Source organism: Amphibalanus amphitrite, unplaced genomic scaffold (assembly GCF_019059575.1).
Source record: "Amphibalanus amphitrite isolate SeventyFive unplaced genomic scaffold, NRLGWU_Aamphi_draft 001037F_arrow, whole genome shotgun sequence".
NCBI classification, from domain to species: domain Eukaryota; kingdom Metazoa; phylum Arthropoda; class Thecostraca; order Balanomorpha; family Balanidae; genus Amphibalanus; species Amphibalanus amphitrite.
In genome coordinates this window covers 4260-76348 of record NW_024882531.1, presented here as the reverse complement: position 1 = coordinate 76348, position 72089 = coordinate 4260, and the positions used below count along the sequence as shown (strand labels likewise).

Sequence of the window (72089 nt, the reverse complement as noted above, 5' to 3'; positions counted from 1 at the left end):
TCGTGGTTTCAAACGTCAAAACATGTGATTTGATGTTGCTCATATGCATTAGGGTGGGTGTCAAGGTCACCTGAAGGTCAGGTCAGGTCATTGACCTTTGGTGACCTCGGGTCGCTTTTTTCGATTTTTACATGTTTCTAGGCTAGTTTTTGGAGCTAAACTCGAATTTAGCAACCATTGGAACATTTACGAAGTAGTTTTGGTGCCTTCGTAACATGTTACGAAGCTGTCAGAGGCGGTTGACACGTACTACGAATACCCGTCACAACCCCTACTGGTTGACCTGACCTGACCTGACTCGACCTGGTCTAAATGCTTAGACATCATCTGTGATCAAAACTAACACGATATTCGTGATTAGATTTAGTACCTACCCCGAAAAACACCTTAGCAGCCACACTTGACGACTTTCTAATAGGTCCCGATTTTCCCGGCTTTGGGTCATTGACCTGGCCTGGAAGGTCAACCAATGACCTAGGACCTCAAAATTGGTTATCATCGGCTTCCTCTCGTCACGGGCAACACGCTCGTTTTTTCCGCGAAGCTCTAGCTCGATCAGGGGCCAAACGGCCAGGGGTGGGGGGTCCAACAGACCCCCCCCTACACATTAGAAGCTGGCAAACGCCGCACACATGCGAGGGTTAAGCTGCAGGCAAGGCGCTGCAGGGTTGAAGCAATAAAGAGACAACTTGACCTTCAGGACTGACCTTTCGTAATTTGGGGTTCAGATTTCAACAGGAAGTGCAATGTTAATGCGTTATAGGTTATAATTACCACGGCCACCACAGCCTTCCCGTAACGGTTCAATAAAGAAAATCTGAAGCCAGCCATGCCTCCATGCCTCCCATCCGAACGAAGATTCAGAGCAAAACACAAGTCCCACGAGCGTGGTGTTTAGGAATTCTGGGGCAGGGCATAGAAAGAATGCCATGCCGTTCAGTGTTCACGTTGTGCCACGCTTCTGAAAAGTTGCAAACATTAGTTAATGAAGAGAATGCGATGTCCTATTTTCTTGATATTCACTGAAGTCACGACAACCCAACCCAACGTCAGAGCAACTCCCCCACCCACAGGTGAACACTGAACAAGAACACCAACAATGCTGCTAGCTTGGATGGAGTTGTTTCCGTCTGTTCTGGATGACAATATCGGTTAATATACTTTTCAGCACCATTGATCTTTCGATGTCCAAGCCGATAGGGTTATGGTGCAATCGCAATGGTCGCTGGAACCAGTAGCCCAGCGTAATGACATGATGTGGAGATGGAATTAAATTGATGAAATACTAGGACTTACTCCACAAGGAGATCGAATGGGTCGGAGCGCTTTCAATATGTATTATACATATCGTCGTCAGCGAATCAATAACGGGTCGAATCGAGTCGGGTATCGAATTCAGTAGCCCAGCGGTACCAGTCTGTGGACAACCAGTGAATTCCACTGGTGCAAGGATTTAGGCCTGGATTTAGGCTACATGGCTGACCCACTTTGTCAGGCCAATGAACCCTAGCAATAAGAAAATACTATGCGTTGTGTTCCAATTACCAGCGTGACTGCACCAAGGCTATAGGGCTGCACCATTCCACGCCATAACAAGTACCAAAATGCGATGAAGGCAAAACTGTACAAAACGACTTAAGTTATTAGACATCTAGCAAAATAACCTGCTATTCGTGTACTGTGAACAATAAGCAATAGCAGCACTCAAATAATGAGATGTAGGTAAGCTCCCTCCCATTCCTATGTTTTGCCCAGTCAGTATTTATTTACTTATGAAATTAATGCAATTGCCTAGGATAAATTTACTAAGTGTAAGCATGAAAAAATACCAGCCAAAACACAATGCGCACTCAACAATCAGTGCAAAAAAAAACACTGCAGCTTAGCAGAAAACAACAATTGTAGATAGGTATCCAGCAAGATGTATTGATCATTAACTCAATGCTGCCAAAACAAGATTAACAAATGATCTATAAATAATTTCAGAAGGTAGCTCTACTCATACTGTCTGGAAAAGAATTCCAGGAAAGTAAAGTCATTGGAAATGTTCAACCACTGCCAGGCCTGCTCACCACGTTGACAGCACAAGCCCTCGTCCAAACACCTTACACCACCCTAGCCAGTAACAGATTCTGCTGTGGAAGGGGATGGCCCAATCAGATCAGACCATCCCCTTCCAAACAAATGGTCAGCTCAGGGTGAACGTCAAGGGCGCCGGCACGCCACGGCCCAGTTTCCCACTGGACCAATGACATGCTGCCAGCAGGTCAGCCGCCAACACCATTCGTATAAAAGCTAACACCAGGGCCTAGTAGTCAAACCTGAACTCAAAATAGGCAGGGTCAAACTCCTGCAGGCGAATGTAGCCGTCCTCTCCACCAGACGCAAAGCTCTTGCCATCGGGGTGGAACATCAGCGAGTTGATGGGGCCAAAGTGGCCCTTCACACGAGCAAACTCCTCCTCAAAGATGAGGTGGTAGAAGCGGGCCTCAAACTTGCCCTGCCTCGAGGAGGTGGTTGTCACGTCCATGGCGTCCTGTCCTCCGCCAAGCACAATGTGGTCCTTGATGGGGCTGATTGAGGCGCTGTTCACAGGCCTCTCCGTCTTGAAGGTCTTCATGGGCTCCAGGGTTGCCATGTCGAACAGCTTTGCAGTGTGATCCTTGGAGGCAGTGATGAACATGGTGCCATCCTGGTTCAGCTGCATGTCATTGATCTTGTTGCTGTGCTCATGGGTCATGATCGTCTTCTTGCCCTCAGTCTTTCCACTCCTCAGGTCCCACTGCACCACTTCGCCAGACTCGTGACCAGTGACAAGGTACTCGTCAAGAGGTCCCCAGAGCATGGACGTCACCTTCGGGCCGTTGGTGATGGGAATTTTCACGATGGGGTCAGCAGAGTTTAAGCCATCAGCAGTCCTGCTGTCCACCACAAAAATTTCACAGGGATTTCCCATGGCCTTGTCTGTAGTGTATGCAATCATCTTGCCACTGTAGCTAAAGGAGCTGGTTCGGACAGCAGACTTACATGAGGCCTCTCCCAGCTGTTTGCCAGTTTCACAATCCCAGACTCGGAGTGTGTTGTCTGCAGCACCAGACACAAACCTGGTGGTGTCCCAGTTAATGTCAAAGCACCAGACTGCTCCATTATGGCCATCGAATGTGCCTAATCTCTCACCGTTGATTGACCACCAAACATTTGGCTTGCTATCTTTCGAAGTCGAAAAAAGAAGGTCACCATCACGGTTGTAGCGTACTTGCGTTATAGAACGCTCGTGACCGTGAAGCATAAGCGGCTTCATGTTGGCTTCAAGATGAACTCTGGGTGCCTCTAACAATTATCTGCTTGCTCCACAAAATACCTAAAATTCCTCAAATTCATTACAGTACCAAAACTACCAAACACCGCGCACAATTGACATAAAATTCGGCATGTTGTATACTTAAGTGGCGCAGCGACAGATACGACGCATTTAAAGATAATTTGTTGACGTCAAAAAATAAAAAGGGGCTTAATTTCCGTCAGTATCTTTTATTAATTCCCATGAATATTTTTAAGCTCTAATGAATTTAATATATTAAAGTTTCGAAAATAAAAAACTATGTTGTCGTGACCTACTTTATTATAAATTCATACCGGATGCTAGATTTCTAGTAGTGAAGAGTGTGAGCACCTTCGCGCTTTTTGTTATTAGCATATCTCGAATATTTTTAACAAAAAAGTGATAACGGAACTCCTAAAATTTTATATGTAAGACTGTGGATATTCGATACCACTTAAAAAATATATGAAGCTGCTTGAAAGTCTTCTAGTCTTTAGCAAGACTAGAGCAGCAGGTTTTCTGCATTATCACCCCCAAGAGAACCCGACACTTTGCCAGTTGCAAATCGACGATCACTTATGAATGTCCACTCCTGTGCTACTTGTGGTTCAGCACAAGAATCCAGCGCTAGTCAATTGACCACCAACTACGTTGATATATGGCCTTTATAACGTCGTATGGCCATAATAGAAGCGATAGCAGCGCTATCTAGGTAGTTAGTAACTAAGGCTTTACAGTTTTGCCGCCAGTTGTCGGGAGAGGCTCCTACGGAAATGTGAGATAGCAGTAGCACGGAGCCACTTTTGGGGCAATAAAGGCAATAAAGGACGCGGTGATCGGCGCTGTCGAGCGCTTGGTCAGCAGCACAGCACCGACCGTGGTCTCGTATCGTCGGTTGCGGCGATCGATCTATCGAAGGTGTTTGACACCGTCAATCATGGTGTCCTCGATCCTCCTCACCAAGTATGGAGTCACGGTATGGAATCCCATACCAGACCTCATGGTATGGAGTCACGGACGTCGGCTGGTTCTCCAGATATCTCGCTGGACGTTGTTAGATCGTTAGGGGTGGGGATGTGACCCTGTCTGTACCCTGCGGCGTGCCCCAGGGCTCGATAATCGGTCCAATCCTCTTCATTCTGTTCACATCAAGTGATCAGACCTTCCGGCACATCTGACCCATGGGCGCCTCGTACGGGGACGATGCCCTTCATGTAGGCTGTGCCTCACCTGCGGGCCGAGCCTGGCCGAACTCCGAGCTAGGCTGGAGCTCACCATGCGCGAGCTTCATGCCCGGTTCGGAGCGAACTCATTGAAAATGAATAGGTAGCAGCAACAAAACCGATTTCATGATTGTTGGTAGGTACTATAGCAAAACGTAACAAAAACCCATCATTTCAAGTTCGAAGTGGAGAGCTCTTTGATTCAGCCCTCAAAAGCCCTAAAAATTATCGGTGTCACTGCTGATGCAATCCTGTCGTGGGAGGAACACATCACGTTTGTCGTCCAAAAGTGCAACAAAATTCTTTTTCTCTTTCGCTGTAAAGATTCAGACACTATTTTACTCCTGAAGCACTTAAAATCATCGTCCAGGCCTACGTCTTCCCGCATATCATGAAGGTCGCCGCCACTTTTAAAAGGGTCAGCGCCACCTCCGCGTCTTTGTGTGAGGGGTGGGGCGGCCAAGGGACAGATGCACAAAATACAGGAGCTAATCAATTTTTCGGCAAATGTTGTAACGGGGTTTAACCCGCGCGGGGCTGGGGGGAGTAAATTTAACCCCCCCCCCCTGACCTTGACCTTGACCTCTGAATGATATTGTATGCAACGAATATTGTCTTGGTAGCCTAAGAACACGTTTTGGGCAATCAGTCTCAGTCCATGACTCCATTCTTCGGCAACTACGGTGCAAGGCCGATACTGTAGAAACTTGCAATTTGTACCCTTGACCTGACCTTGACCTGGACCTCAAACTTTAAATTAAGTACATGTTTTTAGTTGTTCGTGATGAGATCTTTCGATTGGCGTTCGAATTTTCCAAATCGGACCATTAGTTCGGGAGATAACAGGGGGGTAAAATTTACACCCCCCCCCGCCCCGCGCGTTCGGCTGGAGACCCCAGCCCCGCGCGGGTTAAAAAGCACGAGCACATCACATCATCTCTAAATTCTCTTGATTAGCCGAGGATCGCGGCCCTGGTGGCGTGCCGGGACGTCACCAAGGTGTGGAGGCTGCTGCGGACGGACGGCGCACCCTCCAACGTGCGAGAGCTCCTGGTGCCCCGGAGCGTGGTGTCGACCCGGGAGACGCGCGGCTCCGATGGCGGCGACCTGCATGTGCAGCGCTGCAGACTGTCAGCCAGCCAGAAGAGATCCTTCTCATACCGCGGGGCGGTAACCTGGAATAGACTTCCACAGTCTGTCCGCAGCATGCCCACCCTCCGCGCCTTCAAGGCGGCGGTCAGAAAATGTGACAGCACTTAGTGCTTCACTTATTTCACTCGCTCACCCCTCGTAGGCCTCATTTTCTTTTATCTGGGGCCGTATTCACGTCGACTTCGTAAGTCGATTTTCTTTCGTAAGTATAATTTGGTATTCACGTCGACACTTCTTAAGTTTTTATCGATGGAGTTCACGTGATTAAAAAAATTTACTTAAGAAGTAGGTCAAACTTAAGAAAATTCTTACGAAAAAGATCGACGTGAATACGGCCCCTGGTGTTTTAACCCGCGCCCTGGTGGGGTCTGTTTATAACGCGACCTGGTGGGGGGGGGGCTATTTTTTGCCCCCCCTCGTATCTCCGAAACTACTGGACGGATCCGAAAAATTCAAACGGCGTTCGAAAGGCCTGTCAAATTTGTCGAAGGAAACCAAATTTTATTGACCTCGGGGTCACCGATGACGTCACAGGTCAGGTCAAAGATGAAATGTTTCACCGTTCACGGGTCTTCTAGGGAATGCGCTATAACACCGAGGAAAACGCATTTTGTCGGGAATCAGCGATAGGGCGTGAGTTGCCTAGTAGATATGTTGCTGTTAGAGGTCACTGGTCATACCAGGTCAGGTCACAGGTCAGGTCACCAAAGGTCACCAAGGGTCACCACTGGAACCCAACTTTACTAAGGTTATGCGATGCATGTTTTATGGCCAGTTTTTCATTTCCAACTCAATGGTGTTGGTTATAAGACCATCAGGTACGGTTTAGGTCACTTTCTGGTGGAGGTCAGGTCAAGGTCAGGTCAAAAAAGGTCAAATTTCAAAGTTGATATTTTTGCATAAAATGGGTATTGATTCGATGCAGCTCGTCACGGGGAGTCTAATGGTGGTCTTTGTTTTGCGCTACGAGGTCTAGAATTGCTGAAAAGTGAGTTTGAAAATTTGACGTCATCAATTTTGAACAGTTTTTTCGCTATAACTTGGCCAAAAAAGAGGTATCGATCTCAAATTTGGTATGTAGATAGAAGGCGGTAAGGACTATCACATATATTCCGGTTTTTCGAAATTCAAAAAACTTTTTGGATTTTTTGGCTATTATATTCAAAAAATCTATTTTTTTATTTTTGGGGGTCAAAATCCAAAAATTTCAAAAATCCGAGATAGCAGTTTTGTAGCCCTGTCCATTCTACAGCTTTTATGTTTGTATCATTTTTCTGTATTTGCAAAGCTATAGGCCTGACAGCTCTTCCCGCGAAACCCTTTTTTGGGTCGAAAACGGCAGAACATGACGTCACTCTGACGTCATTTCCGGCCAACCTATCATAGCCTTTGGAAAAATTTTTGGTCACAATGTGTAAAATTGATGTCCGGGAGGGTACTGAAAGTTTGGTGACGATCGGCGCAGTGGTTCTGGAGATATATCGAAAAGTCTGGAGGGGGGGCAAAAAATAGCCCCCCCCACCAGGTCGCGGGTTAACCCTCGCCGGACCTATTGGTTTTCTACATACGCGCCGGCCGAGGGGGGGGGGGGCGGGTACGACCCCCCCTCGCCGTTTCGCCCCTGGTGGAGCTAGCGCGTCGCGGAAAAAACGAGCGTGTGCGCCGTTACGAGACGCAGAGATTGGTACCCGATTTTAAGGTCCTAGGTCAACCGGTGACCTCTGAGGTCAGGTCAAGTGCCCCAGGGTACGGTTCAGTTTTTGGTGAATAACTTCGCAAAAAACGGCCGCAGGGCGCCGATTTTGGCAGCATCGTGTTCGTCTCGCTCAGGCGCGTCGAATGGTATACTTTTTTGTCCGGGTCAGGTCAACTTGGGGTGTTGACCTCAGGTCAAGGTCAGGTCAGCACCCCCAGGTCACGAAGTTGGTCGAAAGAGGTCATGTCGCATATCATTCGATTCGGCAGGTCTTCCTGAGTCCATTGGTGACTTTCCCGACTCGCTAGCTCAATTTGATCAAGAGTTATTGACGAAAAACTAATATGACCTTGATGACGTCATAAATGACGTCACGCAAGGTCAACATTGCAAAAGTGACGCATCTAACCTTGCAAGGAGTGCATCAAATCACGATTCTGTGTGCTTGAGATAGTTGGAGATCGTTCCCGGCGCCAGAATAGCAGTTTTCATTTTTCCCCATTGACTTATAATGGTGAGGTCACGAAAATGACCTGACCTCATATGACCTTTAGGAAAAATCCGAGATATACAAGTTGTGGGACTCATAATGGATACTAGATCCTGCAAGTTTCATTTCCCTGTGACATCTCCTCTGGCAGTGAGGGCGTTGCGAAGTTGCGACATCTGAAGACCGTGCAGAGGTTCACTTATGACGTCATAGGTCAGTGACCTGACCTGACCCAAAAATGCGGTTGGTGTCAAAAGATGCGGCTTGGATCAAAGGTCAGGTATGCCAAGTTTCAGCTCTCTATCGCCAGCGTGTTCGGAGCTATCGCGAAAAAACCCTATGGGGGGGCGGCACCCGCCCCCCCTCGGCCGGCGAGGGTTAACCCGCGCCCCGTAGGGCTACCGGCGGACCCTACCACCCGTAGGGGGGGGGGGGCGTATCGGCCCCCCCTAAGATCTCGGAAAGTTACCGGCCGATTTTCACAATTCAAACGGCGTTCGATAGCCCCACCCATGAACTACCTTGTGACCAAATTTCATTGACCTAGGTCAAACCGATGACGTCACAGGTCAGGTCAAAGGTCAGATTTTCACCGTTCACAGGCATTTCAAGAAATGTGTTGTGAAATCGAGTAAATTGGTAATTTATTGAAAAAAATGCCGTTCTTCAAACACATATTTTGCTATTTGAGGTCACTGATATCAGGTCAGATCACAGAGGTCAGGTCACTGGGGGGTCACAATATGAAAGTGTCGTGTGATACATGTTTTATGGTCCATTTTACATGACAAATGCGATTATGTGGGTCAGGCAGCCTTTGGGGCCAGCTTATGTCACGTTTTGGTCAAGATCAGGTCAAGGTCAGGTCAAGGTCAGGTCAAATTAGGTCAAATTTCAAAGTTAATATTTTTGCATAAAATGGGTATCGAATCGATGCAGCTCGTCACGGGGAGTTCAATGGTGGTGTTTGTTTTGCCGCACGTGGTCTAGAATCGCTAAAAATTGAGTTCAAAAATTTGACGTCATCATTTTTGAACAGTGTTTTCGCTATAACTTGGCCAAAAAACGAGGTATCGATCTGAAATTTGGTATGTAGATAGAAGACGGTAGTTACTATCACATATATTCCGTTTCTTTTTAACTCAAAAACTTTTCGGATTTTTTGGCTAATATATCCAAAAAAATGTTTTTTTGATTTTTGGGGGTCAAAACTGAAAAATACCAAAAATCCGAGACAGTTGTTTTGTAGCCCTGTAAATTCTACACCTTTAATGTCTTGATCATTTTTCTGTATCTTCAAAGCTGTAGGCCTGACAGGTCTTCTCGCGAAGGTCTTTTTTCAGTCGAAAATGACAGAACATGACGTCACTCTGACGTCATTTGTGGCCAACCTATCATAGCCTCTGGAAAAAAATTGGTCACAATGTGTAAAATTGATGGCCGGAGAGGTCCTGAAAGTTTGGTGGCGATATCTCCAGCCATTTAGGAGATATCGACCGAAAAGGACAGTGGGACCGTTTCGCCCCCCCCCCCCCTAAGGGGCGCGGGTTTTAACGTGTTTTTAGTGTTTACCAACTGCCTAGTTTACTTTCACTTTTAAAACGTAATAGCCTGATGGTGTTTTATGTGCTTTGAGCCCGCATGTTTGAGCAATGTGTCATCTGGCCGCACTACCTTAGTTTTCCTCCGTGTCCGTTCCAATGGCAGCCTTGGGCTCATGGGGCCAGCACGAATTGATTTTGAGTTATGAAGAAAAATATCGTTTTTCGTCAAATGGATTTAATATGGGAGGTCTAACGATGATTCAACCCTCGCCGACCGAGGGCGCGGGCTGGGTCATCTAAAAGCATTGCGTTTTAGGCGAGCTGAATTTACTTATTGTGAAGTTTCTTTGACTGCATTTTTGGTAAAAGCTTCTCAGTCCATGATCCCATGTAATAGGGACATACAAATCAATCGGTGCACACATCAGTATACACACAGACACACACAGACATACAAACACATATATTTGACCTTGACCTAACTTGACCTAAAATGACCACAGCCAGTAAAAACCCAGTCGGATAGTGTGACAAAGAGCTGTTCTAGCTGGCTCGGCATTAAACGGCAGCGTCTTCGGGATATGATGGGGACCGCACGTGATATTTCCAACGGTGACCCCAAACAGCAACATTTTTTTTAGTTTGACCTGACCTGGAAGGTCAATGATTGACCTAATGAGGTGAAATTAGGTACCATTAGATTCGTCTCTTCCCAAAGATCTGTTGGTCTTTGCCGCGAAGCTCTACCTCCAGCAGAAACGCAATGGCGCGGGGGGCGGGGTGGCACCCCCTCCCCCCATGTGCGTTCTAGGATGGGAGAATGGCATGTGCGGGCGAGGGTTAAATCCCTTTGTACATATTTACAGCCGCTCGTATTTGTGGTAGTGTTGCTGGCTATGGATAAACGTTCTCAATCTAATGCAGAAATTCCAGGGTCACTTACATATACCCAAAAACCTTACCCAAACGGCCATTTTCCCATCACAATAGATCTCAGCATTGTGGACAAGAAGTGGCTCTGGTACTTTGAAAGCTGTTTCTCTCACACAACAAACTCACCGGATGGACAGTTCACTTCTGCAGACTATCTTCACGCTGTAGAAAAGTGGAGCATTTATTGGGTTTGCACGGGGCCGCTGAAGGCTGGTAAAAGGTCCAGAGGCCAACAGTGGGGGACCCACTCGCAGCCATGACCCGGCCGGGAGCGGTACTGCTGCTGCTCCTGGTGACGTCAGCGGCCGCGGTCCGGTACCGCTGGCTGGACCCGGTGTCCCTCCACGGTCCGGCTGTGCAGATACTCTCTGCCGATTCTAGATTTTTATGTGCGCTTCGATGTGAAGCTCTGTCATCAGAAAAGTGCACCGGCTTCATCTACGGACCCGATGACGGCACGTGCCGGCTGTTCTCTGGCGACTGCCGCGGTCCGGCCATCGTCAGCTCTCAACAGACCACTGATCGCTACATGGCTCGCTACACATGCCCAGGTAAGCAGAGTTTAAAGTTCCGAAATGTGATGCTCTACTGCTCTTCACTGTGGCACGACAGACCTGAACGAGATTGATAGGTTTTTAATGATATGGTTCAAAAATGTTATAAAATGTTAGTTATCTCTCGCTCGAAATCATTTCAGTTATCTGCGAAGTGCGATGGTCAATTATCCCGCGCCCCAGTGGCGGTCTCAGCCAACTTCGCCCTAGTGGGGGGGGGGGGGGCATATGTTACCACCCACCTCTAACTCAAAAACTAAGAGGGCTAGAAAGACGCTGTAAAAAGCAGTCGATAGCTCTCAATGCGTACGTTTGAAAGTATTTCAGTCATTTTTCATCTTAGAGCAATATTGGGGTCACCAGAGGTCATCAAAGGTCAAAATTAGCGAATTGTCATTATATTTTTCAGAAACGATGCCATTATCTCAGGAATTATGATAGCTAGAAAAACGCTGGGGAAAGCAATCGATAGCTTTTGAGCTCTTAATTTGAGAAGGTAATCATCAGAAATGACCTCAGGTCAACGGTTTTGCCTCCAGAGGGCAAAAACTCCAAAAATAACTGTTTTTACGAAAAGTGTTTTTCGACAATAACTTTCTACTCAAAAAAGCTTGGACATTTCTATTGCCAAAATTGTTCCTCTCGCCGAGACGCGTTGAATGAACTATAATTTGACCTTGAAAGGTCAACTTCAAAATTTGGCCTCAGGTCAAGGTCATGACCTGACCGAAAAAGGTCATGTTGCATATCAGTCGATGCGTCCCGGCAAGACAAACACAATGAGACCAACCCCAGCGTTCTATCTCTTTCCAATCGAGAGTTATTAGCAAAAAGCTGTTTGTAGCCTCAAATGACCTCGGATGACCTTTGTAGAGGCTATTAGAAAAAAAGACACCTTGGTCGTCACGGGTGGTCCAATTCATTGTGATTTTGAAATATTTGGACTGTTCCTATGCTTACACACGGATCTAGAGGCATTTTCATTTTTCTCCATTGACTTAGGTATAATGGAAAGGTCACGCCACTAGTGATGTCAATTACGGAAAATCGTGATACCGATACCAAACCAAATACCAACAATATCCATGGAAAAATACCGAAATCAAACCGACTTGGGAATATGAGGAAAATACCAACTTTTTATCAAATTCTCAGCCTCTTTTACATTAGTGAGGATTCATAATACCAACAAAATACCAAATGCACTCGCCTTGAAATACCAAATACCAAGTTGGTATCGGTTTGGTATCGGTATACCAAACAGTTGGTATCCGATTGACATCTCTACACGCCACTGACCTGACCTTAGCACACGGATATAAAAAATCTAAGATATACAAATTGTAGGCACCCGTAACATCATGCAACTCACCAAGTTTCAAACCTCTCTGACAAACACTGCATGCTGGACATGATTGCAAACTTATTTTTAGGCTTGGTCAGTTAACTTGACCTGGTGACCTGACCTGACATGACCTTGGGTCAAAAATTTCACACATTGTTTAAAATTGATGTGCAAAAAGCTATCCCAAGCGGCGCGCCGCTACGCGCCGCGGTTTTTTATTCACACGCAAAAAAACGCGACAGGGTGGTAACATATGCCCCCCCCCCCCACCACTGGGGCGAAGGTTAAATATGCTCATAATTATCTGCGATGGCTTCATCCGCCAGCTGTGCACAGGCTTGCATTGTGCTTTTCTTGCTCAGTATGAAAAATGCAGTCAAGCACTGCTTCATGTGATTGTTGTTTAATCTTCATTATTGTTATTTTTTAGGTATAACATCCTACGCCTGCGCCTGTCCGGCCGGCTTCAGCCGCTGTGCCGGCCGCTGTCTGAAGAAACTGGACCACAAAGTCAACTACACCGAGGCGGAGAGCCAGTGCGCCGCGCTGGGCGCCCACCTGGCCGTGCCCCGCTCCGACGAGGAGAACCAGTGCGCCATGAATGCCTCTGGCGGTGTTCGTGTCTGGCTGGGCCTCACCGACGTCATCACCGAGGGCCAGTTCGTCGGCGCCGACGGCTGCGGCACCGTGTCGTCCTCGAGTCCCCACTGGGCTTACAACCAACCCAACGACTTCAAAAACCAGGATTTCGTGTGTCTCGTGCCGTTTTCAGACGACCCGTGGAACGCAGGCTGGCAGGACCACTACCCTGACGAGGTTATACTGGCACTCTGCCAGCTGCCCTCCTGCTACCAGATCGACTGCCCGTAAAGGAAATCCTTGATACGCGTGCCTGTCGCTAAAGGGATTGTCGGATTGTCTCGGATTGGCAATTCTGGTATGATATTAATGATGCTTGCAAGTATCTATGGAACTACCTTTAGCTTAAATTTTTGCGTACCTACATGCTTCAGAAATCTAGCATAGATGTTTTATTCCCGATCGACATTCGATTTCTGGCTCGCTGCACTGTGTAGCACTCAAAGAGCTTCGCAATGCACTTGGTATCAAATATTTAGGCGCCTACAGCAGCACTCTTGATAGCTCTCGCACTCACGGTTAAATTGCACTTTGCACTTCCCTAAGGTAATGATACTATATTTTATGTCGTCCATGCCCGTGGCATAAACCGCTCCTTGCATCATGGGTGTAACTTTGTATGCTTTTGAGGTCCCATGTGGGACCCCAAAGCGAACATTTGGGACCCCAATTGTCATTTTGGGACCCCAATATCGGAGGCCCCCGAGACGCACAAGGTACTTTACAAACGGAGGTCCGATGTTCATATAGAAAGTTCTCTAGAAGGTTCTCTATAAATAGGAGGCCCCTTGGACAAATCGGAGGCCCCCTGGACAAATAGGAGGCCCCCTGAACAAGTAGGAGGCCCCCTGAACAAGTAGGAGGCCCTCCGGAAAACAGGAGGCCCCCTGGAGAAATAGGAGGCTCTCTGGACAAGCAGGAGGCCTCCTGGACAAATAGGAGGCCCTAGACAAATAAGAGGCCCCTAGACAAATAGGAGGTCCCATGGACAAATAGGAGGCCCTATGTACAAATAAGAAGCCCCTTGAACAAACGGGAGGCCCCATGGACAAGTAGGAGGCTCTCTGTACAAATAGCAAGCCCCCTGGAAAAATAGGAAGCCCCCTGGAGAAATAGGAGGCCCTAGACCTAGACAAACAGGAGGCCACTTTCACAAAAGGAGGCCCCCTGGACAATTAGGAGACCCCTGGATAAATAGGAGGCCCCCTGAACAAGAAGGAGGCCCCCTGGATAAAGTGGAGGCCCCCTAAAATAGGAATAGGGGCCCTCTGGATAAATAGGAGGCCGCTTGGAAAATAAGAGGCTACTTTAACTAATAGGAGGCCCCCTGGACAAATAGGAGGCCCCCTGAACAAGTAGGGGCATCTTGAACAAATAGGAGGCCCCATGGACAAGTAGGAGCTAGAAGCCCTCTGTACGAATAGAAGGCCCCTGGACAAATAAAAGGCTCCCTTAATAAAAAGGAGGCGCTTCAAAAAAGGAGGCCCCTGGACAAGTAGGAGACCCCTGCACAAATATGAGACCCCTGGTCGAATAGAAGACCCCTGGATAAATCGGAGGCCCCTGGACAACTAGGAGGCCCCTGAACACGTAGGAGGCCCCATGGATAAAGAGGAAGCCCCCTGGAAAATAGAAGCCCCCTGGATAAATAGGAGACCTTCTGGACAAACAGGAGGCCTCCTGGACAAATAGGAGGCCCCCTAGACGAATAGGAGGCCCCTTGGACAAATAGGAGGCGCCATTAACCAATAGGAGGCCCCCTAGACAAATAGGAGGCCCTCTGTAACAGTAGGGACTGCTCTCTGTACGTACAAATAGAAGACCGGCGCTCGACCTGTAGAAGCTTAGCTGTATGTACAAAAAGGAGGCTCTCTGTGCAAGTAGTCGAAGTAGCAGGCTCTCTGTACTGTGCCTACAAATAAGAGGCCCCCTGGGCAACTTAGATGCTACACAAATCGGAGGTCACGTATAAAAAAGCGGGACTCTATTGGAATACCTGTTTTTAACATGAATAAATTGAAATAATGAATAAATTATTTTCCTGATATTCAAATTATTTAATCCTCGCCCGCACATAGGGGGGGGCAGTGATTGCCACCCCCACCCCCAGGTAGTTTTCTGCTCTGCACTCAACATTTTGATTGCTAGAAGCCGGATGTTTTGTACATATAGCTGCTTCTCTAATTCCTTTCTTAGTGTCCACTGAAAATTTCAAGTTTCTGTGTTTTTTGGTTTCGGAGATGTGACCTTATTCTTCAGGTGATGTCATAACCTAAATGACAAATACCCAATATCTTGCGTTGGCTATGGGTCTTATGAGCTTTTGACACCTTGATTTCGGCCTTTTTTGCCAGTCTTACTTTCCACCTATCATGGAACATGTTGTTCGATGATGTAGAGATGCCAGGGTCAGGGTCAAGGTCAACCTAGGTCATCTAATCATTGGATTCGTCTCTTCCCAAAGAATCTGTTGCTCTTGACCGCGAAGCTTAAAATCTTGTAAGAAAAAATTGTGGTGATGTCGAATAAAATACCTACACAAGCAGCGGGCCAACCCATCATATACCGATGACGCTGCCGTATTAGTGCCAAGCCAGCTAGAACAGCTCTTTGTCACACTATCCGACTAATTTGCTGGCTGTGGTCATTTCACGTCAAGTTAGGTCAAGGTCAATGATATGTGTTTGTATGTCTGTGTATGTCTGTGTATGTACTGATGTGTGCACAGATTGGTTTGTGTGTCCCTGCCTATTACATGAGATCATGAACTGAGTTAAGCTTTTACTTAACATGCAGTCAAAGAAACTTCACGAAAAGTAAATTCAGCTTGCTAAAACGCAACAATTTTAGATGACCTAGGTTGACCTTGACCCTGACCCTGACATCTGTACCTACATCGCAGAACAACATGTTCCCAGTAAACATGCCGACGTCGGCCCGACGTCGGTCCTTAACCTCGGCACGACGTCGGCTGGATGTCGGGTATGCCCGCATGTTCCGACGTCCAGCCGAGGTCCAGCCGACGTCGGGCCGACGTCGGACCGAGATCAATTGCTGAGGTCCAGCCGACGTCGAGCCGACGTCGGGGCGACGTCGGACCGACATCGGCCGCTGTTTTGACCGTTAGAATAATATGAAATGCATGTTTCATGTTTCATAAAGAGCTTCTGTATTCAAAATATCCTCAGGAAACTCAAATCTTCCTCCACGCCGCAATCCCCTGATCCGGACTGGACGGAAAACTTTATCCCATTTGGGATTGTCCGTAAGCCGAGCTCGCCCGCAGCTGGGTGCGGTGAGTGCTTGGAGGCTGCTCGGCCTATCCTTTGGTCAGCAGGGGCCGATTCGAGATGGCGCACTAGGAAGCTAGTAAGACTAGGCGGCCAAGTGACACTTGAATGTAGTGACACTAAGCGGTATTTTACACCAATCGGCTAGTGGCTCAGCGCGAACCGAAATCGCATAGTGACGCTTGAAATCAAGTGTCACTAGGGCCTTAGTGCGCCAACGCGAATCGGTCCCAGGCTCAGCCCCGGCAACTCACCAGGGCCGGGCCCAGTTCATATAGAAAGGCCAGTCGGCAAGTGTCACTTTGCCAAAGTGCCACTTATCAAAGGGACACTTTAGAAAACGTTGGTGCTGCTGGTGCAGGTGTGTAATGGTGGCTATATGAATCCATTTGTGGGGTCGCCCTTTCCAATAAGTGTCACGTAACAGCAATGGGACTCTATATGAACTGGACCCAGGCTGCTCGCCAAGAAGACCAATGTCTCCATCCTATCATCCTTCCGGCTCTGAAATGGTCTTGTCAGACTGAAAGGGGATAACCCAACAAAACAAACTAAATTCGCCATCTGGCTGCGTGGTGTAGTGGTTAGCGCACTTACCTCGCGTTCAAATGTCACGGGGTTCGAATCCCATTGCCGGCTCATGCTTTTGCCGCGTTGTCCCAGTAAACATGCCGACGTCGGCCCCGTCGGTCCAACGACGAACGATCTCGTCAACCTCGGCAGACGACCTCGGCCCGACGTCGGCTGGACTTCGGCTGGACGTCGGTACATGCGGGCGTACCCGACTTCCAGCCGATGTCGGGCCGAGGTTGAACCGACTTCGGGCCGACGTCGGCATGTTTACTGGGTTCAATGAAAGGTGGGAGGTAAGACTGGCAAAAAAAAAAAACGAAATCAGGGTGCCAAAAGCTCACAAGGCCCATAGCCAACGCAAGACATTGGGTATTCGTCATTTAGGGCATGACATGACCTGAAGAACTAGGTCATATCTCCAAACCCAAAAGCCACAGAAACTTGAAATTTCCAATGGACGCTGAGAAAAGATAGAAAAATGGCTATACAAAAAATCAGGTTTCTAGTTTCTTAAATGTTCAGTGTAGAGCAGAAAAAACTAACTTGGGGGGTGGCAACCCAAGTTAGGACCCAGGTGCGGACGAGGGTTAACCCTCACACTTTCTGGGTTCGGTTAGATTCCTTGCGCAACGCTGTGCAGTTAAATTCTTTCTTTATAATAAGGGCATTTTGTTTTATTGTCGAAAGTGAAAAAGCCAGAAATTTTCGTCTATTTCGGACGCCGCGGGGGAAATTTACATACAATGTCACCCTGCTGGCCTGGAACCACCAGTAGGGTCAGGTGACCTAACATTTCTTTATTAATATTAAAAAATTAAATCATGGCATCCGAGCTGTGACGAAAAATAAGTGGCCTAAATCCGATGAGAAAACTGGATTTGAGGGTACCCTGGGTTTGGCTTCTGAGCCTCTGGTCCCCCAGTGAAAATTTCTTAGAGGAGGCCCTGGCGTGGTTCGTAAATTAACGCTTCCACGATTGGAGGCCCCTAGTTGCTTGGAGGCCCCCCACTAAATGGAGGCCCCCTTGGACGTTTGGGACCCCAATGGTAATGTCAAAGTTTCACCCATGCCTTGCATAAGGACAGCCGGTATAAGGCCTCGCTGGACAAATTAACCCTCGCCGGCACAGCCATTTTGCATCCTTCGACGGCACAAGTTGGAACGACCCCCCTCGCGTTTGGCCCCTGATCGAGCTAGAGCTTCGCGGAAAAAACGAGCATGTTGCCCGTCACGAGACAAAGCCGATGATACCCAATTTTAAGGTCCTAGGTCATCGGTTGACCTTCCAGGTCAGGTCAATGACCCAAAAGTCGGGAAAATCGGAACCTGTTAGAAAGTCGTAGTGTGGCTGCTATGGGGTTTTTCGGGGTGCTGATCACGAACATCATGTTAGTTTTGATCACAGATGGTGTGTCCTTAAGCATGTAGACCAGGTCGGGTCAGGTCAGTTCAGGTCAACCAGTAGGTTCGTGAAGGGTGTTCGTAGTACGTGTCAACCGCCTCTGACAGCTTCGTAACATGTTACGAAGGCACCAAAACTACTTCGTAAATGTTCAAATGGCAGCTATATTCGAATTCATCTAAAAAAAACTAGACTAGAAACATGCAACACTCGAAAAAGCGAGCCGAGGTCACCAAAGGTCAGTGACCTGACCTGACCTCCAGGTGACCTTGACATCCAATGCATGGGAGCAACATCAAATCACATGTTTGAACGTTTGAAACCACGAAAAGCTTGCAAACGCGCGGCTAATGCGAGCCGACATACGCCAAATCGCGATTCCGGCCAAACATGGTCTCGGAAAGTCGGTCACAGTCACAGATCAAAGGTCATTTGGGTCGGGTCATGAAATTTTCAGGGTAGGTGTAAAATTGATTAACGCGAGGGTACTGAAAGTTTCGTTGCGATCGGCCGCTTTTTACGTCAATTATTTGCGAAAAAACTCTAGGGGGTTGCATCAACCCACCCCCTCCCCCCAGGCAGCGGGGCGCGGGTTAATGATTAACTACACTCCTAGCGAGGTGGCTGGTTGCATGGGTGAAGCTTTTCCATGGAAGTCGGTGGGGCAAAAAGCCGTCAAACCTACAACGTCCGATTGTCAAGTTAAATGAAATGAACAGAAATGAAATGAACGAACACTGAATCAATTTCCATCAATACAGGTGCAACATTTTGCATTACACAGACATTACAAAGTTTCTCAATGCGAAAAAGCTTGAACTGCAAAGCAACAAAGTCCTACAAATCAGTTAACCCTAGAACGCCTAGGGGGGGGTTGTATCAACCCCCCCCCTGAGGTTTTTTCGAAGTGCACGCTAAACGGCTTGTCGTAGCGGGCTGAAATTTTCAATACCCTCTAAGGCAACCTTTGCGCATCTTTTGCCGAAAAAAAATTGATCGGGTCATGTCAGGTCACGGAGTTATGACGTCATAAGAGGTACAGCCTCCGGCCGACAGTTACCAAACGTGTGCGCCGAATCCCTAGGTTTTCTGCCGGTGATACCCACATTCTTTGATGGATCATGATGAAACTTACCATGCATGTTGGGGCAAGCATTGGCTATCGTGTGGTGCAAGAAAATTGACCGGGTCAGGTCAGGTCACGGAGCTATGACGTCACAAGAGGAACAGCGTCCGGTACTATATTTGAAAAGCTCCCGAACCACTATTTTGCTAATTCTTGTCACCTCAATGGGAATATGCAGCAATATTAGCTTCTATAGGGAGCAAATGGACCTCCCAAATCCAAAAATACAATCAGATTTCAAAAATTTAAATTTTGATTTTTCGAATTTCTGCCGCCGACTGTGACCTTGCCGACTTCCGGCGCTCCCAACGCGCCATTTTTAGAGCTAGGGAAACGAAATACATACCAAACGATAGAAAATTGATCAAGAAACACGATAGTGAAGGTTTCAAGTCGATATCTCCCACCGTTTTGCCGCAATCGCCGCGGAAAGTTGAAAAAGTTTGATTTTTTCGGAAAATTTGACCTTTGACCGGTCATAAGTAGGTCAAATGTTGACCTAGGACCAAAAAATATACCACCAATCGCGAGATCTCGTTGAGAGCAATCCGTTGGTTTTTTCCGCTAAGCTCTACGACCTTCCGTTTCGAAACGCCAGGGGGGGGGGGTCGTAACAACCCCCCCCCCTGGTCGTTCGTGTTATGAGAAATGGCCTGGTCGTGCGAGGGTTAAAGTTGGTGGGGCAAAACGCTTATTGGTGGAGGGGGTGGCCGTCCCACCAATTGTATAGGGAGCTACGCCCCTGGCTGGTTGGCGGCACCCCTTGATTCGTATTTTGATTGGGATATTTTATATGACAGTGACACAAGAGCACAACACACCCAGTCTTCACTTCTTTCTGCAATCGATTGTTTGTCACAAAAATGTTGTGTTACGAATAGGGGAAGTTGGGGGAACGCCGAATACTTTTTTTCTGACGCCCGTAGCACGCAAGCTAGACAACATAAGCTATTCTTGTTGGCGTCATTCGAGAGGCCAGTCTTTTGCCTTTCAAACATACCAGGCGCATTTGATGAATTCGCATACCGTTAAGCGCACAAACTAAAAATATCAAAGAAGTGACTTTTTCGGCGTTGCCCCGGACTGCGGGGAAAGCTGAAAATGGGAGAAATGATCTACGGGGAATGCCGACATTGATGTTTTGCCACTTTATCTCAAACTTTATCCAGAATTTATCAAAGCTGACACGCGTTTTAAGAGCTTGAGGACGCTTGGTGCACACTGGAAGTTATAATTGTGTGATATAATAAGAAAATGCCAGGTAAATAATTCCTTATAGGTAACAGGCCGTTGTGTCGGTTGAAAGTGTAATTTGTGTGACTAAAAATTCGCGTTGCTATTCTACAGCAGTAAAGTCCACGTAGCGTGCTTTAACGTGCGTAATTGCACGTTTTCGGCATTACCCCAGCCAGCCATACTTTCATTTGCAGGCCCATAACTTTTCAACGTGCCGTATAAATTTCAAATAGGCAGCACACTTATGCAAAGACATGCTGAAGATTACTTGACCGAATTAATTGGCCAGACAAACGGTAGCATAATGAGTAAGAAATGCAGCTTCAAAGGCGCATGTAGTACAAGGAACGCGTACCTTGAAAACGCTCTTGGCGCCCTCACAGCCGAAGTATTCCGAATGACGACTCGTAACAAACATGCAATAATTGTAGTCACTTAAGCTTCAGAGCATCACTGACAGGTGGCATCCATGTCTTACGGTTTTCGAAATATCTCGAATTTCGGCTTTGCCCCAACTCCGGCATTGCCCCAACTTCCCCTACTTGTGGGCCGCCTTTTTAGATCAAGCCGTTTCGTGGGCTTCAAAAAACATTTCCCCCATTTTCCGACTACTTTTTTGTCATTTTTTTATCGACTCATCTCGTGGGTTCCTTTCCCCGATACTGCTAAGGCGCTGACAGATCCCCCTCAGTGAAGCCAGCTAAACTGATCAGTATGCACAGCGTACCACGACCGCGGCCATTTGGCTGTCATTAAGGCATAATCCGTGTGTAACCGAACGTCATATTATACAATAATGACCCTTAGAGTAATGCGGACGCCTGTGCGGATGGCGGAATATCAATGAGTGAGCGCCACGGGGTGGTCTCTGAGAAGCCAACTCGGCTCACTGAGTGATCACGACTTTTCGATCAATCTTCGGCAGCGCCGATCAGCGCGGCACAATGGCCTGGCAAAGGTGTTAATTCGCATTAATTCGTATTAGCGCCCCCCGTCCGCGTCAGATCGAGCAGATAAAGATGACGTCTATCACCTATGATGAACGAATTAGTGTTTGATAACATGAAAGCAAACGCTGGCAGCTTAATTCGGTTCGTAATCATGGTCGTTAATGCGGTGTGTTTGATTTCGCCGATCGAGCGAACGGCGGCTTCTGATTGGCTGATTAGTGCGTCGGAAATGCTCAAAGCAAGGCCACTGAACAGATGCGGGGTGAGGGCGATGACGAGCTGCTAGAAATAGAAAAGGAGGGATGTTTTGCCAAATGCCCGCCTGGTTTTTGTTGAGGATGGGTAGTGAGTGAGTGACGTGATACGAAGCTGTCACATTTTCTGTTTTGAAAGCCACATTGGGACGAGCTGATTTGAAAGAACAGCTTACGTGACAGGAACAGCTTTTTCTGCTTTTTCGAAACAGCTCGTGCCCTAGTCCGTTATTATGTTTATTTTATGCTGCAGAACAATTGTGCCGTTCATTTTGCGTAGTGCTTGGAACATTACAAGACAGCCCTGCAGCCAAGGCCTTCATTTTGTTTTGAAAGGTGTAGGTTTGGGATGTTAGACCTAAATCAATCGATATTGAAGTATTTTGACCCTTTTATTGCAGAATTGTCACCGACGTGCTCCATAATTATGGACAACGGAAGGTAGAGGACAAGGTCAACGCAACAAGCTTCTCTTAGCAAGATGGCTCTGTCCTTGTGATTCCTTCTAATCAAAAGTTTCGGGCTAAATTTATATAAATGAAAAATAGAGCTTTTTCCATCTGCAGTTGAGTTGATGTACCTATCCACCACGTTGACGAAAACATTAATCGTCAGAACGATTTAACCACCAATAAAACCAATGGCCGGCGCTCTTGACAAAGCAAATGCTCTGTTACTCGTCCAGGGTAATCGGATACAAACAAATGCAAATAAGTTAATGTGTGCGCTACTTTTTGCAACATAAGAAGCTGAAGAAAAGCGAACAGCTTTTTTAGCCGTCATAGATTCCTTCATGGACAATAGCGACCGATGATATGATGATTGGGCAGCTAAACGCAGTGACCTGTTAGCAAATGATTCGCCATGATAAGCGTATGAAAAAAAAATGCAGATGTGCTGGCCCCATGCTGTTAGATTCCAGGAACTAATTGTTCTGCAATCTTTCTAGGCAGCTCTTTAATCTGCGGCTGAGATTTCATGCAGATTTAGTTGATATATCTAATGATATTTCAACATATATCTCCATAAGACAACTTTGTGATCATAACAGTGTTGCCTAAAATTACATTCACTGGTTACATGTAAATGCTTCCATTTATGCTGCGATAATGGCTAACTTTTATTCCAGAAAATTTCGACGATTACTACTCACATCAGCATCTGAATAATAATCACATAAACACGTCACTCACCTCGTAAACATATTTTTCTTCCTCCCTATCTAACAACTGGCTTGCTTGTACGAGAAGTCTAAAAATACCAGCTGCGCATTTATTTGTAGACATAACTCACGGCTTCCGAGCCGTTGGAATTCACCATCAATCCTATTAGCAAATGGCTCGCGTAATTGCCAAATTGTGTGCATAAGTGGCACGTTTACCGGTGAGCAAAATAAAAACAATGAACAACACTCTGGCAGCCGGCGGCAGGTCGCCCTGTTCGGCTCGCCGGCCGACCCCGGGCGAGATCTACTCGTGCCTGCAGCAGCTTCCTGCTGTAATTACGAGCGCTGGCCTCCCGTGCGGCGGAGCTGGTAATGGCTGGTCATAACCGGCCATTAAGGCCGCCTAAATCACGCATCCACCGGACATCGCTCAGAGCTGGCGGCCGGCAGCGCGCGGTCGCCGCCGTGGAGTCGGGTGGTCGCGATTAAATTAGTCTACACCGCGCGTGGATCATCGGGGTGAGCTCTCGGGCCTCGGCGGCCCGCGTTACACGCAGTGTTGTGGAACTGCGCTCTGTGTAAAAGTTATACCCATCAGTCGCAGACTTTCATTCCCCGATGGTTATCTGCACCGATTCAGGTTAAGCGCCAATCAGCTAGCTTGCGTGCAAAAATCTTCGATGAGTTTGTTGTTGCTAGAATCGGGGCATTTTGATTTTTTCAAAGACACTTGTAAGTGGCTCTTATTGCCAGTGAACAGTCTCGCAAGCGTTACTTGTTCGCCGGGGCCATAGGCTTTGTGATTTAAGTGATAATGAATAAAATATATGTAATGAAAAGAACGGTGTTAAGCTTGCATACATTTCTTTTACAGGCGCGCAATGTGCACACTGCACAACACCAGTGGAGAAAGAGCGCAAGGGACCTGCAACCCTCTCCATAGCGCTCAAAGGTCGTTTTATTATATATAAAAGCGGCTACACAACACGCACTCATTTGTTATTGAAATTCCTTGCTTTTTTTGTTACCTACCAGCACAAAGCAATTAACACGCGCACTGCAGGGGGGGGGGGGGTTGTTTTCAACCCCCCCTGTCGTTTTTCGCAAATTGCGAGAAAACGGCGGCGCGTAGCGCCGCCAAATTTTGCATACCTGTTCTCACAACTTTTGCACACCTTGAGTAAAAATTTTGACCCCAGGTGACCTATGGTCAGGTCACCAGGACAGGTCAAGTGACCCTACCTCGAAACGTAAATTTCGAAGTTTGCAATCCCACCAAGCCCACAGTTGTTGAGATATGATCTTGAAACCCACAGGAAATAGTAAAGTCATCACGAGCTATAACTTGTATATCTCGGAATTTTTATATCGATGACCTAAGGTCAGGTCATTTTTGCGACCGGCCCATTATAAGTCAATGGGAGAAATTTCAACTTACTCTGAATGCCATCCTATGACTTCAATACGCTCAGGATCATAGTATTACAGGTCCTTGTTGGTGATTTCACCGAAACATATCACTTATGACCTTTGGAAGGTGATCTCCAGGTCATCTTAGGTCACCTGAGGTCACCAGCGGTTTTTCTTCAATAACTTGAGATTGAGTAGAGATAGAGACTCCGTTTGACGTTTATCGTGTTTTTCTCGTCAATGCGGATCGAATGATATGCAACATGACCTATTTCGGTCAGGTCATGACCTTGACCTGAGGTCAAATTTTCAACTTGACCTTTCGAGGTCATATTATATATCATTCGATGCGCCTTGACGAGCTAAGAACGATGGCGTTCGAATCGATCCTCTGTCTTGTGTGCAAGACAAGTTATTCAAGAAAAACTACCGCGAAATTCCTGTTGTGAAAATCGTAACATTTTGTCTTCGGTGACCTCTGGTGACCTCGTTTTTGACCTGACCCAAAAATGATCTTAGTATTTCTTGTCGATCTCATCTTAACCTATCCAACGCCGTTTACCGCTTGTCGCTACGTTGCGCCGTTTTCGAGATCTCAGGGGGGGGGGGTTTCAACCCCCCCCCCCTGCAGTTCGTGTTCGGCTCAGACCCGCTGCAGTGCGCGTGTTAAGCCTTCTGTCGGAAACATTACGTATGTGTATAGCCAGCGCGGCAGTGGTTACGTTTCTTGAGGTTCCTTCGGCAACCGTGAAAACTGAGAAGTAACCAGCGGTTTTCTATTTTTGGAAGTTCTATTCCTTCCATAAGAACCCGAGCATTCATTAATTTGACACTGATGCGTCAAGGTAGACGGTAAAAACTCGTGCACGGTACATCTAGCCATGCCTGCCAAAGCAGGGATGTCGAAGTTGTTGCGCTCACAATACAAAATCTGAGACGATCGCGCTGAAAGTTCTCTTACCGCTTTGACATTCAGCCTCGCCATGCTCTTACGATTGGGTTGCTACTGCAACAGCGAAGCGCAGTTACTAAACTAAAAATTTAGAGTTGCAGGGTATGCACGGATTATGTAGGTATGCAACCAATTCATACTTTATCGCATCTTCCATTTTCTTGTTTCCATCTGACCATAGACCTCTGTATACGGTATACCTGAGGTATACCTACAGAGGTCTATGATCTGACCATGCTCGCTTCTCTTCTCACTGTGTGTCATGATTGATGACCACACATCCCCAGCAACAGCAATCTCTCCACCACGTAACCGCCTCTACATATACCACACACCTTCCTATAGTCATCCATGACATCGTCATTATTCACTGTCTGAAGCGCGCATTAAAACCTCCTGGCCCACCGGGCGCCGGTGTCTGTGTTGCCCAGCCCTCTCCGGCGCCTACCTGGGTGTTCTTGCGGGTAAATATAAATAAATACATCACTCGCGGTCGGATCGCGGTGTGGGGTGAGCGGTAAATTTACCGGTAGAGAGGTGGGGTGTGTGATTATGGTGTGAGAACGTACAGGAGCGGAGTGAGAGGGAGGAGTGGAGTGTGAGATGGACGGTAGTCGAGTGAGTAAAAAGAGTGGAGTGTGAGAACGGACGGGAGCCGAGTGTCAGGAGGAGGAGTGGACATGAGCTGACGTGAAATCAGAGTACGCAGGCTGCTGCAGAGAGTGAGAAAGATGGCGTTTCCGGTCAGGTGTGTCTTCCTTATCCCGCGCCCTGCTGGGGGGGGGTGTTTGAACACCCCCCCCTTGTGGTTTTTCGCGAATATCTCAAAAACGGCGGCGCGGAGCGCCGCCGTTTTTGGTACACCTTATCATACATTAATTCTACACATGTTGTGAAAATTTCAGACCAAGGTCATTCAAGGTCAGGTCACCAGGTCACTTGAAGTGACCTCACCTCATAAAAAGTTTCAATGTCTGTCATAGCTACACCGAGTGACCGATCGCTTTGAAACTTTAGCGATTGCTAAGAGCAATAGCATGTACAAAATGTATATCTCAGAATTTTTATATCGATGACCTAAGGTCAGGTCAATTTTGCGACCTCCCCATTATAAGTCAATGGGAGAAAATTGAAATGCGCCTCTTTTGGATGAAAGACATTATAAACACTCCCAAACACCGAATTACAAGTGGTTTAAACACACTGAACTTGAAAATGGTGTCCGTGACCCTTGTTTATGCCCTGAGGTCATCTTAGGTCACGAATGGTATCTAACAGTTTTTCGCAAATAACTTTTGATAGAGGCATGCTAGAGCGATGAAAACGCCTTAGATGTGTTCAGCTCGACGATACGGATCGACTGATATGCAACATGACCCTTTCCGGTCAGGTCATGACCTTGACCTGAGGTCAAATTTTCAAGATGACCTTTCAAGGTCAAGTCATAGTTCATTCGATGCGTCTTGACGAGAGGAACACGATGCCGGTAAAAGTAAGCTCGTACAAGGCTTGGGTCAAAAGTTATTGCAGAAAAACTGTTTTCAAAAAAATCGGCTATTTTTGCAGTTTTTGCCCCCTGCAGGCAAAACCGTTGACGTTAGGTCAAATCTGAGAGAACTACTCAGAAAGGGCGTTAATAGGGCTATCGAATGCGCTTTTCCGCGGCGCTGTAGCTCTATTGGTTCCCGAGTTATGCGTTGGCTTCTTGGAAAATTTCGACATTCGACCTGGAAATCGGCGAAATTTTGCCTTCAATGACCTCTGGTGACCTGACCTTTGACCTGACCAAAAAATTGACCGAAGTGATTTCGTCATTATTTTTTACGCTCTTTCGAACGCCGCCTTCCGCGTATCGCTACGTGGCCCAGGAGCCGAGTTACAAGGGGGGGGGGGTGTTCAAACACACCCCCCCCAGCAGGGCGTGGAAATCCAGGACCCCCAGCAGGGCGCGGGTTATGAGGATAATGTTGTGGTAAGTAGTGACAAAATCTACATATTGTGTGGTTTGATAACACGGAATATCTTCCTGATTAGGTATATTTTCAGTCCTGAAGGGCTGGAGTTACGTACGTAGAGACAGTGGCTGAAGGACTTAAACTATTTGAAATGCTTTTTTGCTAGATTATCTATTCAGAAGTAATCAAACAGCTCTGGTCGCGTTTCTTTCTGGTTCTTTCCATTCTGGCAATTTCTGGCAAAGCTTCGCAGCAAGCTCTCGTTACGAGCTGACAAAATGTATCTAAATACCTTTGCGGTACAAAACGCATAAGCAGACTTGTAAACAATTCAAAAAATTCAATCAATTCAATCACGACTCACTTGATGAAATGACCGATTCAATCATAACTCAATCAAACAGTCTGATTTTCCAAGCGATTCAATCACGACTCATGGACCTTGTGATTCAACTCAATCACGACTCATCCCATTATCAGTGATTCAGGGAATGACTCAACTCATGATTTAACTCAACGCGATTCAATCAAGATGTTATATAAAATATATACATATGTGATATCAATTTAAGACATTTTTGGAAACTGATACCAACCAAATACACTAGGAAAATAACAAAAAACATAGAAAAGTACTAAATCTATGCTTGCTCACAAATGTCCTGATGAAACAGGGTATTGAAAATATAAAGATTAACATGGTAGGTATCTAAAACATGTGTGTTGCGCCTGCTTACTGCTACTGTTAACTTGATTACTATACTGATTTTAGGGCACTGGAAAGAAACTTTACATTCATTTTTTATCTTCATGCATTGACATTTATGTATATTGTGTTTACAGTTTGATTAAAAACTTAAAACAAAATTTTTATGTTTTTTCAATACTGATAGCTGTGCGCATTTATCATACTGACAAAATACCTAAAAATTTTGCAGTGCATTGTGTGTGACTATGATGCAAATGCCACATATATTTCTACATAATATAGTACCTACTAAATATGGTCATAACTTCAATTCCCAGCACACGTTGATTGAATCATTTTATTAATTCAATCAACTTGAATCGATGAGTTGCCGATTCAATCACTAGCAGTTGCCATGTGTGACCGATTCAATCAGGATTCATATGGTGACAAGAGGTGATTCAACCGACTCAATCACAGTGAGTCGGCATTTTCAAGCGATTCATGAGAATCGATTCAATCAGAATTGAATCGCTTACAAGTCTGCGCATAAGTAACAACATTCAACGAGGGCAATTTCTGGTGCAACTACTACTAACTAATGTAGCACCACGTGTTGTGAAGCACCTTACGTCTCCCTCACAAGTTACATTCCACCCAACAAAGCAGAGCGCCTGTCAGAGTGGCGCGCAGCTCATCCTTACCACCGCCCCACAACTAAGCCGCTCTTCAGTAATCACCCACGGACAATCAGCTGGCAGTTGTGGGGCGTCACTGCGGCATTCCTGCCGGCAGCGCGCGAGCAGCCGACAAATTGCACGTGCCACCACCGGGCGCCACCTAGAGCCGAAATAATGACACTTGCAGACGAGAGCGGCCACTGTCCGAGGCCCAATGGCCCCTTGACACGCCATAGGAAGCCTGGTTTGACGGGGATTAGGGGGGGGGGGGTAAAGCGTGGGGAGGGAGATGGGAGGGAGATGAGCTTGGGAAAATGACTGGAAATGTGCGTCCAATGTCTCGGTAAAAGCTATCATTTTAGATACCGAATAAAATTCGTAATTGAGTCGTGATGATCTCTAAAAAAAGACGTTTGATTAAGTGCCTAAGCCATTCATCAAGTAAAATCATACACGCATTTAATTGCTGTAGAAATCGATACGGCTGGTTGCGTTTAATTATCTACAGCACTAGCTAGGTGGTTTAAGATTTGTCTTCACCCCATTACCGAGATATATCGAAGATGTCACGAAACCATCACGAAATGAACACAAGAGGCCGAGCTACTAAAAACGACTAATGACTATCATGCCGCCTAATGCCCCTAATCGAACCGCCCAATGGAGATTGATGCCTGGATTCGCCGATATCCCCTGTCAGCAGGGCCTTGTGTGATCCATCAAACCTGCAGAGTCGGAGCTTCCGTAATGACTCGGCCCCACCCGAGCAGAGTTGACCACGGAGTAGATCGTTTCGGTCCACTGCGCCTCCCCCCCCCCCTACCGCTCCAGCGGTCAGGGGTCAAAGATCACGACAAACGATGTGACGCCCGAGGTGTTGATTGCACCGCTCCCCGTGAATGACGGGGTGGTTTGCAAGGGTCCATGACACGGGTTTGTGCTGGAATGTTCCGTGAAGGAGCGGAGATGAGGGTCGGCTTTTCATTGAGCTGCAGAGCAAGGTATATAACATCGAGGGTCAGATTTTCATTCAGGTGCAGAGGGAGCGCAATATCAATGGATGAGGCGTGGAAACTAGAAGCTACCTGGTAGAATGAAACAAGCTTCGCTACACGAGGCGTGAATTCACACTCATGAGACTGGCTGATGGGGGTGGGATTGTTAGACCTCCCACGCAGGTCGAGGGCATTGAAATGGGTTACTGGAGCAAGCTAAGCAAGAAGCAAGGTATAGTTATCAGCTAGTATAAGCGTTGATTTTAGTGTTTTGTTGAGGTGGCGTATCACGTATAGACCAAGATTTGAAAAGATGAACTTTGATGGCAAACCGATGGTCACAGATTATTACGAGGCAAGGTGAAAAGTGCCATCTTTGTGAAACACCATTGCTTTATTTCTCACTAGAGGGATCACGCTCATGATCCTGCTGATTTATCGTCTAACTGCATTAATCAAATTTTGACCCAGCTAACTAACTCGTTCAGTTATCATTTCCAATTGCTGATCTTATGCATTTGTTAGGATCACGCTTGCCATTTTTGAGCTCAAAGCCCTCGCTTGACACACAACACTTCAAAAAGATCTTGGTCTGCGTTAAAAAGCCCAATTACAGTTGTCATGAGGTCGCCATGCATTTCATAAACGCTTAGGCTATTCTCCCCAAGTGGTATTCCTAAAAGAGTCCCTAACCACCTCTGTTTGCCTCTACAACTAATCACTTGGTCTCTCAGTTCCCTTTCACCCTCACCGAAGACAGCTGTGGACTATTATTGAGATTGCTGTTCTCAGCCGACTCTTATCTCTGCTTCATCTATGTTGCCATGGAGATTTGATGACCTACACTACGGGTAGACGGCTTTACGGGGGTTATGAGTGAAATGGATGGCCCACAGCATACGTAGTTAATTGCAAGCGGTAATATATATGTATTCAGAGGACTTCATTATGGCTGTTGTTGTCATGTGGGTAATGTGAACAACTCAAAAACAATATTTTTATGGCACCAGCTTCTATGAATTTAAGTGAACTGTTCAGTACATTAACGCATGTTACGATGTCTAGCTTTCACTTTTACTTCTTTAATTGTCATTTGTCAGCCAACAATAGCAATGTGCTTCGAAATAGGGCCTGTTCCAGCGCCTCCAGAAACCTCCAGAAACCTCCAGAAAGCTCTAGAATCCTCCAGAGAGCGTTCCAGCGCCTCCAGAAAGCTCCAGAAAGCTCTCGCCAAAGCTCCAGAAACCTCCAGTAGCCTCCAGAGAGTTGGGAGGTCCAAATTTCTCTGGAGGCTCTGGTCTACAATTATGGCGCACATGTGACAATCACGAATGTAAATAAAGAACTTTTGACTGATAATTTTACCACTTGAATGTAAAGAAAATTACATTGCTATAATTTTGTTAATCTTTTTTACTAAAATTGAAAACAAATTTTGCGTTTCAAGAGAGAACAATCGTCATTCTTTTGGTATCTATGACGCCAATCTCCAGAAATCTCCAGAGTGCGTTCCAGCGCCTCCAGTGAAACCTCTGGTAGAGTCTCCGGTCAAGAATTTCTACTGGAGGCGCTGGAACAGGCCCATAATCAGCAGAGTTACACACTGCCTCTGTTTCCAAGTATGTAACCGTTCATCCGTCATAGCATGCTCAAACTATGCACAAGACCTCACATTGGGAACGGGCGCGAAAGGCGCAGTTCTGAAGAAATGGATTAAATTTTCGGATTGTGTTCAGCAATAAAACACGCTGCAGCTCACTTTTCACAGATGGCTCTAATATCCCACATCTCTTGATATCGTAGAGAACATAACTGATTTATCTGCTTCTTGACGGCAACGTTTCTATTCTTAGGAAATAACGTTTGTATTCTTCGTCTTAGGAAAGCAATGAAAATGAGAAAACGATTGAGTTTTATTCACGATCGATGGCAACACAAGTCAAATTCCTAAAACCAATGATTTTAGGAATTTGACTTGTGTTGCCATCGATCGTGAATAAAACTCAATCATGTCTGATTATTTACAAACGCATAGAGAAAACGATTGTTTAATAGCACTGTTCATGAATTTGTTCGAAGTTGCTTGTTACTTATAAATTGAAATTGAAAATGAATTAACAGATCTAACAATAAGCAGATCTCAGGCTATTGAAAAAGGTTTGGTAGCTATTCTTCCCCACTGCACATTTTATTGTGCATGTTATTGTTATCTATTACATAATGCTGGCGTGCGCTTCGTTTTATTTACTGTTGAAATGTTTCGAACGGTGAATAGATACAACGACTGAAACAGGCAATCCACAGGAAAGGAACCAATTGTCAATGGCTATATATCCGAAAGGAACCATGGTCAATGGTTACACATCCAAAGAGCTTTGAGTTGAGTCAATAACTTGTGTGAATAACTCTAATAACCAACTATAAAACAGGCTTAACGGCGAAGTGTCATCTTGAATCTCCAATCTTGATATTCGTCTTACGGGTCGCCCGAAGCGTCATTCAAATTTTGATGGCACGTGTTTCCTAAAGAAAATGGCTACCAGCCCAATTTTAGGTAGGTACCTAACCTGTTGTTAGGTCAGGCCAGCTCAGTGGTGCAGTGGTGCCCCAGTGCACCAGTGCACCAGTTCAGAGTGCACAGTGCAGCCGTCAGCTGATCACCGAATACCGCCACAGGGCGACAGGTGGAACCAGCTGAGGTGCAGTGGGCGGAGCCTGCCGGCGCTCTCCGCCAATCAGCGCGGAGAGGTCGCGTGCTGGCCCGACTCCCTTCTCCTCTTCAGTCAGGCGCGCGCCGCCGAGGGACAAACGTCGGGCTCACGCGCGTGCGTACTTCTTCATTTATTTTGGGTCCTCATTTTTTACGACGATGACCAACCTCATACAGAATACGCTGCACACGGGTCTACTGCTCGGGGACAGTTTGTGTTATGAACAGCTACTGGAAGAGACCAGCATGAGTAGAGTTCTCCTCAACCACTACAAGGCGTCGGCAGAGCTGGACAGAGAAGACGAAGAAGGAAGAATCTGTGGCGAAATGGCGGTGGAAGAGGAGCTGGAACAGTTCGGATTCGGAAGGCCGGCTACCAGACAGTTCAGGGCAGGTGCGTAATGCATAGCGGCTTTGATATGTGGTGTGATTTTAGCATTTGTTATCGTGCTTTTCATACATATTTGGTAATGTGTTTGCAAAAGAAAGCAGCTATTCTACTGTTTGCGTCTCTCTTGTCATTGAAAGGGATCTTATATTTTAGAGCCACAAATAAATGCTTAGAAACTTTGAAGCTTCCCTTGCACACGTTTTGTTTTGATTTTCAATTGAATTTATTTTAAGTTTATTTATATCTGCGGCTAAGTTAAATTATATATAATCACAAGGATATATAGCAATGATATGCTGTGTGCATTCGTAATAATCCTTATATCTAAACAATTAGCGTCTTATTTTGCTTAGAATATCTACGATATTTGGCATTCTTATTTCATATACGAAGTCAAAAAGTATTTTTTAACGTACATAGACTGGCCACCTGCCATTAGGGATGCAGTTGTTTTACAGGTATTTAGCAGTGAGTGCTGTTATCAACGCAAAAAAGACGTTGTAACTTACTGGCCTGCATCAAAAGTATTAGATAAAATTGCTTAGAAACCATTTTTTTTCGTGAACGTCGTTCATGATTTGCTCCCTTTCTCCGACAGGTGATCATCTCGCCGGTACCGGCGGCGGCGGGGGACGGTTCACGGAGCTGGACCCCGCCCGCAGTCCTCTCCACCACTCTGCCTCCTCCCCGTCCTCTTCCTCCGAGTGTTACACCTCCCCCGAGCTCCCCGACCGGTCTCCGTCCGGCTCCGTCTCCACTGAGTCCCTCTGCAGTCCTCAACTGAGAACCTCTTCACCAGCCGCCTCGCCCGCTGCCACGGCGTCAGCTAAAACCGAGCCATCTGAGAACACAACCTCGACGAAATCTCAATCCTCTAGCACGTCTCTGGTGAAGCTGAACCCCTCAAAGAGTCGCTCTGTGTCCTCTTCACGGGCGGCAGAGCGGTGGAGAAGGCGGAGAGAGAGCGCCAACTACCGCGAGAGGCGGCGCATGCAGCGGTTGAACGAGGCGTTTGATCTGCTGAGGGAGCACCTTCCTTCGGGATCTGACTGCCCCCTGTCCAAACATGAGACTCTCCAGATGGCGATCACCTATATACTCGCTCTCCAAGAACAGTTGGAGCCGGAAGAGTGAAGATGCTGAAGAGATAGAGGGAGAAGTTGCTGGATTTGAAGGAACTCAGTCTAGTCAGGGTGAGGTTGGAATCGATCTCCCCACCGGGTGAAGGCGTTGTGTGCCATGAATGTAGCGTGTGCCATGCATGAGTGCCATTGTGGGTGATATGTTTGAGTGTCATGTGTGAGTGCCATGCGAGTGTCACTGAGGGACCATGGGTGACATGTAGCTCATCTGAGGTGTAAGAGTTCCGCGGTGTGCCAAGAGCTAAGTGGAAGCTCTACTTCCATTGATGGATGCCGATAGTTTCACATGACACACATCAATGTTGAATGACAGACATGGCTTCTCCATTCTGTGTTAGTGTCATTGCCATGGGCCTCCTCCAAGGGACACAACGCCTATGTGTAGTAAGTCATGTGAACATGACTTTTATGGTTACCTGTCAAGGAGCTCAATGCCGGGGCTTGACTCACTGTGTGCGCTGAGTGACTGCCATGATTTCAGTCGTGTTTTGCATCGTCCCATAGTTTCATTGCTGATTTCAGGGGCTACTAAAACGCTTTTTGGAAGAAACGATCAGTATTTGTATTGCCAGTATTGGCATTTGTGCCTTCCTGATAGTGACTGTACCTTTTTATAGTGTTTTACGTGACGTAGTAAGTGCTTTTAAGTTTTAACGGTTAACTAGTGGTAGAAATTTGCCATGTGATCCCTGTCTTGGGATTTGCCAGGGATAGAAATTTGCATAAAATGTGCGATTCTGGTATTATACGAGAGCGGGTTCTACGGGGATTGTGTTGATAGATCTGCTGTAGCGTGCTGTGGATGTGCCCTAGATCGAAATGTTTATATGGGCTGTGAAAAATAGTGCAACCAAGTTTTTACTTGTCGTTTTGCTTCTGAGATTTGAGGGGGGAGAAGTACCATGAAAGTCAACTTCACGTCGATCCAGAAATAATCCTTCGATGCTGTATGTTGTTCTAGGTGGATTTTTATTAGTTTTCAACCATTTAAAACGAACTTGCAGCTATTCACTTTGCATCCTTACTTCGTAGTGTTGCTTTCAAATGAAAGATGTATTGTTCTATCTCTTTGCTAACCCTTATTGTAATTTTATTGAATAACCCTTCAGAAAACATCCTCTTCAAAAGCATAAACGCAAAAATACATTTATCCAAAACTCCTCGACATTTCTCCGCTCCTACCACTCTGCACCTACTATACCAATTGCCGTCCCCCCGCCGCCTGACCGACCACTGATAGTATCCCATCTATCACCACTCCGTGTTTATAAACACCAACACCTCTGTACGTGCGCTGCCGGCACGCTCACGCCTTCCCCGTCACGCAACCGCCAGTTCCGTTCCAAGCTAGTGAGTGGCTACCACCGCCGCCTCACTCCAGTCGCCAATTATTCCCGGCAATCACCCGGATAATAACATCAAACTGATGTTAATTGTATTTGTTATTTATGGACGGCCGCGTGCAAGTGCAGAGCCCACCCAGAGAGCGGAGCGTCAATTAGCGAGTGGGCATAGCCACATTGGACCCGGTTAATTAGGGGAGGAATCTGGCGGAGACGGGGCGGGGTAGCCGCGACAAACTAGGCACGAGCTTCTGGGCAGAGAGAAACGTGGCGGCGATGCGCTCGGGTGTTTTTGGGGAGTTTGAATGTTGAGGGCAAGGTCGGGAGTTTCGAAGGTTAGAGGTGTGATTGGGGTCTAACGCCGGAATGTAATTAGGTGAGATGGTATGAAACGTTGGAAGTTGTTTTTGTTTTAGCGAAGAAATGACTTAGGCTCAGGAGCGCTTTGAGGGAAGAGAAGTCTTACTTTCGACGATAGGCAATAAGGGTGTAACGAAGAAAGGATGATCTACAGCGATGAGTTTGTGTATAGTGATGGAGGGCTGATGAGTGGGAAACTGGGAAGCCGCTAATTGCTCTCCCCCCCCCAAAAAAAAACACGTGTCAGCCCGTCTAGAAACGAGCATCAGCCCCACTAGGGTCTGACTCATATAACGTCAATTGACATGAGCCGCAGCCTAAGAAGTGTGATTCTTGGATTGCTTTGAGTTTAAAAAGTTCGCATTTTGAACTTATTTTCATATGGTAATTCATAAACTCAACATTTAACAAACATATTCTTTCGCCAGCTTCACCATACACAACTAACTGATTCTCACTGCTGTATGCTTCCCTCGGAACTGCTTAGAAACCGCTGAACCACACTGGAACCCCGCGCCGCGCTCGTTTCTATCCGTCTGACTGATAAGCTGCTGCACCTCAACATCTCACAGTAGGTGGTGGTCCTTATTTACTGCTGACTCGGAGATTTTCTGATAATCCGCCAGCTATTTGATTGTGGTTTCTGTTTGCACCAACGCCTGGTCCACGTGTCTGTTATTTGCGCATGCGCTGTAACTAATCACCAGTGTAAGCCATACAGCACCAGCTCATTCTTTCTCACTGTCTTCCTCCCACTTTATCACACAAACAAGTGGATATCCACAGAGACATCGAACATTGCGCAAATTAAACCGAGAGAAATTGAAAAAAAAACTGGGGCTACACATCAAATACCTGTCTCTCCAGCCTCCATAGCCCCTCCCCCCCCCCCCGTAGGTCTACGTGGCACGGGCCGACGCTCAGCCAGTGCTGCGCTCCCAGCGAGGTCAGAGAGCAATTAGCAATGGCCACCGTATGGTGCCCTGAAGGAGTCTGGCAGACGAGAGGCCCCGCCGACACCGCCGTCACCGCCAATTCCATGCAATACCGCCGCCGTCACTAAGGCTGGCTAGGGGTATATGGTGTTAGTGCTTTTAAAGGTGATGATGGTGATGGTGATGGTGGTGGTGTTGGTGGTGTTGGTGGTGGTGTTGGTGATGGCGATGGAGAAGAAAAGGACATTCGACTGAATTAATCAGCGGATGACGGCTAGATAGTTGTCATGCTGGTTGTCATGCCTGGCACTCAAATATTTCTAAGATTTTTTTTTATTTTGAACTCTTATAAAAGGTGTGTATAATTTTGTCCTTTCATAGTATATCCTCAAGAATGCATTTCATTTGAACCTATACCATTGTTACGATTTCACTGTTGACTGTTTTTATTTTCGATTTGCTACTTACATACATAATCGCTGCCATTTCCTTCACGATTCTTCTCACTACTCTTTGCCCTGGACAGTCGTCACATCGTCGCCTCTAATGAGACCAGACATCGACGACATCCCACATATCGTCATCGCCGGCCCGAGCCCCGAATTACCCGGCCGTCCCTTCCTGCCCCCCCCCCCCCCCGGCGGTAACCCCAGGTGTCACCTGCGCGTGACCTTCGACCTCGCCGACTTTGAAGTGCGCCCGCCGCCCCAAAGGGTTGCGCCGTCGACTGAAATGACAGGTAACACCGCCCTGATGTGGTCTGGACGGCGGTGGGTCTGGTCAGGTGATATATAGAGCTGACGATACTGTCCTCCACGCCTCGGAGGGGAAAGGTTTGGTGACTCACAGAAGTGACAGTCGTCTGGAAGATCTGAGAAGAACAGAGAGGAAGGGTTGTGTGATGTGTTTCCGATCGTCCAGACCTAGCGAATAAAGAAGGGAGCAAGGTGAGGGGGCTGATAGTTATAGTATGTGGAAGCTGCGGGAAGCATCATTTGTCTGTGATGTAGTTAGAGATAGATCTATCTCTAGCAGGTTAGCAGTTACATTTGCCAGAGTCATCTATGACTCTGGCAAGAGGCTTACATGTAAGAACTACTAGAATTATTTCAATGAAATCACTAGGCGTACGAAGTCTGTAGCCTAATCTTTAGTGTAGACTTTAGCGTAGAATATGTATAGTTCGCACGAGACAAATGTAGGTGAACGGAATGAAACAACTAACTTGGAATCGCTCGGGTAAGCAGTAAAAAGCGTCCATAGGTGCATTCAAATCCAGACGGTTCTTCCGTCCTCTTCCACGCTGTAAATATATTTCTAAAAAGTGTATCTGCAAACTGCACTCGACACATCTTCTGTGCAGCTTCCACGGCTACTCCGTTTTCAATTCTGAGCCACCGTTCTCTAAATCCAGTGATACACGTCTGGCAGTGGCCCACAATTTGGCCTGGATTACCGACTGGACAATTATGGCTGCCACAGTTGCAGACCCGACCTTGGTAGCGCACGTGCGGTTAGAAAGGGTCTTTTGTGCAGAGAGTAATTGGAAAGGATTGCAGCGCTACTTAGACTAAAACGGAGAGGCAAATTATGCTACATGGCATGCTGAATGTTTTACATCAACATTTTTAATATGCAATATTATTTTATGCTGCTAAGCGTTTGACTACAGAAAAGCATCGAACAGTGCAGATCTAATGACGCATTTCCGAGTGTTCTGCATTCCTACTTCGAGTTGTTTTCAATTATAATTCAATATTTCGCAAAAACCTATGCAGACAATGTTTACAAGTTACATGAACATTCTTGTTTTCGTGTTGAAACACCGGGTAATGTTTCCATTACAATACATTGTTTTTGATTGCGTGTGTGTATCTGCATTTCATTGCACTCGTTACGGCAGGTGAAAACAGAAACATAAAACACGGAGAACTCTAACTAGCTCCGATTCCAATGAAACTTGATAGCAGGATTTATAAAGACAAATTTTTCTTCGATCTGAATGTAAATGCTGCTGCATATTTTTCTTCCCATAAATGCTGTCTTTCGTTTTAGTGAAAAGCAAAGAAATGTCTTTTATTGTGCTTTTCCCCTCCTACACACCTGAGATCAGAGATGATTCCGTGGTACCCGCCGTAGCGCTAATTGTTCGGACCGGGTGATTTGGTTCTTCGAACATTTATCATTTTTCAATGTAAACAATTGGCTATTTTGTCTATAACAATATAACACTTACTGGATAAGCTGAATATGGCATCTGCTTCTCCATGACATCGTATTGCCGATGTCTCTTCGAGAACAAATTGAAGAAAAGAGGAAAAAAGCTGAAGAGAGATCAGAGATCCTAAGTAGCGACATTCATCACTAATTTTGACACGCTGTCCCATGTAGCTACTGGGCCCAATCTTATAAAATGCCGTACTATTCTATTTACGGCATTTGGTAACATTCACAGTGAGACCAGTGCTGAAAAAGGTTTATCGGAGTCAACGAAATGATTCTTTAGACCGTCAAATTACGATGGACTGATATGCGTGAAAACCATTTTGCATTTGATAGTCGTTTACGGCATGGCTGAATTCGGCCAGTGCTGCCATATCCATTCCACGGCGTTTATAAGATTGAGCCCTGGTGCAGATTCTGTAATAAAATATTGGTATCAATTCGTAGGTAAGAGCACGCGCATGAGAAAGCCAGTGAACCTAGTGAAAGTAAGTCAAATTGCACATTCAAAACTTATCTTATACTCGTTTTATGTTAACTCCTTGAAAGGCATAAGCACACTTGGCGCCAATAACGTCTTATATTTCTGTCAGTTAGACCCTTTCTTATTGTTTGATTCCGACAGTCCTAGTATCATATCTTTGCCATATCTTTGTCAATTATTTACCTTAAATGTTTTCCCAAAGCCTGTTTCATGCCAATAATCCTCAGCTCTAATAAGTCTGTCCTAGAGCTCTGCGGTTTTTCTGCACCCTTAACCCTCGCCCTGGCAGGGCATTTTTCATAACACGGCCTGGCAGGGGGGGGGGGGTCGATGCGACCCCCCCCCCTCGCGATTGGCTCCTATGGCACCTAGAAACACCAAATTTGGTAGGTAGGTGGGCCCTCTGGAGTTCTCGCCCCTGTGCAAATTTGGTTGCTCTAGGTCAATATTTAGGGGGGTTTTGGGGGGTATAAATGTAAAAATTTCGCTAAAAACAGGTCAAAAGTTTTTCGCTTATAACTTTTGATCTAATTAAGATAGAGAAAAATGAAAAGCACCAGTGAACTCAGCACGTCAAGGCGCGTCGAATGATATACTTTTTAGCTTGCTTAAGTGTACTTAAAGTTTTTCTTAAATTTTAAGTAAACTTAAATTTATAAATTAAGTTTAAGTTAACCAAATTGCATCATATCGCATATCATTCGATTCGGCTGATCACCAGGAACACAACGGTACCATTTTTTAAGCTCTAGCGTCATTATGTGCCAAGTTATTGGCAAAAACGTCATTTGACCTCAGTTGACCTCATTTGACCTGACCCATGGATAAGTACACCAAACAAAGCAGCACCTAGTGACCTGCTGTTATGTACCGTGGTTTCAAAGCACAAAAGTGATAGAACGAAGCGGATATCTCCAGTATTTTCCGAATTTAGTATTTTCCCATAGGCTTAACATAACGACGTAATGACCTCTAACTGACCTCAGGTCAGTGACCTCAAAAAAGCCGGACTATATATTATACAACTCGGTGAACTTAGCACATCCTGAAAGTTTGAAGGAAATCAGTCGAAAACTGTGAGTTATACAGGTGCAGAAAGAAAATTGAAATTTGACCATGACCTTGTACCGGTTTTTCTGACCTGGTGACCTGACCCAAGGTCACCCGGACCTGAAATTTTCAGGTCATATGTAAAAAGGTTGCCCCATAGGCTGTGCCAAATTTGGCGGCGCTGCGCGCCGCCGTTTTTACGCTATCTTCGAAAAACCTTAGGGGGGGTCGCATCGACCCCCCCCCCTGCCAGGGCGAGGGTTAAAACACAGACATAATCAGCAGCTATATCAACATCTAGATAGCAGCCAGAAATCAAATAAATAATAACTATTATCATTTTTGATAAATTGATCAGATGTGACCATTTTTAATTATGAGATTGCAGAGTGTAATTCGTGATGTTCTCTTCTTCTACACAACAAGCATGTGGTGTAACTTTGCAATTCGTTGACTTGATGAATGCCGGTAGGATGCACTATGAATATGTAATTCATGCTGTCGCTTATGAGCATTTCTTATCAAGCATCGTTCTTGTTGAACCTTCAACATGCCGCGGTACCATGCTGACATTTTGACTAAGTGAAACCTCCCAAATACAGCACAAATACCTACCATAATTTGACACGTGGGTTAATTATCCCTTGATGTCCTATCTCGACCACATAAAGTTATCTTCAATTTGGCGGCAATGTCCGCAAACACACCTCGCGCGCAAATACCGCTGATGGGTCGCGCGATTTGGCCGGTGCGAGTTTGAAATTCGCTTATCTGCTCCTGGCAAGTGACTTCCTGCTGCGCTTGCCTGCGCGCGCCCGCAGCGGCACGGAAGGAGATGAGAATGTGATAACGAGCGGGGAATCGTATTTGCTCGTGTATCTGCCGACCTAAATATGAATTGACGCGCGTGTGATGTCTAAATTAGCGCCACAGTTTCGGAACGTAGCAAAATCTGCATAGATTAGAATCGGAGCTATGATGAAAGATGAAGGAGTTTTCCCTCAATGAATTGAGGTACCGGAGTAGCAGAGGTGAGCAATGCCCGTATGCTTTGAAAACTTCTGTAGAATGCGTCAAAACTTAATGAAACACGTCATGAAATATGTTAAAGTTTACGTAAAATAGTTTGTAGTTCACAGCAGACTAATTATAAATCACAATACCGATACCGTGCGGACTTATTTTCGACTTCACTGTATATTCCTTTTCATATTTTGGACAAGCATTTCTATAGTATTTGTGTGAAAGAAAACATTGAACAATTCAAACTGCAATTATCTACTGTGAATCTCGCTATCACCAAATCAGGCTTCATCACATCAGCACTCCATAATTGGGCGAGACACAAATAAATCATCACACCCTTCTCCCTCTTCCCTGACTAGCTGCAGATGGGAGCCGTCTAGTTAGGGGCTCTATGTGATTAATTGATTATAAACGGCTGAACGATGATAGATCGGTATTGTGTAGCGATCCATCTCTATTTGAATGCTTCATCATTCATCTATTTACACATACACTACTGGCGGGCTCGCGTGTTGAGGGAATGAATACTGATATAATAAATCATCAAATGAATGTTGATATGCGGTAGCGAATCCTTTGGCGGTTCACACACCTCATTGAGAGGCTATAAGGGGTACGAAACGGAGTAGAAAGAGAGAGAGAGAGAGAGAGAGAGAGAGAGAGAGAGAGAGAGAGAGAGAGAGAGAGAGAGAGAGAGAGAGAGAGAGAGAGAGAGAGAGAGAGAGAGAAAAGAGAGAGAGAGGGAGAGAGAGAAATAAAAGGGAGAAGGAGACAGAAAAAGAAAGCGCGAGGGAGGGAGGAGACAGAGGTTTTGGTTGAGATAAAAATGAGAGATAAATGAGCGAGCCGAGAGTGAGAGTGAGAAAGAGCAGGGAGGAAGGTCCGCGTACACCATTCTGTGGTCAGAAGCTCCTCATTTATCACACCTCCTACCGACCTTGACCTTACACTTCAGTTCTTTTATTTTTACACACGAAATAATCGCTGTGAAATTAAGCGCAATCAGGATGAATTCCCTGTTCTGCTGAAATTGCGTGCGGTCCTTTTGAAGCTACTGTATTCCAGCGAGCGGTAATTAGATTTCGTTGCCGTCTTTTGTGCGAAAAAGTTAATGAAAACGAAGTCAAAGGCGGCTTAATTCTACACGCACACTTTGTCTTAAGTTGAAGAAAACGCGCTAATTGATGAGTGGCCTACGCAGATACTACGATAAGTTTTCGTTTTCGACTTTCGCGGCGATCAGCAATCGCAGCGTCGTCAGTGAACCTTAGATTGTAGTGAAATGAAATATACATATTTCACAGCCCTCTCTAAGTTTTACTTATCCTTAACTTACCATCTGATTCAAGAAAGCAGAAGGCTTAGTTTTCAGTATAAGACAACTTGGACATGTGCCTGAGAAGTTTAAAAGGGGAATTGAAAAGCAATTCGTTGTAGAAAAACGAAAGTAACGAAGCTGTGTCGGTTATGTTTTGCTATAGTAGTGAAGCTAAAAACTGTTGCTCATATTCAGGAACTAGACAAGGAGTACCTATGCAGAACTGGGTCGCCTGGCTTCTGTTTTGCTCCTTTTGAAAGGAGATGCCAGACACCTGGCAAATTACGTGTTGTCGAGCATCCAGCGCAGCCAAACAAATGCTCCTACCGACCACCGAGGGCACTTCCAATTAATCTGGCCGAGCCGGTGGACAGTGTCCGCGCTGTCGCCTGGCCGGTAATTTTCATTACGCCGCCAGGTCAGAGGTGCTCCTCCATTAGGGCGCCTCGTGGCCACAGCGCCGGCGGCCCCAAATTACCGTCCCTCTGAGCGGGCCCCGCTGACCAAAACTGGGCCAGGAGACAGTGACCCAGCGGTGGAGGTGGTCGGTAAAACACGGCCCTCGCAGCGTCCGAGCCGCCCCCGGGAGACGCCCGCTGCGCCGCTCATTAAAAATGCACGATCATCGGGCCGGCGATCGGCCGACAGCCGTCTGTGTGTCTGTTTGCGCCGGTGAGTGTATGTGCCGGGCGGTGTGGACGGGTCGGAGGGCTCGGTCATGTGTGAGGAGGAATTCCCAATGTGAGGCGATGCAATCTGACCATCTGTGCCCTCCCTTCCCCTGATTGTCCGGTCACGTGTCTCCTGACCACCGCTGGGACAGCGGCGGCGCAGACGAGACATATCCGGCGCGGCTGCTACCGCCACCAGCAGCTCCCAGCTATCTGGCCGATTATCTCCGATAGCGACATACTATACCGGGGGCAGCGGGACGCCTTTGTTTTTGCTTTCATTAGGTGTCGGGAGAACGGGCGGGGATGTCGTAAAAAGTAGCGACGTCATAAAAATATAGCGCGTCGGTGCGGAGAGCGGTCGGACCGAAAATTGGCCATGAGTGACCAGAAGGGCGGACGGTTCGGCTACCGATTGGGTATTATACAACGACCGGCGACCGCAGCGGTCGGGTTTGCGGTCTGGAGGAATTTCTGAGCGCCATTTATAATGAATTAGGGAGATAAAGTTTATCGCATGCAAGGCACGCAAGAGAAACGCTATCGAGAACAAAACTGCATGAATGCGAAATTAATTGATGTACCGTTCTTCATAAATGCATGGTTAAGTTTGAGGTTAAAGCTTTCAATGCACGAAGGCGTCGTCCTGTTAGGGGTCACCCAACCATGACCTCGCCCTCCTCCGCACCGCGCTCCTGAATTACGCATGTATCTGTGCCGGAACTGCGAGTATAAATGACCGCTCAATTAAACTCTCAAGCTGTCATTTATCACTGACGGAAGCTGGGCCACACCAGTGCCCACCTTCCTGCCAGATCCCTCCTCTCATTCCCCGCCCGAGGCGGGATTTGGGCGGGATTATCCCAGCCGGAAACTAACGTGTTGTGCCACTGAATGGTTGGTCAGCACAACTAACCCGTGCTGTAAGGCTTAGGGCGCCTCCGGGCAGCAGAGGTCGTGACCTGGCCCGTCTAATGGTCGACAATCAATGAAATAGCTCGGTGATGGCTTTATAATACGTGCTAATGGTTTTCGGCACACGGAAGGAGAATGGGGGAAATGTGGGGCGCGTGTGGGGTGGTGTGTTGACGGATATTTGGGCGGGAGTGGACCAGGAAGCGGTAATGGGGAATCGAGGTGGAAACAGGTGCCGCTACTGCAGGGAGCTGCGCTCAGGTGTTTTAATTCAGTTATGCATTTATTTTTTGCTGGAAGCATAGTATAAGCTAAGCTTAAAGTTTGTATGCGCTTACTCAAACCCAGCTTGTATACCGTTATTCACACTCCTTCTATAAAAGCTATTCGGAAACTATCAAATCAAATGTCATAACAGTATAGCAAAATGTCGCGGTGAAACTATACACCCATGGCAGCAGTTCCATTCAGCACTCGGTAACACCCATGGCAGCAGTTCCATTCAGCACTCGGTAGTGACTGGCTTCTACATTTGTCTGACTCCAATCCTCAAACGTATCCCCACGATTCAGGCGGTGACTGCAACGTAGGATGGGTCTCTAACACCAGATTACCACCTGCGTGGCGCGTGACTGCATCGCGACATACGTCACTAACACCACTACCTGCGCGGCGCTTCGTGCGGAGACTGCATTTCCGCGTATGCCACTATCACTAGCCTTCCGCTATCTCCGGACTTCCTGCTATTTCTCGGCTTCCGATCACCTTAGGTACACCAACGATCATTTGTGTGGATTCCCAATACGTGGGAAATGTGTGTTCAATACCACCACCGAAAGATACCATGAAATACCACTTGGCAAACAATGCGACACTTGATACCAAACCCAGTCAGTCGTAAACTCTCGTTGACTGGCCGAATGCCTCGTGTCATTGTTTCTTTTAGCTGTATTTGCCAGGGCAAGGCACACTGCGATTTTCGACAGTTGGAAAGCACGAGGATGCTGTGGAGCTCGTCTGGGAAAGTGGGATTGAAGATTATCTGGTGTTATTTTAGCATGAGCGCCTGAAATGCGGCGTCTATGAAGTTCACATAACGAGACTGATGTCTTCCAAATGGAATGCATCATACAACTACAAAGGACCCAAATGTTTAGTGATGCTTTTCTTATGTTGATATCGCATCAAATAAGGCTGTTTTTCCCCTTGCTTTAGCCCTTCTGGCTGTTAGAAGCTGTTTTTATTGACGCTGTACGTAATCGCATAAAACGGCACATTGAAGTTTTGGATAAAAATAAAAAAAAACTCGGTCTGCACGTGTTGTCGGCATTCTGCGGCACCCGTTCTAACATCATTACTACCGTTTTACTACGCACACCTCATCATTTAACGATAATTAAGTGGCCATCACTCGCACATCCCGCTCTTCAAATCTCGCCCCCCCCCCCAGCGTACCCCTCCGGCGCCTCAACCTCGCCCCAAGTCCAAATATGACATCAAGCGTGACTTACAGCCGGGCTACAAAAGGAACCGCCCACCAGCGGCGCACTGCTCGCCGGCAGCGCCGCCTCCCGTCGCCCCCAGACGCCTAATCAGCGACAATTAAGCGCGCCACTTATTGTCTCGTGCGCCAATTTACGCGCAAAGCGGCGTGCGCGGCTCGGCGCGACGCTGTGAGGAGAAGCGTCGCTCACAACTCCCCGGCGTCGGTCTGGCTGGTTGGAAGCCGTTGAGACGCTCCGCCAAGGACACAAGCAAGAGGTAAATAAGATACCACGCTCTGGAGGGGTCAATTTGAATGCGTAAAACACCGGTCCAGTTTCTATTAGTGTGTCGGCGATGCTGGGGTTTTGAGGTTTGTATAGGCGGGCCGAGACGCGCATGGGGCGGTGTGGTGTCTTTAGGCCTCGTTTGGGCCCGCTTATTGCGTCTTTAGGCCGTTTTGTGGTTGGTGGTTTGTGCGGTGCGGCTGGCAAACAGGGGTATCACTCAAAGGAGGGCTCAGAGGCTCATGTTTGACTGCTGGGTGGCTGGTGAGGGTTTGGTGAAAGGCTGTCAACTAACTCACCGGTATCCTGTGGTTTGTCGGCGCCTTGTCAGGTGGGCTCAGTCTGGGCACGGCGCCAGGCTGGGTGTTCTCAATTCTAGCATCAAAGCTCCAGTGTTTTGGACTTTTTTGTTTGGTATTTCATGCAGACGTTGATTTGATACTATTATTATTGGAAGCAAGGTTTTCTGTTCATATTCATTAATTTAATATCTATAAGATACTAGGATACAGGTTTACGCGATAACTGTACGTTTTGATAGATATTGTTGATGGGGCCATTAGTTTGGTTGTCAAAACTTGTATGTTTATATCAGTAGGGTTGTGTTTGGTAGTTACGTACCTGAATTGTATAGAAGGTAGGCATAGCTTTTCTAGGAGCACTACTGATCCGAAAGTTTGCTCGCTTCGCTCGCACATTGCTCGCTTCGCTCGCTTGATGATAAATTTATTTTATTTACCGGTGAAACCTGTACCAAATATCTGTACCTGCGCCTATACCCGATCCTAATCGCAAACCTGCATTCTTGATATCCACAGAGTTGACTTCCCGAGCTGGCTCTAATCGTTTTCACTCAGTTTTGCAAGCGAAGAAAATGAGCCTACCGCGCGTGCTCTCTGCTCGGCGACGGCCTCGGCCAGCCTGGGGCAGAGATGCACGCGCTGACGCCGCACCCGTGGTCCGATTGTGCCCATCTTTTGATACGATGGTCCGCCCCACCCAAAGTTTGTGCCCAGTAAATTTCACGTCGATGCGCGGCGCCGTTCCGGCGCATTAAGACACATAAGGCTGACGGACGCAGACACGACTTATAATTTATTAAGTAAGATTTTTTTATGCCATGCAAGCATGAGAACCATATTGAAGTGTTATGCATGCATAATGATATGCTGTAGTACTCGTATTTACGTGTAGATGATGCAGATATTCAGTATTACTTTGCACCCCTTCCTTATTTCGGTAAGGTTCTCTCTCCAAAATATTTACATACATTTTCATTATTATTCTTAATTTATGTAATAATTAGGTCATAAATGTACGTTTAATTATGCATACGTTTTTTGAAAGCGACATTCTATAAAATTGTAGCTCATCTATTTTGAAATGTATACCTTATTGGGTGTACGATACCAGAAGTCTTTTGCAACAAAATAACTACCAAGAAAGGGTGTGATTCTGCCTAGATTCACTTCCAGCGGACACTCCCTTGGGAAACTCTTCCGTGACTGAATTTATCTAGAAATTTACCAAGCATCTCTAGCTTTGCGTAGGGAATTCGGTGCAATACGATTTGCCGCCTTGTGTAGGTATGGTTACTTGGAAGATAATATACTGAATTTACGATTGCAACGAGCTGGGTATTCTAATCGTATATCCGACAATTGGTGTCTGCAGCTCTTGTTTTTTAATGTTCTCTGTGGCTGCCACAAGCTCTCGGCATTCCTAAGGTAAATGAAAATGAAGCAAAGAAGAAACTCAAGTTGTTTTTGTAATATTATTTACATCATCACATTACAAACATCAACCATGAGCAACATTGTCTCTACATATTTCGCTTACATACAGAGGAGAGAAACAGGGAAGAAACATTTTATGGTCACTTTCACACGAATGCAGATTGCAGAAGAGTCACACACAATAAATGCTCCGCGAAATCGTTCCACGCCAATCACAGTTTACCAATGCCATCGCATTTCCGATCCACGTCTTGCGTCAGCCCCCCATGTATTTGTTTACATTTATGCCTTTATCGAACCACTATGTTATCTGTTACGATGAAGAGAGACTACAAATGAAGACTTGTCATTTGGATGACCTGGGGTTCTACGGACAATGGACAGATCATGCTACAGGCTGAAGACAGTGTAACAGTTGAATACATGATAAGCAACGGCTAAAAGTGCTGAGACTATTCAAACACTAACATGGTGCACAAGCCAATAATACAGGACACTCGCGGTGGTGCACTAGGACGTTAACCGACTCAGGTGGGCTTCACAAGCTATTTGTGCTAATACTTTCTAGTTGCTCAAACTACAATGACACCGGGATTTCGCCAGCAGGTGCATTTTCTTCCATGCTGAGTACTGACCGATTCCCAAAACAGACAAACAAGGCTCATCACAAATTCGCACAACCAAGCTCAGTCCAGCTTAGCTCACAGCTCACAGTTCATAGCTCACAGCTCAACCCAGTAGGTCTGCCAGGGCCGTGATATAGCTCTGAGCCATCTGGAGTGTCTCATACTTTGAAAACTGCCTGTCATCTCCAATGGAGGGAAGCACGCTTCTCAGGCGGTCAAAAGCCTGGTTCAGATTGTCCATCCTCCTCCTCTCCCGGGCGTTCGCCGCTAGTCGCCGTTTCTTGCGCAGACCCTCATTCTGGCGCGCTTTAGACGGTCGCGGAGCGGGGGTTCGCGGTGCGGGTGCCACGCGCACAAGTGTCGGTGGCGCGCCCTCGCGTTTGACCTGCACAGTGCCTGAGGCGACTGAGGTTGGCGGTGTGACCTTGAGACTGCGCTCCCTATTGGTCAGCGCCGCTGGGTCGTGGGTCTGATCGGGGGAGGGCAGACGGGGGTTCGCCGCCTCCGACAGGGGCTGACTGTAGTGTCCACCCGTGGAATCTGGGTACGCCGGAGGCGAGCACGCCCTGTATGCCGGAGGCGAGCACGCCCGGTACGGCGGAGGCGAGCAGGTGGTGACCCGGCACCGGTCAGAGGTCAGGTCACGTGCCGCGCCGGTCACCGGCAGACGATAGTCACGTGACACCTCGGGACGGTGCAGCCGCAGGCAGCCGAAATCAGTCGCCATCTGAAACGGGAGAGACACGATAAATTCAACTCGTTCGATAGTCATAGATTAAGGCGAAAAGACCGCCATTGGATTAGGAATTGATTATTCATTTGCAAAGGTGTGGCAAAGTTGTAAGGAAAATAATTTCCATTTTATTGATTTTATTATTTTTACTCAGGCTTATTGCTTAACAACCTGACATTTGTTTACTTTAATGAAAAACAATATCAAATTCTTATCTGTATTCAATGTAAACGCGTTTCGATTATTTCTTTATCAGTACATTGATACAATTGTATCAATGTATTGATAAAGAAATAATCGAAACGCGTTTACATTGAATACAGATAAGAATTTGATATTGTTTTTCATTAAAGTAAACATTTGTCAAAATGAACAATATACTATAGCCTCACATTTGTCCCTCTTCCACACCCTTCATGCGCTCTGATTCACGCAACAAAGAGTATATATCATTCAGCTTGTTTACAACTATTAACGTCAATCAGCTTCTAGAAATATGTGTATTTTGTTTTGTGCCAGGCTTGTATCCTGGGTGAAGGCAGTACCAAAATAGTAGTTCAAGATGAACTAAATTTTTTTTGGGTACTGGTGACGTAAACTTTTATCTATGTGCAGTTTTCCGACGAAATTAATCGGTCACAGTAATGATCATATCATTATATGCATGTTCGCAAGAAATAGGGGAAGTTGGGGGAACGCCGAATACTTTTTTTCTGACGCCCGTAGCACGCTAGGTAGACAACATAAGCTATTCTTGTTGGCGTCATTCGAGAGGCCAGTCTTTTGTCTTTCAAACATACCAGGCGCATTTGATGAATTCGCATGCTGTTAAGCGCAAAAACTAAAAATATCAAAGAACTGACTTTTCGGCGTTGCCCCGGACTGCGGGGAAAGCCGAAAATGGGATAAATGATCTACGAGGAATGCCGACATTGATGTTTTGCCAATTTATCTCAAACTTTATCCAAAATTCATCAAAGCTGACACGCGTTTTAAGAGCTTGAGGACGCTTGGTGCACACTGGAAGTTAGAATTGTGTGATATAATAAAAAAAATGCTAGGTAAATCATTCCTTATAGGTAACAGGCCGTTGTGCCGGCTGAAAGTGTAATTTGTTTGACTAAAAATACGCGTTGCTATTCTACAGCAGTAAAGTCCACGTAGCGTGCTTTAACCCTCGCCCATGTAGGGGGGGGGGTTGGTGCAACCCCCCCCCCTGAGGTTTTTCGGAAATAGTGCAAAAACGGCGGCGCGCAGCGCCGCCAAATTTTGAGTACCTTATGGGGCAAACCTTGCGCATCTTTTGATAAAAAAAATTTGACCGGGTCATGTCAGGTCACGGAGTTATGACGTCACAAAGGGAACAGCCTCCGGCCGGATTTTCACAAACTGAGTGCCAACGCCCGAGGTTTCCTGCCGGTGGTACGGACATCGGTTGATAGATCGTGATGAAACTTCCCATGCATGTTGGGGCAAGTATTGGCTATCATATGGTATAAGAAACTTGACCGGGTCAGGTCAGGTTACGGAGCTATGACGTCACAAGAGGAACAGCGTCCGGTACTATTTTTGAAAAGCGCCCGAACCACTATTTTGCTAATTCTTGTCACCTCAATGGGAATATGCAGCAATATTAGCTTCTATAGGGAGCGAATGGACCTCCCAAATCCAAAAATACAATCAGATTTCAAAAATTTAAATTTTGATTTTTCGAATTTCTGCCGCCGACTGTGACCTTGCCAACTTCCGGCGCTCCCTACGCGCCATTTTTAGAGCTAGGGAAACGAAATACATACCAAACGATAGAGAATTGATCAAGGAACACGATAGTGAAGGTTTCAAGTCGATATCGCCCACCGTTTTGCCGCAATCGCCGCGGAAAGTTGAAAAAAAGTCTATTTTTCCGAAAATTTGACCTTTGACCGGTCAAAAGTAGGTCAAATGTTGACCTAGGACCAAAAAATATACCACCAATCGCGAGATCTCGGCGAGAGCAATCCGTTGGTCTTTTCCGCTAAGCTCTACAACGCTCCGTTTTCAAACGCCAAGGGGGGGTCGCACCAACCCCCCCCCCCCTGCATGGGCGAAGGTGGCAGATCGCCGTTTACGGGCGAGGGTTAACGTGCGTAATTGCACGTTTTCGGCATTACCCCAGCCAGCCATACTTTCATTTGCAGGCCCATAACTTTTAAACGTGCTGCATAAATTTCAAATAGGCTTATGCAAAGACATGCTGAAGATTACTTGACCGAATTGACCAGACAAACGGTAGCATAATGAGTAAGAAATGCAGCTTCAAAGGCGCATGTAGTACAAGGGAAACGTACATTGAAAACGCTTTTGGCGCCCTCACAGCCGAAGTATTCCAAATGACGACTCGTAACAAACATGCGATAATTGGTAGTCACTTAAGCTTCAGAGCATCACTGAGACGTGGCATCCATGTCGTACGGTTTTAGAAATATCTCGAATTTCGGCTTTGCCCCAACTCCGGCATTGCCCCAACTTCCCCTAGCGGGTAATTAAATCAGTAATTTTTTCAGTACCTACTATATACCAGGTGACCCAGTTTTTCCTTACGATGCTGTGTTGCTAGGCTGCGTAATTAAACCACCAAATTTAGAGGAACTAGCCCAAGAAATATTTGCCAGCTCTGCCCTCGTATAATCGCCCCACTTTTCATGAGTGCATCTCGTTTTCAATGCAATCACACGCAGTTTAGCATCCCCTCACTGGTCAATTGTCTTCCCTCCATAAACTCCACGGGACTGCACTCTACACCGACCATATCAAACACCTATAGGTCGATCTCAGCAGGACCATAACACGTGCCATACTTCAAGGGACTCCACGGGCTAGCTGGCTATCATAACACCTATCGTGGCCCGCCGGAGACCCCCGCAGGGACCGCCGACCCCTGCGGGGCCCGAGCGGGACCCCCGCTGGGGCTTGTGCTCCTACTGGTCACCACTCGGTCCCCACGGGTCCCGGTGGGATCCCAGCGGGCCCCAGTGGGTCGGCCGGACGGTCCAGGGATGCCATCCCATTATTGGAGCTCCCGGGGTGAGCCGGTGCTTCTGAAGTGGCCCGCCTGTTTCGGGGTGCCGCCGGGGGGGCCAGAAATGGTGTGTCGCCAGGTTAGAGGCTGTGCTGAAAACAGGGCTCGATGAAGTGTGACCGGCTCCAAATGGGACCGCCCCCTGCGACCGCGGACAACAAGCTAGTGGGCCAGGTCATTTCAGAGATAGTGGGATGGCCAGGGTGCCTGCTGGGGGCTGAACGAGGACAATGCAGATGTGTAGTTTGCAGTAAATTATTGTATAATGCAGCAATGAGCTGTTTTTCTTTGCTTACATGTGTAGGGTAACGATACAAGACAGAAGCACTCTTGTATTGGTATAAAAGAAATATTTGTTAACTGTCCTTAGCTGAGTAATTTTTTATTCTTCAAGACTGTCCGCGAGCAAAAAATCAACATTCATTGCACTAAGATGTTTTTGCTCGAAACGAATTCCTTGCTCCCAGTTTCAGCTTTCAGAATGTCTAACTAAAAACACGATCGAAAGCTCAGAACTAGCACACAAATCATTAACGAGTCTTAGTATAACGTTTATACAAGATTACTTCTTGTAATTAGGCATACCTAAACAAGAATGAAATATCTTGCGATAGAACGACACAAACAACAGTTTTGAGCCTCACCTGAGCTGTCAGTTCTCCCATAGACTCCACCGAGGGTTCCTCTTGCGAAACACTCTTGCAAAACGAACCACACCTTTCCCCGAGAGCCTCACAGGTACCCTTTCTTCTCCAGACAACTTCTAACACCTCAAGATCTACTTCGTCACTCTGGAATGAGTCAACTCTCCACCAAGTTTCGTCCTGGCACCAGGTCCTCCAGTTCTTTCCTCTTCGCCGAGAATGAGGGAACTGGCCGAACCTTTCCGTCGAAGGTGGCCGGCTTCGGCGGCGTCAGCTGGCACGCTCACGTGCCCAGCCGCCAGCCGTCACCCCAATTACGGGAGCTGGCCTCCCCCTCGCTCCTCCCCCCCCCCCCCAGCCACCCCCAGCGCGCGCCGTCGCCGTCGTCACTCGTGGTTCGCGCGCTGTCCCCGCAATGTGATGACAGAGGGAAGGGAGAGGGGAGGGTTATAATCGGGACGGGCCCGATCGGCAAACTATCAAGGCGCGACGCTCGGGTTACGGCCGAAAGCTGCTCGTGCGTGACTGGTACTATTTTGGCAGGGAGATGTGGTCAAGGATTTGAAATAGGTGACAGGAGAAAGTGATGCTGTGTTGTTTTGTTTGGAGCTAATTGTTATCAGTCAGGACCATGTGCTGACTAGAAGTTCAACAAATCAGCCACTTTCAAATAAGCTAGAAACACTGCCTGCTTCTTGGTTAGAAAAGCTTAATTCAGGTTGCGGAGTTTCTCTTACAGGTAAGTTCAAATCGAAGCGATCATTTTGTCTTTAGAGAAAAGATAATAAGTATGTGCTAAACAACCTGTTTAAAAGTTTATTCATCTAACAAGTTTTTTGAACACGCATCAATGATCGAGTGCAGCGTGCACTGCAAAGTTACAGTAGTTGAGCGTTTTTTATTTTTCAGGGTGAATGTCAGCGATGTCTCTGTTATTTACCATAATTTTCTGAAGCTCATCTAGGCGTAATCTTTAGAGCTCCCTGCTCCCGGATTCCACGTGCCTCACAGATTGTCGGCTGACTCACATCCTCACACCTGCTAACCCTCTGATCCCTGCATGCTGGCATTGGTGACCTTTTGACCCCTCCACCACCGCGCTAACCGCCCCCAGTTGCTGCCGCCCACAACCCGGGTCGCTCAGCCACCGTTTAGCCTCGGGGCACAGGATTAGTCAGCTGATCACCGCACGATACATGGCCACGGTGTGAACTGCTCTTTAGCCGTGTGAACTGCTCTTTAGCCATCATGTCCGTCAGCCAATGCTCGATGTGAAGTCTTACTGCCGTCGGCGCCGCCCCAGGGCACGGATTGTGGATGTGCTTCTGACATCTGCTGCTTGCCGCACAGCATCTGTCGCCCCCCCCCCCCCCGTGCAGGTGGTCTGGAGGGGGTGCCCTCCAGAAATCAGGGCGCGTGGCAGGAAGTGAGAGATTTATTCTGGACCGGCCGTTAGAGAAATAATTTGACTTTATTGTAGCCGTGGCTGCGTTTAACAATCTGTTCAACATTTCTGTGGGGATTGCAGCTGCATTGCGCGCGCGCACTGTTAAAAAAAAACAGTCAGTGTAAAACGACGGGGCGAAACGAATTTCTGCTTGCATCATATAATTACCGGTGATTTTCGGAGAGAAGATAATCCAATGACAGAATGGGGCGGTGCGCCATAAGACATTATTTGTTTTCCCAGGACGTAATTTTCTATCGTGATCGGTGGTTATGATATGAAACTGATCATGAATACTAAAATCGGTTACCAATAAATGACGAGCGATTTACTGAGGGGTTTAGATAATCAATAACAGAACGCAGATAGATGATTGGTGTATGTATCGCCCGCTGTTGAAGTGTTATTTAATGTTCGGCACTAAGTCATTCATTGATCTGCTTACATCATGTAACATATGGTTATTAACAATTGAATGGAACAGAGTCGTGAGAAAGTGCCTCTGATAGAGCTGAGCTAAGTTGAGCGCAGTGCTACAGCTAATGAACGTATTTATCTCATATTCATGTTTTACCGAAGAATTTTGCTTCGAGCGTCCAAACTGAGACAGTAAATCGACGTGACTCATAACTCATATATTTGAGCTGAAGTGTTACAAATACGTTTGAAAATTGTCCTTATTGTGAGGCCACGAAAAAAAAAATAGGTAAGGAGGGAAAACTGTTATTTTTTGGCAATCTTCAGCATCTTATTGGAAAGTGATGTTAGGCCTTACCAGTGCCGGACTGCACACGTTCAAACGTCTTTGGCCTAGGTACTTTTTCATCAGTGAACATCGCTTTAACATTGAAAGAACGAGATTTTAAAGCAAACATATTTTAAAGTCGGATCTTTTTAAATCAGCGGCGTTCTCTTTCATCACATTTTATTAAAAAAGAAACCGTTTTTATTTGAGAAAAAACTTCAACCAATACAAGCCACTTTGACGTCTGCCCTTCTACATCCATTTCATTCATCAAGAATGATATTTTCGAATATGGCGGTCTTTGCAAGGTCTGCTGTTGGAAACTCAGGGCACATTATTTCAGGAAAACTATGTGCAAATATCACGTGCCAGTGATTGTCTAGACGGGTGGCGGCGATATGATATTTGACTTTCGGATCTAATTTTTTATCCACTTCCCTGCCCGTCATGCGCCACTGTTGACTATTCTCCCCCAAATATCACAACCCCCGCTGATCTCCAGTCTCGTGTTGTTGCTGGCCTGTTTCCACCCTTCCTTTCCCTCCTCCCTCTCTCCCCCTCTCCCCCTCCCGTGCTCAGATTATGGTGTCATTGATAATGCGGCCTGGTGATGCACTGCCCGCCTCTACAGCGCTCTGAAGGATGGTAATTGTGAATGTGGTGACCGCAGCGCAGATGTACGATCCCGATTAATTCATTTACCACCTGCCCAGTACTGTTGTTACCGGAGCTTTGCCGCCAAGCGGAGTCAGAATGTTGGTGATGTAAGTTGGATGCCAATGGCTGGTGCGAGTTGAAATCTGATTGTTAGTGCCAGGAGTTTGATTGTTGGTACAAGTTGGTCCTGCGTTACTGGTGTCTATTGGAGTACGATTGCTTATTGAAGTATGACACTAGATTTTATGTGAATCACGATTTGGTTTGGTTGAATGCTTTTGTTTTTATTGCGGGAAGCTGTCTTTCTTTTTTTGACTTGTGAATCTCATAGATGATCAAACTCCTCAGATATGTAATGGAGTTTAGAGTAGCTTGAAAAATGGAAACAAACAAAACTTTTGGCTTTACGTGAACAGTGAATAATAAACAGACTTTAAAAGCGGAGCTTTCAAAAACAGCGGTGCTCTGTTTCGTCACACACCCTTCAAAAATGAAACTGCTTTTATTAAAAAAAAACTACAGCCAATGTGCTTGGCCATGCATAACCACCGGAACTCTAAATTTCCCATCAATATTGGCTGACATACCATGTCACGATTAGAAGCCAATTACCCCACGGTTTATGGCCGAAACCGTGCAAATAATTGTGTTCTGCTCACCCCGTTGTGTGCTGACAGCGGCAGTATTTCTGTACCGATGACGTCAAACAGATTCCCAAACGTAAAACCAGCTCATTTGACCCTTATCGCGGCGGTGCAGCTGTATACATCGCACGAGTTAATATGTTTGAACCAGATAGGGTGTCGGGAGATGTTCATTTACCCCTTGAGCCGATGTGTATCGTCTTGTCGGACACGGATCCTACAAGAGATGATTTTCATGAAGAGGCTCAATCATCTTGGGGTCCTCGGAGGTGTGCGATTTTCTTCACTTGTTATTATACAGGTCAGCTGGGTTTTTCTTCTGAGGTTGGTCACTTTCTGTGCCTTCTCAGCTAGCTTGAAACGCAGCCACCGCCGCGCCTCTATAGGTCACCTACGGGGGAGCGAAACAAGGTCCTATATAGGGAGCGAAAGAAACAGCGAGCGGTGAAGCGGCTCGAACCGGTCTCACCTCTTCGTCTTTCCGGTTTTCCACTTGGCTGCCAGGACGGTTTTCTCGCACTCCTTTTTCACCTATACCCAGCTTCCATTTATTGGTTCAAATGTAATAGGACTAATCAAATGCTGGCCTCCGAAATTACAGTCAATAGTTGCCTGTTCCCCAAGGCAGTTGCTTACCGACCCTTGGGACATCATGCCGTGTATGTTTTGATAAAAATAAATTGCATTAATTGTATGCTAAGCATGGAAGCTATTTCGGGATCGTATATTATATTCTAATGTTTAGCACGGCATTTTCCTTTCACTCATTTCAAAATGATGTAAACGAGGCCTTAAGTGATCTCTCATATTTGCACACAACCAACAATATGACCTTGTATGACTAGAATTTAGTGCAATATTTCAATAAAATTTGCATGTATGATTATGTTTATGTGCAGAGAAACCCATGCTTCTTAGCAGTCTCGTGCCATCGAACTATTTAGTTTGATTCTATGTGACGGTAGATTGACTTGTGTAACAACGGGAATTATTTTCAACTTAGGGTCTGCTCATACCTCGCGGCCCGACCCACATAGACTAACTCAAGACCCGTCATTGAGCTGAATGACGGACTGGAGCTCAAAGTTGGCACGTGTGAACTCCATTCCACATTTGCCGCCTCTGTTATTTTCGCTGGTGTCACGCGATGCAACTCGCTTTTGTCACCCATGTCACGTAATTTCTATAAGCGAGCTGCTTTCGAAGCACTAGCGTTAGCCGCATTGGCATGCCAAACCCTGATTCGATGTGCTTTCATTTATGAGCATATTCATTTGCTGACTTTAATCAAAAGGTTGACCGATAATGTGACATGATGTTACACGGATTTATTGTGCTAAAATAATGAAACAAAACGGTTAAAAGCTGCAGAGATAAACCATTACTTAGAGCGGTGTACCTATGTATACAAAAAAGGCAGGCACAAGCACGACATGGTTACCCAAAGACATAGAACGTTTCTTTTCGTATGATTTACATTCATTTAACTAACAAAAGCATTCTGGCATTTCAAGCTCAGAATCCTCTACGTCTTTGCGATTACCCGCACCTCCATCCCAGTTCCCAGCCAGCATCTTTGCCGCTATCATGTTACTCTCTGCAGCATTGTCATTCTGCGATGCTGCGACCGTGGTACAGCTCATCAGCTTACTGCTGCACGCTGATTGGCCGCCGCCCTCCGGCCAGACAGCTGATTGGCTGACACCCTGCGGTCAGACGGCTGATTGGCCTCGTTGACCCAGAATGCCCAGAGGTCAGAGGCCGGATCGGGCGACTATGGGGAACGTGTCGGTCAAATGACATAGTGACAGGACAGAATTCGTAGTGACAGGACAGGATTCGTAGTGACAGGACAGTCGGCGACCGGGGGATGACAGAGCAGAGGACAGTTGTGGAAATGGACGAGGAAACTCTCACCCCGCCGCGCTGACTGGACTGGAAACGGGAGAGGACTGGTGTTGGTTTCGGTGGTGCGGGGAAATGAGTTCGGGATGAGAGACGATAACTGCGAATTGAGAGTTAACTGAAACCGTGTGCGGAACAATTTGGGGTAGTTTATGAAAGATAACCCACTGCAAGACCAAGCACCATTTGAACAAGATCGCTTAAAATAAAAGGAAGCAACTTTCGGGTATCAACTCAATTTAGAAACAATGAAACATATAATTCGTACCAAAGCTTCGAAGCTGCATTTCTTTGTAGAACACCCACGACAATGTTTCGTTTATTACCAATTTCTGGTAAGTTTGTAGATCAACCTTTCCCGACCAGGTCATTTCCAGGCCTTTGTGTCATCAGAAGATCTGCAGGTTTCGTGTATTATCCAATCCGACGGGCCATTACATCCCAGACTGGACGAATGAGCTCCACCAAAATAACCTCATTGCCAGCGCAGTGCCGCGCGCCGCAATTGCATTCTTGTGCGCCAGACTCGTCCCGTCGCGTCAGGTGCCTCGGGCGCGGCGGTGGCGGCGCAGGCGGCCCAAATTAGTGGCAATCCCGGCGCAGCGGAGGCGACCAGCGGCGCGCACGCGTCTAATCGTCCGTCGGACGGCGCAAGCCCCCTGGAAAAAACACGTGGCGGGCCAACATATGGCGAGCGAGCCGGTTTGAACCTGCACAAGTAGGGTCACTGAGGGTGACAGGTGCGCCCTCTGCGTCCTGCGGACCCCCCTAACCCCTCCCCCCTTGGAGGACCCGAATGATGGGGGCCGGGCGGCGCGTGCTAGGGGAGGGGGAGGATGATAGGGGAGGGGAGGTCAGGCGAGGACAGTCGTAACTGCAGGGGAGAGATTGCGGAGTGGGGAGAGGTATGATAGCAGGGGAGGGGAGCGATGGACAATTGGCACGCAGAATTGCGCGTGTGCGTGCGCTATTATCCACGGCGAATGATTATGAGTTTCGTGTGGAATTTTCGTAAGGTAGCCGGTGTTTTCACGCCACGATGGCTGGAAAACAGGCTAAGATAGTCGACTGAACCCTATTAGTGGCAGGGGGTTGTTTTCATCCACCCCTCAGGTTTTTCGGGAATATCTCCGAAACCGCTGAAGCTACGATGCTGAAATTTTCTGACTTTTCCTAAAACTAAATTGGGCACATTCCCTGAAAATTTCAAGTTCATAACTTTACCAGGGGCGGCTCCAGAGCACTGGGAATTGGGGGGTCCTATTCGTGAAGCGAGTCATTTGGGCGAAGATCACGATGCTGATTATTATAACTGTATGCACCAGTTTTACGAACAGTGAATGAAAGGTATCATGTGATAACATATACAAAGTTATTGTGCATCCTCTTTTGACACGTTTTTGCTATAATAGGCGGATCCAGGCGTCCAAAAAGGGGGGTTATGTTTTACCTCCCAACATAGGTGCCCTGACACCGCCTATGCATGACCAATACAATTGAAGTCGTTCTCTCATAAGAAAATTGTAACATAACAAGACCATTACCACCCTTTTTAGAAACAGTACCAACAAAAACCTTATTTACTATACTTTTTGTGTACCCCAATCTCAATGATCTGTATCCGCCTATGATTTTTGAAAATGCATATTTTTAGGATCCATGTGAATTCCTGGTTCATTCTCTATCGATCGGCAAAAGTTGCGTTAAGATTGGTTCAGAAACCTGGCCGTGATAAACAGTCTAAAATGTATCTGCAATTTGCCCGTTTTTACCCCCCTCTACCCCCCTATTGACATTTTTTTAATTTTTATTTTTTAGAAATGTAGATCACGTTGAGCGAAATCGAATGCCGTTTGAATTTTGAAAATCGGCCCGTTAGATCTCGAGATATCAAGGGGGGTCGTAAACAGCCCCCCTGCCACTAATAGGGGTAGCCAGGAGCCTGCCACTAATAGGGTGAAATGTGGTAATGGATATTTGTGATACAATTAATGTTGTGCTAGGGTTTTTTATCAGGAGCTACGCTGAGTAAAGCTAGAGTAGTCTTGATCCGACGATATCCGGCAATTGTTTGGAAGGTAAAAAAAGCTGAAATTCCACACGCCTGGCCAGTGTCTCGATCTCCCAAAGCCGGTTCCACTTTTGGCAGTATGGCGAGAAAAAAATAGATCATGTAGGAGCCAAAAGCCGAAAGACGCCGTTCGATCTCCATCGGCTGAATGTAAAGCGATGTTAGAGCTACTTAGTGACAGTTGAATGGCAGGTGCAGCCTAGTCAACCTGATCTTGTTCACTTTGTGTAAATGTGCGTTTTTGCTTTACTATAGTATGAACCCACTTGCATACACCTACTTTAATTTTGCATATTAAACATACCCGGTTTTTACCATCAAAACCTTGAAGTTATCCGTCCAAGCAGAAGCCTTCGCCCCCTGGTCCTGATCTGTATTTGCGTATTTTACCATATTTTGGCCTGTGTCGTATTCAACCCATGACCACATGCGCTACTCCTTCTGTCCACTTTCACTCCGTCACCAAAGGCGTGCGCCGATCGTTTTGGGGCTTCGCTGGATCGTCTTGCATAAAATGTCGGTGTCGTGTTTCGGCCGACCTCGATAGAAACCGTGTCGACCGGAGGGGCTCAGAATGGGGTGAAATAAAGTCTTAACTTCCCGCACCTGCGGGTCTCTGTTTAAATTCTAACCTCGATTAGGGAAAGGGCGTACTTTTTATCGCTTGTTCTGGCTTCTGATAGGCTCTAGTAAAGCACCATTCCCTTTTTGTATACATCTTATTGCTAAAAAATAGTCTAATATTTATCATATGAATATGCAAAGCGTTCCGTCATCCAAAAACTCGTCTGTTTTGAAGTTACATTCGCGTACAATCTTCCTTCCTACCAGAGGTCGTGACTCTACTACAATTCAAAGCTAATTCAGCCGTATCTCTCTTCCGACACATGACAATGGCTGGGCAAAACCGCCCTCCTAAACCTCGTACCGCTTCCCCACGCGCCCATTGGGCCAGTCTCGTGCCATCTCTCGCTGGGTACCTCGGCCGTCCGCTCGGTAGGCCCCAATTGTCCACGCCAAATGAGGCGATTAAGCCGCCACCGCCGCCGCCGCCGCCGCCGCCCGCCGCTGCCGGCCACATCGTAAGACGTCATCGCCTGCGCCGCCCCCGCCGCCGCCGACAGACGCCATCAAAACCGTCATCGCCACCATGTGAATCCGAGTCATTGGATCACAGATGACGTCGAACGGATCGTCATGAATCCGATGACGTTGATGATGTCGATGACGCCGCTGCCGATGACTCTTGCCCGATCTTCAGTCATTCAATCCAAACGACTTGTAGTCGTGACCTCGGCTACCGTAGCGACCGGGAGTGACTTTCGGGAATGAAACGAGATGCTCCGTGAGGATATAAACTGGTTGGGGAATGTGGTCCACTTGACTGGACAGGAGCCGGTCATTTTGCACGGGAAATTGCGCTCGTTTGGGGTGTGTCGGGTCATCAGAGGCGGTATCAGGCGGCGAGGGAGGCAGGGTTGTATCCTGACAGAGGTGGCTTTGGGATAAATAGTCTGCGAAGTTGATTGTTCCTGTTGGCTAAACTTGTGGAAAAAGCTCTTCTGTTCTTATTCTAAAATTTCTAAAGATTTGTTGTTGATTAACACGATTTCAAACAAAACTTGCCGAAATTACTTCGGGTCATTTATTCATTATTGCACCGAGCAACAATCTGAATCACCGAGCAAAAAAAAAATACATGTTAGCTTACACTTCTGCCATGCCTACAAGTGCCCTCAATTAACCAAGCTACTTATTAATTTGTCGCCGACACCTCGTCCCGCCCCACCTCTGACCCCTCCCTCCCAGCTGGGCGCGCCCGTGCCCAGATAAGCAGCCGCCCCGCCCGCCGCCGCCGCCGCCACCGCCAGCCTAGGCGAGAGTGGCGCGGGGCCTCCAAATTGCGGCGCGCGCTAATCGCCGCAGCACGACACTGTCTCGCCGAGACTGCCGCCACCGCCGGACACCTGCGCCACGACGGCCGCACGCGCGCCACTTTGCAATAAACCGCCCGACAACGGCGGTCGAGGCGGCGCGGGGGCATTAGGGGAGGGGAGATGGATAAATCTTGAGCTTCCTGTCTTCGTCAGATTCGGCGACAGCGGCGGCAGCAGCGGCTGGCATACGTTAGACCAGATGGGAAGCGGAGCTATTTAGTCGGACCGGTGGACCCAGTGGCTTCCTTTAGACACAAACGGAGGAACATAGGGGGAAGGGAGGGGAGGGAGAGGTCAGATTTGAACGGGGGCTGGGGAAATGGCGCCCCAACGGATCCAAGGTGCGATTTGGATAGTCATAGCGGATGTGACTTATCAGAGCGACGAGCATTGGTTACCTACCCACTACCGGTTAGAACATGTTCTCTGCCCCTATCAAAATAAAATTCATTCGAGGCATAAGTCCTCATCACGCGGCATCTGAAATTGACGAGAATTGCCCGTTTTCCAAGTAATATGAGTACCTGAGCAGTTTTTTATGGGAAAACATGCTTTGGGCGTCGCCTTTCCAACTAAGCCAACTAGGCCGCAGCCTGGGATAACCACGCAGCCAATTTCTGGATACGTTGATGGTAATACAAGACAAGAAACTAGAAAAAACTCCAATGAGATACCTACTGAATGCATGCACTAAATCAATAAAACTGAAATGGCAGATTCGAGACCACCTGAACAGCGAATTCTACTGATTGAAACAGAGCTTTAGTGGATCATCTCACGTAACTTTCTCACCTCACTAAGGGAGAACCGTCCTTCACATTAAAAATTAAAGTAACAAAAACTTAAATAAAAGCTGGCAAATATCAATTATGCACGCCGAACTACCCCTTTCAGCTCATGAGCTGTGCTGTTATTAGTTCAAACTTCAAACGGGTTTTGTTAACACCATGGCGTGAGCTCACGGCATTCGCCGACAGTTTACCATGCACCCAACGTCCACTTCTGAATCCTCCCGAATTCACCCAAAGCAGCGTCCTTTTTGTAAACTTCTGCCCCCAGCCAGGCATTTTCATTCAAACCAGGGTCGTTTCCGCCGATTTCGCCTGCAAAGGAGTCCTCCGACCTTCCCAAAATAGACCTCACATGCGGCGAATTACCGGCGGCGTGCATGCCGCCTCTGTGTATCTCTCTGTTTGAGGGCAGTGCCCGGCGTGGGGCGGTGTTTGATGCACCGCCCTTCTCCCCCTCCCCCCGCCGGGGGGCACGCTCCCACACCTGACTTTAGCTGCTCTCTGCCGCTCTCCGCCGCCGCCGGACCGCCGGACCGCCCAGTCTTCATGAGTGGTCACCTCGCATTAAAGACGCGTGTTGGCACATCAGGCCGGCTATTCCGACCGACCTCTAAGGCGGCGTCACCGCAAATCTCCGCAACGGAGGTGCCCGCGGGCGACGCAACAGCTGTTTGCCGACATCAAAGGGCCCGCCCGCAGTGTTGGACGTAATGGCGTGAGCGAGAATCGCACTGCACGCGCGCCGCCAACGCGGTAATGAGGTGCAGGGGCATATTTTTGGGCTGTAAAGTGTGATTTTGGTGTGTCGACGTGTGTGGCGTTGGCACATCTTTGCCGCGGCCGCGGACGGTAATTAGATAGCATTATGCATGAGTGCGAAATGAAGTGAGATTATCCTGGAATTCAGTAGCGGAGGCGTGTGGCGCCGGTATTATTTAGAAACTGTGCTGGCGGCGCAGTGGCAGCCGCTGGGCTCGGGCGGGCGCCGCTGAGAGGCCGGTGAGCGGGTCAAGTGGAGGCCGCGACTGCAGTGGTCAGTCTGCTCAGAAGATCAGATGTATTCACAGCACATCCACAGCACGGTGGCTTTTCAGTGTTGCATGTCATATCAGCACAGGGACAAACAATGCTCGGAAGATGGCACGCACACACGCACACACTTGCATACTCATCGCACACGCTTCTGGACCTAATGCACAGACTCCCTATTGGGCACAGTCTTACCGTCCACTGTGGTGCGATTATTATTTGGATTATGAACGATAAACACTAATGAAGTGACATTTCGAAGACATGTCCGCAACATCAGAATAATATCCCAAATGATCTTTTCCAGACGTGTTTTTTTCAGTGACCTAAAATTTGCACACTTCTTCCGACGCAAAAGAATAACCCAACGAACACCAGCAATCACCTTTGAAGCTGGTGAATGTGGATGGGTTGGGCTTACTTGAGTAATTTCTAAAGAAAGTGAAACGTTACTCCATTTATCTGTTTCTATGTTTTACCAGACGCATCTCCATTTTCCGTTGCTGGATTGCTCTAAAAGTTTTGACATTATTAGAGGTTTGCAGGCTCCACCACCAAATCTCAGCCGAGATTACATGCGCAGCTCGGATGTCAGCTCAAAGTACCCCAAACGAGTACCAAATCCACTGTCTAGTATGGGCGCCGCTTCTACGAGCTTCGTTTGGAGTGAGTACAGCTGCTGTGGGTGCCATTATCCCTGGGTGGGCTGACTATCACGTGCAATGTCAGAGTAAGTGTTTGGTGCAATGGCATGGTGTGATAGAACACATTAATGTGGGTGATATGTGGTGGGCAAGGCTGACATAATGATATATATATTATCCGTTTAAGAGTGCCTCAGAAAGTTTCCCTGCCAAAAATGTTCATTGATTGAAATAGAAAAATAAGGGATGGCGTTAGAAAATAGAAAAGCTAGGCGTTCTTTGGTTGACGTAATTACGGTGTGTCCTGTCTATGACAATCCATGGTAGGTATTTGTGTTTTGTCACATTTATGTAGTTAAGCTTTTAACCAGAAACATAATCATAGCGTGGGACTTAACGTTTAAAGCGAGTTTCTACGCCAAGGATGCCTAAGCAAAATGAAGAAAAAGTCTTTCCAAAATGAGTGTATGTTTTCTCTAACCCTAAATGTGACAACTGACGGAGGGTACCCAAGGAACTTCCTTTTCAAATGAGATTCAGAACATCAAGTACTTCGTGATATCCTTCGAAAGGGTTTTCATACAGGTCTCGCGTTCACGTTTTACACCAGCGATAGTAGTCAGTAGTGTCCACCCAACCGTTGCCAAAATCAGTTCTACCTTATCTACTCCATGCACAGCGGTCAGCAATGCTCAGTCAGCCAAGAAGTCATTTCGCGGCTCGATTTGAAGGCGTTCGGTAAAAAATGCGCCATTAAATGTCTTCCGCACGTGTTTAGCCCGCGGCGTTTGGCTCTCTCGCGCCAGCTGACTCCCGCAGCACGTGCGCCAGCTGATGGCAATGCTTGATATCAGGTGATTGCGTCGATTTGATTGGTTGGAGAGGTCAGTGGAATTTCGCACTTACGGCTCACAACCACCCGTGTTATCAGTAAGCATTTATTCTCAAAAGTGAGAGGTTTAATGGCATGAGAATAATTTGGACATCATTTGCTAAGATACGCTGACTGATAACACGTTGTACCTATTTAAATAATTTTTAGTCTCGGCATGTGCCTTACAGCCGTTTGTACGATGTTAGAGCTACTGTGATATTACTTCGTCATAAACATACAAAGTGGCTTATATCTTGATGAATCCAGGTGGCGCTATCTTGCCGTGGTGCCAAGAATAACGTTTTTCCTGGTCAATTAGTAAACCAGGCGACCTCGATGGACTTCCCTCTAAATTTTGCTAAGAATAGAAACAGCCTCGTAAGTAACATGCAAGTTTTGCACACGTGATAATCTTATTTAAAAAATCTATTAACTTTCAATATCACGCCTGATGACGCCTAAATCCTTCTTCCTCGCGCATTTTGCTACCAAGATAATACCTACCGGTCCTGACATCAAAGCCGATCGATTTTTACCAAATCCAAACAATGTAGTCATCTCTCTTCTGAGACCTCGACCTTGACTGGAATCGAACCTGAACCCATTTACAAGCCACGCCTCCTACCCATCGTTCAAGAAAGCCTCCAATCCGACCAATTTCTCCGCGTCGTTTTTTGCCTGCGACCGCAGCAAACGCTTCATTTCGGATATAAAGGATATTTGGCGCCGGCTCACGCGCTTCACTAACGAAGGTGTCCCCCGCACAAAAAGTCCGGCTAATTAATGTGGTTAATATTGGGAGCACTGTGGGCGGGCCCCAGGGGTGGTCCTGGCTACTGGGAGGGGCGGGTTACACGGGAGCTAGGTGGTGGCCGGACCGTGGTCGGTGGACCGTGGTCGGTGGATGGTGGACGGTGGACGGTGGCGGGGACGGTGGAGGTGGACGGTGGATGTGGACGGTAGACGGTGGTCGGTAGACTGTGGACGTTAGGTGGTGGACGGTAGACGGTGGTCGGTAACTGTGGACGGTGGACGGTAGACGGGACGGTGGACGGTGGATGGTTGATGATTGACTGTGGACAGTAGATGATGGGTAGCGCGAAGCTGGCGGTGAACAGAACAGTGGCAGCGAGATTAAATGCCCGAGACTGTTTGTGTTTGCTTATGCTTAGGTAGAAATGGTCACAGTGGTTCAAACTTGTTTAGTGTTGAATTTTTTTTTAAATACATGCAGCTTGTAGCATTAAGTTTTTGCCGTTTAAATAATATTATTAGGTCATGAGCTCCGGTAGATTTGCAACACTTCTATGATTTTGGCACCAGTTGTCCCGCTAGGTAGCTAACAGTTTAGTCCCGACCAATTCTGTTCTATTTCCGGTAGAAAAAAAAGTTAACTGCGGTCGTGACCCTGACACTCAGCCAGTAGTTTTAGGGCCTTGGCACTCACTGCCCGATCCCCGTGCAGGTCCAACAGAGGCACCTCCACTTTCAGCCACCTGCTGTGGCTGCTAGCCTGATGTAGGCCTATTATCATTTGGGCACAACGAAGCTTCCCAAAACTCTCTCACATGGCCATCAGAGCCTGTTGTTTCAGCACTAACAGAGGCGGAACTGAACGCGTGACCACGAGCCGTTCCCTCGACAGTCTCGGTGACCCCGCCGTTCAGAGATCGTAGCGATACTCGAGATGGCCTAATCAGACTCTAATTGAGTCATCAGTGATCACTTGTGATGACTATGGCCAGACATTGAGCTGGCAATGTTATGAGTTTTCCTGGTAACGGCTTGGTCTGCTATTGGAACGAGTTGCACTGGTTTGGGTAGGTCGGTAATACGGAAAAATGATCTCTAGAACTATTGTTTAGGGTATGTTTGAGAAGCAGTGGGGATTTTGAAGAGTCTGCTGGGCATATAAGGAAAATGAGCTGCTTGGGCTAAACACAAGTCACAGAGGCCAAGTCATGGAAAGAAACAGCTATAGCGGCTCAGGTCAAGGCAGTATTTGATGGTAGTCATCGACGAGTAAATGTAGTGTACTCAGGTACTGGCCTTCTCTTGCACTCAGTTGTATGCTCGCTCCACTTATTTTGGTCAGAGCAATTATTCACTCCGTGTTGTACTTATTTTCGCAGTTTCCTTCCGAGTCGAAACCAAATTCTTCGCATGTTTTTCACAAGTTCCCTAGACGTTATTTTGAGTGAAGCTACCGGCCTCGGCGCCGAAGTCAACTACATGCTTATTACAATTTATGAATTTCATCAAATATCATTTTATTACATATGCGAGTACCACAACTATCTATGCATCAACTTACTTTTTGTGCAACTTTACCTACACTCTGTTCTGTAGCCTGTCAAATATGTTGGCTAGAAGCCATTCTTGCCCAATAGTAACATCACTTCATCAACAATACTCGCGTGCGTACATACCTACCATGAACATTCCAAAGATTTTATTCGCCTGGTGACCTCAACAGTTAGCGTTTTTGCGCTTTTCTTAGAGATCCACCTGGCTAATCTCTTCTTTTTCAGGGTGGCCGCTATAAACATCGGCAGCCCAGCCCACCACCAATAAACCCGCCAATAAACGCCAACAAAAATCGTCAGAAACTACCTAACTATGCGACGGTTGTCTGCTCGCGTCTCCAAACCACACAAATTCGCCGCCGGCCTCCCGGGAGCGCCGTCTCGCCAATCTCTGGAATCTCTCGTCGACCGCCCACCCCCTGTCGTTTGCTCTGAGTTATGCGCCAGTGACTCAACGGCCACCAGTATTGAATGAACCGCACAAATCACCTGCACGTGCCAGCGCTAATGATTTTCTGACAAACGCCGCGAGTCGGTACCTCCCCAACCCCGCCCGAGCCGGCCCAGAGCCCATCAAAGCCCATTTCGCTCCGATTCCAGCCCGTCTTCCTCCGAACATAAAGCCCCGGGCTGGGGCAAGGATTACCGGTAGCCCCGAAAGGCTACAATATAGAGACATTCCAGCCAGCTTGTCGTGGCGAACTGCCGTTTACGAGGCACCCAATCGATACGGCTGGCAGACTGCCAATAATTTATACCGATGATGACCGTTTGACCGAGCTGAGACAGTAATGGCAATGTTGGGCAGTGCTTGCGGACAGTGAGTGTTCATTCATCGGCTGTCGATGGCTCGTCGACGGCGGCTCGCGCAGCTTCCGGAGCGGTGAATTGACTGCGAGAAGTGACCGATTCGGTAGCGGAGTGGGGATGGGTAAGTGGGGGGAGGGAGGTGGGGAAAGAAGTAACTGATGACAAAACGATGAGATGGGAGGTGATTGAGAGTTGGTAATGTGGTGACAGCGTGGTGAGAGGATATTTAAATGATAAAGCTGCTTAGAGCGGAGAGAGAGAGAGAGAGAGAGAGAGAGAGAGAGAGAGAGAGAGAGAGAGAGAGAGAGAGAGAGAGAGAGAGAGAGAGAGAGAGAGAGAGAGAGAGAGAGAGAGAGAGAGAGAGAGAGAGAGAGAAGGATGGAGAGAAATAAAGATTGATACAGGAAATGAAAAGGGTTAGGGCAAATTTAGTAAAACATGAAAATATCAATAGGGATGATATGACCAAAACTCTGTTTACATTGTTTGAGCTCATCTCAGACAAGCCGTCAAGTCAATTATCTCATGCACATTCGTACCGTACGGTGTTCACCACCAAAGGAAATCCCAAGTCAACGATCCGCTACCGCAATTACAGAAGAATTCGGATGAAGCCAACAAACGCTGATCACCGAAGCGACTGGAAATCGCTGGCCACCAAAACAATACGCATCACACGCCTGTCTTCACTCCACGACCGCAGGGCTTCGGAAATCTCATCATTTGCACTCGCTGCTGACAATGAGAACAATACTGCCCCGTCCGGCGAGCGCGTGCCTCTGACAGCGCGTCCGCTCTCCAAAACTGCCGGAATCCGCGCACGGAAGCTGCGGAATTTTGTTCAGCGTTTTCCTCGACGTGGTGGTGGCTGTCGAGACTCGGCGCGAGCCAGGCCATTGTTGAGTGGAATTCCTCGGTGTTCCGTCGTGTTGTGGGAAGTGAGTGGCAGAAAATGGTTGTGTGGTGTTATTGTCCTGTGTGACAGCGCAGTCTCCAGGATGTTTTTATGTGTTTGGCGGCAGTCCAGGGGGGCGACACGGCTATTCGCGCAATGTATTCATTTATGGGCCGCGCGGGGCCTCGCGATGACGCGGCTGGAGGCAACTGCTCAGCGCGCTAGGATACTTCTGGCGGGGCCGGGCGCTGAACGGTGTGCAATGAATGGGTTATGGTCGGGCAGACAGAGATGAGGCATTGAATTTGAATTGACATCAGCAATCGGGTGGGGAAGGAGAACGTTTCTAATCGAGCTTGGGATGGGGAAAGCCGAAAATATCACGATCGGCTCATAGCTCCGACAGGGCCGGGTGCTGTACCATGTGTAGTACCTATATTTAGGCGGGCAGACAGAGATGAGTTATTGGATTTAAATTCACCTTACCATCGGTTTCTGGTGAGGTTTGAAGACGTCTTTAGTCAAGCTCGGAGTGGGGCAACGGCCACTGGCGGATCCAGGGGAAGGTATTTGGGGCAAATGTCTTCCCCAACAACCAGGGCAGCGCCCGAAATCGATTTTCGAGAATAAATGAAAACTTCACAACTTTTCTGAGGTAATGTTGGTTAATCACACCGCACAGCAGTGCGCAAGGAATCGAAATCCGAGTTTTTTAAATTAATTCCGAGAAACCCTTTTGGGGTAAGCCCCCGCAGTGTCCAATACCGCTTACCTGGATCCGCCAGTTGTGAATAAGTCACGGTCGATGCCGAGCTTCGGCGGGACCAGGCGCTGTACACGTTGTTCTTTGAATGAAGAGGTGGACAGACACCTATAGCCCCACATCCTACTGCTATGCCCGTGCTTCTGTGGGTGAAGCACTTAAGCATCACGGAATCCCAGAAGACCTGCGAGTCGACGAGGTGGCCGCTTTGGCCGCCGGGTACTGCAGCTCCCTGGAGTTGCCTGGGATCGATGGCAAAACAACAGCTCCGGCGGTGCCCCTATGGGCCGTAGTAATAAGTGAATTCCCGTAATGTAGAGATCATATCCTCAATGATCTCCATTACCATTTTATATTCCTAAACAATATGACAGACCAATTATGCTTGGCTACGTTCAGGCATTACCTCTGATGGTCATACGCCCAGTACAACATGTGTTGTCTGTCAAACAACAATCGACGACGGGATCTCTTCTCATCATCTCTTAAGCCATCGGTTGTCAATTCACCCACCCCGTTTCCCTAAAAATAGACGGTCAGATTCGGCCTGGGTCCTTACGACCCCTCTAAATTCGCCAGAGACGGGATCGGATCGCCGTTATTGCACCCGTCTTAGTGTCTTTAGATGCATAGACAGCTTCGACCACGGACGTCGGACGGGGTGGTCGTTCCACGAATGTACGCACCATCCAGGCCTAGGATGCATCGAGGTTTAAAAGGATGCAGTCTGTAGATCAATCAACAAACAATGGTGGTATGCCACCACTTTAAAATATCTCCCTGGCTCCCGCAACGTTCCAACGCCCCTCCGTTATGCATTCGCCCGATGTGTCCACCGAGCCGGCTTGCCTCCAATGACGTCATCGGCCGGCCGGCGGCGTTCAAGGTCAAACGGCTGGTGTCCTTACCTGGAGTTCTATAGCCTTGGGCAGTCTCCGTTCTCCAGGGCTGGAGAGGGGTTTTCTGGCCACTGGCCAGACTCCGGAGGTTCAGTGTGACAAACTGCAATGCGTGTTGGCTATCGACATTCGACGTCCTATATCTGCTTTCCATTGCATCGTTACTGATTGCAATAAAAGTATGTAAATGATGTGGAACTTTATGTTGAATGCAATTTGAGTAGGTAACCTGTTTCAATGAATGCTTGCCCAACCTTTTGTTTGCTTTCATACATGTCAAACTGATAGCTATCAGACTGAGGACGCATTTCATAATGGTATTGCTTTGAACTCATAGCTGTTATGAATTCAGGCTCACTAAACCATACTTATTTAGGGGTGATGACTGATGACGCATCTGTTGTATAGTTAAATACTCATGACGCTTAGTTGGTTTGAAAGGTTGCCCCGTGACTTTGGCACTTTCTGGAAAGTTTCTGTGTTTCTGTAAAAGGTGTTACGGTGCTAAAAATAATTTTCGTGCTCATCCCACCATTTTCACTGAAGTACCATAGACAAATTAGCTGTTCGCACTTTTTTGTAGTTTCCGCCAGAAAAAAACTCACTTTGAAGGTGTGACACCGGAAATTACTGGGCGAGGGCACCTAAAAGATTTAATGGTGCTAGGTCGTCGACCTTTCGCGACACAGGGGGTCCATTCACTGGAAGATAACGTTCCTAAGCTAGGGACGGCAATGATTATGCTGGAACTGACTCTTTGGTGGGAATATTGCTGAAATTTCATAACTGATGACTAGCTGATGAGTTGCTACATTCAATACAATATTGCAGATTTAGAAGAAGAAAATAGCTATATTTTGCTTCATTAGCTGGCAAACAAGAGTTCTACTATTTACGTATTTTCAGCAATTTTATCAGGTGCTTTCAATTATTTAGCCTGTGGCTCGTCATCAGTGTTTCCGGT

General features: G+C 47.1%; 3 protein-coding genes across 3 annotated transcripts; 1 reads left to right on the top strand and 2 right to left on the bottom strand.

Moving 5' to 3' along the window:
• Positions 1-1899: 1899 nt before the first annotated feature.
• LOC122369459 (eukaryotic translation initiation factor 3 subunit I-like) lies at positions 1900-3621 on the bottom strand. The gene has a single exon (XM_043344233.1). The coding sequence runs from the start codon at positions 3299-3301 to the stop codon at positions 2309-2311; it is 993 nt and encodes a 330-aa protein (XP_043200168.1). The 5' UTR covers positions 3302-3621; the 3' UTR covers positions 1900-2308.
• A 28751-nt stretch (positions 3622-32372) lies between these two features.
• Positions 32373-34678, top strand: LOC122369465 (pancreas transcription factor 1 subunit alpha-like). The gene is made up of 2 exons (XM_043344239.1): positions 32373-32678; positions 33274-34678. Exons 1-2 carry the CDS (start codon positions 32444-32446, stop codon positions 33807-33809), a joined length of 771 nt encoding a protein of 256 aa, XP_043200174.1. The 5' UTR covers positions 32373-32443; the 3' UTR covers positions 33810-34678.
• Positions 34679-47794: 13116 nt separating this feature from the next.
• LOC122369466 (protein atonal homolog 1-like) lies at positions 47795-52870 on the bottom strand. The gene is made up of 2 exons (XM_043344241.1): positions 52709-52870; positions 47795-49000 (listed from the first exon to the last, which is right to left on the bottom strand). Exons 1-2 carry the CDS (start codon positions 52727-52729, stop codon positions 48377-48379), a joined length of 645 nt encoding a protein of 214 aa, XP_043200176.1. The 5' UTR covers positions 52730-52870; the 3' UTR covers positions 47795-48376.
• Positions 52871-72089: the final 19219 nt, after the last annotated feature.

Bases quoted from the DNA above. Each gene is read 5' to 3' on its own strand.
- LOC122369466 (XM_043344241.1), bottom strand. From the start codon at position 52,729: ATGGGAGAACTGACAGCTCAG. The intron at 49,001-52,708 runs GTGAGGCTCAAA...CTCCCGTTTCAG, and splicing joins TGGGAGAACTGACAGCTCAG to ATGGCGACTGATTTCGGCTG.
- LOC122369465 (XM_043344239.1), top strand. From the start codon at position 32,444: ATGACCAACCTCATACAGAATACGCTGCACACGGGTCTACTGCTCGGG. The intron at 32,679-33,273 runs GTGCGTAATGCA...TTTCTCCGACAG, and splicing joins TACCAGACAGTTCAGGGCAG to GTGATCATCTCGCCGGTACC.
- LOC122369459 (XM_043344233.1), bottom strand. From the start codon at position 3,301: ATGAAGCCGCTTATGCTTCACGGTCACGAGCGTTCTATAACGCAAGTA.